General features: G+C 36.0%; 1 protein-coding gene across 2 annotated transcripts; it reads left to right on the top strand.

Moving 5' to 3' along the window:
* Nucleotides 1–32339: 32339 nt before the first annotated feature.
* Nucleotides 32340–45913, top strand: TAC1 (tachykinin precursor 1). 2 transcript variants are annotated; one of them, XM_039341446.1, is made up of 6 exons: nucleotides 32341–32507; nucleotides 32731–32980; nucleotides 35209–35305; nucleotides 36996–37019; nucleotides 41759–41812; nucleotides 44081–45913. In XM_039341446.1, the coding sequence occupies exons 2-6, from the start codon at nucleotides 32852–32854 to the stop codon at nucleotides 44128–44130; spliced, it is 354 nt and encodes a 117-aa protein (XP_039197380.1). In that variant the 5' UTR covers nucleotides 32341–32507; nucleotides 32731–32851; the 3' UTR covers nucleotides 44131–45913. The 2 variants fall into 2 exon arrangements, with proteins under 2 accessions (XP_039197381.1, XP_039197380.1); XM_039341447.1 differs by lacking the exon at nucleotides 41759–41812 and having other exon boundaries at nucleotides 32340–32507.
* Nucleotides 45914–52190: the final 6277 nt, after the last annotated feature.

Raw genomic sequence — 52190 nt, 5'->3', positions numbered from 1 at the left:
AAATAAATTTGTTAATACCTTTCTGCCATTCATTTAAATTAAGTTCATTCTTTAAGATAGGTAACATTTGAAACAAAAAAAAGAAATTTTGGTAGGACATTCATTTTAATAACTGCAATTCTACCCATAAGAGATAACTGTAAGTTATCCCAGTTCTTTAAATCCTTCTGTACCCCAATCCACAACTTTTCATAATTGTTTTTATACAATTTTACATTAGAAGCGGATAATATGACCCCCAAATATTTTACCTTATCAACAACTTCAAAATCTGTTAAGTTAACCAAGGTCTGTTTATCACAATTAGTCATATTTTTGGGTAATATTTTAGTCTTATTATTATTAATTTTAAAACCCGAAACACACCCATATTGATGAATCAATTGTAATAATTTTACTACCGAATAGGTAGGTTGAGACAAAGTAACAACCAAGTCATCTGCAAAAGCTCTTAGCTTATATTCTTTTTTATTAATCTCTATTCCTTTTATTTCTTGAGACTCCCGAATTTTAATCAACAAAATTTCCAATGTTAAGACAAATAATAACGGAGATAATGGACATCCCTGTCTTGTACCTTTTTCTATTGTAAACGCCTCTGACAGACCCCCATTAACAATAAGTTGAGCAGTCTGTTTTTGATATATATTAGATAAAGCTTGTAATATATTTTGTCCAAAATTCATCTCCTTGATTAAAGATAACATAAACTGCCAATTCAATTGGTCAAAGGCTTTTTCAGCATCCAAAAATATCAGCCCTGCAGAGACTTGGTTGTTTTTATCTAAATATTCTAATAAATTAATAATTTGTCTAACATTATTTTTCATATATCTTCCAGTTATAAAACCCGATTGGTCCTTATGTATAAGCTGCTGCAAGACCCCCATAAACCTATTAGCTATAATTTTTGCAAAAATTTTATAATCCACATTCAAGAGAGATATGGGCCTATAATTCTTGGGCAAGGTGAGATCTTGATCCTCTTTTGGAATCAAAGATGTAAAAGCATTGCGCCATGACGGAGGAATCTCTAAACCTTGTAATATATTATTAAAAAGCTCACATAAAGGTTGAATCATCTCTTCTGCTAAGGTTTTATAATAAATAGCTGTCAAACCATCCGTACCCGGCGCTTTGCCTAATTTTAATTGCTTAATAGCTGTCACAATTTCCTCATTAGTAATTAAACCATTAATCTCTTTTTTCTGATCTTCTGTTAATTTAGGAAGATTAGCTTTGCTTAGATAATTATTTATATCTGTAGTTTGTACATTAGTACTCTTATATAACTTTTGATAATAATCTAAAAAAGATTTCTTAATCAATTCTTTCTGATAAACCAATTTACCATTATAATTTATTTTATCTATAGTTCTCTGTCTCTGTTTCTTTCTTAACTGATAAGCCAGCCATCTCCCTGGTTTGTTAGCATTACAAAATGTATTTTGCTTCATAAACATTAAATTAGTTGCAGCTTGGTCAGCCATCAACATATTAAATTGTGTTTTTAACAATTTTATAGCTCCTTTCACCTTTTCATCTAAAGGATTTGAAATTAAAAGCTTTTCTTTTAATTTAATCTCATCTTCCAATTCTTTACGTTTCTGAGTCTGCTTTTGTCTATGAAAGTTATTCATTTTTATCAAAATCCCGCGCATAAAAGCTTTACTTGCATCCCATACCATTGACATTGATGTTCCCTTATACATGTTTAAAACAAAATAATCCTTTAAACATTCCTTTAATTTTTGAACATTTTTTTCTTGTTTAAATAAATTCTCATTCAACCTCCAGGATCTCCTCTCCTCTTTCTCAGCGACCAGTTCCATACAAACTGGACTATGATCTGTCAGTGACCTAGGAAAAATTTTTACATTCTTCACCCTGTTATATAAATCTGTTGTAATCAGGAAGAAGTCGATCCTTGAGAAAGATTGGTGTCTATCTGAGAAGAAAGTAAAGTCTCTTTCCTCTTGATTACATTCACGCCAATAATCTCTCAGTTCCCAATCTTCTTTCAAATCAAAAAAAGCTTTAGGTAATTTAGCCTGTTTAAAGAAAGTAGAAAAACCTTTTTTGTCCTTTTGTGTATCTAAAACACCATTCCAGTCTCCCATTAATATCACTGACCTATAATCCAACAAAGTTATTTTCTGATGTAACAATCTATAAAATTGTTCCTGTTGCTGGTTTGGTGCGTACAATCCCACTATAAGTATTTTCTTACCATATAAGCCAAGTTCAATCATGACGTATCTTCCTTGAGGATCTGATTCTACCAGACAAGCTGGTAGGTTTTGCTTAACATAGATTACCACACCCCCTTTTTTCCCAGGAGCAGGAGATACAAAATGAGATCCCAGGCGGGCATTAGCTAAATATTTTTGGTCTTTAAGTAAAATATGAGTTTCCTGCAAACAAATAATATCATTATTATGTTGTTTTAAGTAATGAAAGATTTTCTTTCTCTTCTGAGGAAAATTAAGCCCATTAACATTCCAGGTCAGGAACTTTGCCATCTCCCTTAACCAGGAGCCTGGAGAAGATTCCCTCAAGATCTGCTACTGAGGAATGTGTTGCAGAGCTTTTGGGTCTTGCTCCTCCCACCGGCATCGAAACAATCTGATGAGAAGATTCTTTACCTTCTTTCTTCTGTTGTTCCTTTTCCTTACGTTTGTGTGCTGCACGAGTCATTCTCTGTTCTTTAACCTCTGCTTGACGCATCCATTCCACCTGCCCAGCAGCCATCAAACTTAGTCCTTCAGACTGCTGTTCCACCTCTTGGCCACTCAAGGCTCTCTGAGTCATGGATGAAGATGAGCCTGCTCCCAGGACCGTGTTGTAAAATTCTTTAGCTTTGGCAACCGTGTTAAGTCTGTACCGTATCCCCGCATGGCTCAAAACAATACCCATTGGAATCTCCCATCTGAATGGCATCAATCTTGTTTTAAGTTCATTTGCTAAAAAAGCAAAATCTTTTCTGCTTCTTAAAATTTTAGATGGGATTTCCTTTAGGATAATGATATCTTGGGCAGCAATCTGGAATCTCTTGTTATAAAAAGCTTGTAAAATCTGATTGCGCAGAGACTTCTTAGCAAAATAAATCACCACATCTCTTGGCAAATTCTTCTGTTTCGCAATCCAAGAGTTCACTCTATAGATTTTTTCCACTTCTCCACGTAATTCCTCTTTATCTATATTCAAAACAACAGCTAAATCATTAATCACCATCTCCATCAGATCTTGATTCATATCTTCTTTAAGACCCCTAATTCTCAGAGCATATTCCATCTGTCTATACTGAAACAAAAGAATATCATCTTGTGAGGTTTCCACCTTTTTTTCCATATCTTGAAATTTATACTCAAGAAAATCTACTTTTTCTGCGACTTCTTCCACTCTGGAGTCCAGCTTCACAACCACAAAAGCCAATCCAGATAAAGCTGAGACTATATCTTGCCTCAAAATAGTATTATTCTGTCCAAAAAGCTCTTTCATTTCTTTCTTCATTTCCTCCTTACTTTCAGACTTGCTCTGTTCCAAAAGTTGTTTCACTTCCTCCCTAAATTGAGACACAGCATTTTCCATTATATCTTTGATGTCTTGTGCAGACGAGCCTGATGGGGGAGGAGAAGGTGGAGATATAGCCTTAGGTTGCTGGACGGGTGGTGTAACTTTAAGTTGTTGTTGAACAGTTGCAGTAACAGGAGAAGAAATCACCTTAGAAACTATAGAAGCTGGTTGTCTCTTTGAAGCCATTTTTTTTAAAATTAGTCCCTCTTTCTTTCTTCTTAAAAAAAATGCTTAAATCTTTACAAATAAAAAAAACCAGAAAAAATGCAATAAAAATTAGAACCTCCAAAGAACTTTAAAAGGAAAAAGAAAAGAAACTTAAAAAAGAAAAAGAGAGCAATGCTAAGCATACATTTCATTCAGTCCGTCTTTTCTTTCTGGAGATAGAAAAAAAAAAACTTTCAAAGCGCCATTTTACTTTCACTCTCACTTTCCGCCCGAAGAAAAAAAAATCAAAAAAAGGAATCAGCATAAGCTAAAAAAAAATAAGAAAAATAAATCTTTAACTCTAAATAAAATCCTTTAAACAGTTCTGTCCGTTTTAAAAATCACTCACCAGAAAGCTTTAAATGCGGAGATGGTAGCGGCGTTTCGCTTTGCTTCCGAAGAAGAGGCGGAGAAGGCACGGACTCCGAGGGAGCACTCTTTCTCCCCCCCCCTAAAAAAAATCCAGGGAAGGTTAAGAGGTTCTACCTCTATTCATGCAGTCTCTACCCCTTCCCTTCGCCCGGGAAGGGGATTTCGAACCGCGGGCCAGCTGATGAACGCTGTGCTCCGTAGTTCTGACACCATCTCAGGAGGACGGCTACAAAGTAGCCGCCATCACCGTCGCTTGACCACCGGAAGTCCGATAGACTGAAGATTTGAGATATATTGTTGGGTATTGAGCATGTTATGTTGAAATTCAAAATAAATGGGAAGTGGCTGGAAACTGAGAAAACTGGTCATATTCTTTCGACTTCAAGTGACATCTTGGTCAGTACACAATGGCTTAAAATCCTACCACATATATCAAAACCAGATTGGAAATACTAAAAAAAATGAAATACTGAAATACTGAAAATAAAGATACAAATGATTACAATTAGAAGAAAAATGGAGACCTAAATAAATTAATAGCAAATTGAGAAGTAAAAAGGAGATGCATAAAAATAGAATGTTGATATAATGTACCTTAATGTCAGTGTTGCACATGATAATCTCTCCTATTATCCTACACTGTGGGCTGAATAATTTTCCTATAATGGATTTACAAGAGAGGCTTGTTAAAATTTTGAAGAATTTTGTCAGACAGGACGAAGAACAAAGAAAAGAAAACAAGTTCTACAATATTATTTGGACTAAAGATCAAGATTGTTAGAAGTTAAGCAAAGAATATTTGGTTTATTTAATTAATATATATATTGAATATATGGACTTTTGCTGACATCAGGACTGAAATGACAAAGTTTTAAGGATTTGTTTATGAACAAAAGATGGAATATGGGAAAAAGAGATCATTTGTCATATTTTAAAAGAAGCTTATAAACTACTAAAATTGTTTATATTTGTTCTGATGAAGACAAGTCATCTTGTGGTTTTTTTCTTTACTACGATATATTCTTATCTTTTATTTCTTGCCTATTTTTCTTTCTTTTCCTCCCTTTTTCTTTTTTGCAACTTCTGCTTTTACTTATATTCATTTTACTTATATTCATTTCCCCCCTCCTTTGCATTAGATTTTACTATTGTAATTATAATCTTTAATAAAATTACTATAGAAAAATTAAAGGGTCCTTAGTTGTACATCATTGAAATCTCATTTTCAGGCTAGTGTTATTCAACAATATTTACAACTAGTTCAGTAATGTAAAGATGATGATGATGATGATGATGATGATGATGATGATGATGATGATGATATTGATTCAGTTGAGTATGACTCTATGGGCTGGGTCTTTCCACATCTGTTCAAATCTGCCAAGTTTTTCCTGAAGTCATAAATTCAGCCTCAGTTTACAAATAGACAGCATCCAGAGGACCGGTAAGAGATAGTATGAATCGACATTAAAACCAAGTCAATAGCAGAACTCGCTGATATGACAAAACTAATGCATTAGATTAGAGAAAAGAAAACGTCTACATTTATTGGTACTGGAAATGGCTTGGATGTTTTCACTGGACACTTGTGAAGAAAAAATAAACTTCTGATTTATTGTTTTGATGATAGGATAGATTATAACTTTGTACAATATAACTTTAGAAAGAGAAATCAATTTATAATTGTAGTTATAATTTCTGTAAAGAAGTTTGAAAGCCATTCCTTTATATCTTTTTTCTTTCTTTTCTATTTTTCTGCTATTGTTTTCCTTTTTTCCTTTTTATTTTTCCTTTTCTTTTTTCCTTTCTTGCTCTACTTTAATTTACATTAGTTTAGTGCATGTGCATGTGTGTATGTGTATGTTTTTTTAGAGACAGCTTTATTACATATACTGTGAACCATTCCTTGTGAGCATTTCCTAATATTGGAATCATTTATAACTTACAAAGTCAAGATGCTTTTCAAAGGTGTGTAGTAAGCTTAGATTTGAATACCTTTCAGAACATTCCACTGGTTGCATTTTTACCCCAAACTGCAGAGAAGTCAGCTTATGGCACATGAAATACGTATAAAATGGAATTTAAATTGATCTGATTCCACCTTTCAAAGATGAACTATAATTTAGAATTGGATGTGATAAAAAAAAATTATTGAAAGATCTACAGGCCAGTTCCTCAAATCTTAGATCAAAACTCTAAAACCTACTTCATTTTTTGTATGTCATAAAGCTACATACCATACACACATTTTAATATTTAAATAAAATATAGCACCTTTAACATCTCTACCACATATATATGTTTGAATGTATAAGATGGTTGGAATTCACCCAAGTAAAGTAAAGTAGGGTTTTTCCTTTTTCTCTACAAGTGATTTTTTTTCTTGGATAACTGTATTTAGATAGACAATTTCTCCCATGACTTGCTGAAGATATTTGCACAGAAAGGTGACACTTATTAAACTGTATCCTGTGGATCTGTCACTATTTAATGCCATGTTTCTTTAGACTGAATGACAGAAATATGATTGTATCAGTAGGATCCTGGAATTTCTTGTCATTATAATTGCCTGTAGAATGCTATCCTAGAATGGACATCCTTTCCTTTCATTCTTACATCTTTGGCTAGGATTTTTAAATGCCTTTCAAATGTCCAGTTTCCTACCCCTTTAACTTTAAATTCTTGACCCTATCTGATAGATTCACTAGCAGCAGCCAGATTATATAAGCAATAGCAGTGGCTTTTCCTGATATTCCTCATTGATAGCTTTACAATTTTATAATGCCAGCTTCATAGCATAGAGGTTAGGAGTGGGAGTCCTAGTATGGAACAATCTTTTTCTAAATGTAGATCACAGACCTACATTTAGAGATTATGAGGCCAATCACCAGAGATCACATTCTTCACACTTCTTGCAAGTTTAATGCAGCACAAAAACCAAAATAGCATGAAGGCGTATAGCTTTGTATGAAGCCTGGAAGTTGTTTTTTGTTTTTGCAACACACCATACTTACCTTTCAAAGAAGAAGTAATCACATCTGGATATACAGTACAAGACTCCTGTGCAAAGTTTAGATTCTCATTCTGTAGATAGAGTTACATCAGAGAGAAGAGAAGAGCAAATAGGTGGAATGAAAAAAACATTGCAAGAAACAGAATATTTTATAAACTAGACTAGGTGGGAAAGATAGGCTGTGATTGTCAGTGAAGTTATATGTGCTGGGAGACAGTGAGTAAAAAGAAACATAGTCTGCCAATATGTTGCAAGTTGCAGCAGTTTAAGAGAAGTTGCTTTAAGGCAAGAAAATATTTTTTTCTTTCCCTTGGTTTCAGTGAATAAGAGTGGCTAACTTCAATTTCAAAAATTATGCCAATTAGATTTCAAAAATTATGCCAATTAAGCATGATCAACACCCAACGTATTTTGGTTCTAGACACCTGGCACCACTTGGAAAACAGAAAAAAAGGATGCTATTAGATTGTGGGCTCTCCATTAGATCTACACGGTAATAATAATAGTTTTTTCAAATCAAGACCAACTGAGCATTGCCCCCAAAATAGAATGATAAGTTCTGAATAACATCTAATGCCAAATTTGATTATTGTATTCATCAGTTGGTGATACAGGTACCAGAATGAATCCTTTCAATGATGCAAGCAGAAAATATGACAATCTGATGCATCATTGTATCATATTATGTAAGAAAACTTACCAGTATGATACTGTGACATGACTTTTAAAATATTAAATAAATCTTATCCTTGATTTATTTGTTCTTTTTCATTTCAAAGAGAATATTCTTCAGTTAGAATATTTACTACCATAAACAATTTCAACTTGAATGAATGATGGTATCTCATTTCCAAAAGCATGTCAGAATACAGGATGATTTAACAATATAAATTTAGAAGATTTAGACAAGCTGAGAAATAATCACTGCCTATTATCAATCACATCTTCAGATTAAAAAAAAATAAAAGAATATTTCACTAAGATTTTAATATTTAAGATATTTTACTCATCTTTCTGTTGTTCTCACAATTTTCAGAGCATTTTTCAGTTATCTAAAAAATAATAATTAAAGCCTAAGTTTCCTCAGTTTTCTTTGCTGCTCCAATTGAATTCATTCATAAATGAAGTTGAGAATTTTGTTTATTCACTTTCTGTATCCCATCTTCTTATTTCTTTGACATTAAATATAAGTAATGAAGTTCTGTGTTAATCTTGTTTTCCTGGTCATGCTCCACTGATGAGAACTGGACCCCATTTAGGAGATTCTGAGAAAATCGGGCCTCTCAAGGCACTCTATTTTCTTTGCTGTTTCAGTTTCCTGAGACACAGAGATGTACATGCATGACCACACAAGTCATGAATAGGGGGCAGAAATGGCTGGTGAAGTGAAAACTGTGTCATTACAAATGTTTTTTAAGTGTTCCATTAAGAGAAAAAGAAAGAAAGTAAAAATGCCCCAATTGATAGAAAATAGGGTAATGAAAATATGGAAGAACTGCAGACAATTTCTAGTTTTTTAGATGTGGCAGATGCCTGAAACGCAAAGAAAGGATTGCCCATACATATCATATGATTTGTTTTTTATTAGGTCACTAAACAGATAATTATTTAGTTGCTGTACCAGAACAAAAGGCAGAATAAGACTTTTTCTACCCATGGTTTTCTGTTGGACTTGCTTGTTCATAGAATAGCTACAAATAAGACAGGACTGTTCATTGCTATGAACTATTAAATCATGCCCATAAGGAACAGAAGAAGTCAGCTATATACAATTGTGTTTGAGATTTGTTTGTGTGTTTATTTGTTGTCTATAAATGAAACATGATAGAATAGCACACTGTATATTGCTGGTAGCTTGTTCTTAAGAGTAGAACACAATTTGCATTGATTCCCAAAAAAGTATGGAAGTATATCTATAAAGTTGGATTGCTCATTATGTAAAGGAACTTCTTTTTTACAGGTTTTACTTTGAGTTTTAGCAAACTGAAGCCACAGACTGTAATATTTAAACAGTGGAGGAAATAGACAACTGTGCTTTGATAAAATTGATACTATTTGAAGTCCCTCTAACCTTCTATAAGCAAGTCAAAACCAATATTTATTCACCTGTGATGTAAAGGTAGCTGGATGAATAGAAACTTCCATAAACTCAGGATTATGAATCAGGAAAACATTTCAGATGCTCTTTTGAGACGCAGTTTGATTAATTTATCAAAAGGTGAAAGTTCTTGTCTTTGTAGAATTAATTTGTAGACTTTGTTGCCCGTAGTTACATCTGTCTGTCTGTCTTCCTGCTTGCCTATCATCTATCCATCTATCTATCTATCTATCTATCTATCTATCTATCTATCTATCTATCTATCTATCTATCTAATCTATCCATTCATCCATCCATCTTCATTCCATAATTACTATCTTTAACCAGGACAAAATAAACCATAATAGAATAAGAATATAGTGTTGCTAAAATAATATCAGCATGCGCCAAATAAAAATCTCGGCCAACTAGCTTATTGCTGGAACAGATTCTGAAGGATCGATTCTTGATAGCCTCTTGATAGCCACTTCAAGCTACAATTCAAATGTTGGTTACTTTAATGTAATAATTGAATTTGAACCTAAAAAAAATGAAAGAGAGGAAGAGACATTACATCGGTTAGTTCTTCTTCGTCATAAGTACTCAGGGTCAAGAGGTACCTCATAGTTAAAAGGTAGCATGAATGCAAAATGTACTGTTAGAAAAATCTTGCATGAATGAAAAATAAAACATTAAATGTCTCAACCTTCTCTCTTCTAGAATATGACCATTTCCCCATTGGCATATTATGATATCTGCCTCTGATCCTGACTGCTGATGATAAACATTGCAGCAGGTTAACATAAAAACCTTATGCTGCCTGAGAATAGTTAAGGTTTGGGGCAGGTTGAAAATAATTAAAAAATCCAGTAGCTAATATTGAACTGATAGTAACAGTCTAAAATGTCTTTAATATTTTTGTTACTTTTCATACTCCAGAGAAAATAAGGTAATATAGAATTTATATAACTTTTATTGTTTTATTAATGTATAAAATACAAAGAAAAATAAATATAGGAAATTAAGGGAAGAAAAAAGAAAAGGGGAAAGATGATATGAGGTACAAGGGAAGAAAGAAAAAGGCATTGATTTCTGACTCTTTTTAGCACAGTATAAGACAGTGGTGGCGAAGCTATGGCACACGTGCCAGAAACAGCACTCAAAGCCCTCTCTGTGGGCACACGTGCCATGCCCCAGAAATGGCAACCATCCCTCTTCAACCAGCCGCCTGCTAACTTATCGAGGTCCCACATGGCCGGATGCATCCCAGAACCCATGTGCTCACTGGCCTCTGTGTGCAGGGGCTGATGGTGTCAGACAGCAGCCGCCCCGGCCCCTATCTCACCTTGCCCTGTGACAATGGCACCCCTGCCCTGATTTGCCTTGCCTCACCTCACCCCACAGGACGAACCTCCTGCCCACTGCCCCACCTGCCAAAAAACCCCTGGATCTCCCCCAACCCTACCCGGCCCCCACAGGCATCCCTCCCCACAAGCAACATTGAGGTGATCACGCCCACCTTGGCCACACCCACCCAATCTGCCATGACCACCACAGCCATGCCCATCCATCACCTGGCAATAAATAAGTGGGTTTGGGGTTGCAGTTTGGGCACTCGGGCTCTAAAAGGTTCACCATCACTGGTATAAGATAACATTACAACCTCAACTTTTTACATTTACAGATTAGTATATAACTAGCCATTTCTATAACAACATATCGATCTAATTGGAAAAACCAGAGTTAAAGTTTCATCCTTTTTTCTTCACAAGGACAAAATCCAGAAATCATATCCAAATAAAAAACATAAATATATTCTCCTCTCTGAATAGAACAAGCAATTTAACCATTACTGCTTTATCTTCCTTGCTATTAAAATATATATTTCTATTTGCACTTAATAATCTTTATAAACTATCACCATTTATATTAACAAAATGCACTGTATTTTTTCATATTCTTTCATCTCAATGGGGCTTCTTCTTATCACTCTTCTTATCCATTTAAAGATATGGGGCAAGAGTACTGGGTGATCAGCATAAAGTAAGATTGCACTAAGTTTGCATTGGGGTTTAAATTCCAGTCTGTCAAGATAATCCACCAATTTAAATTTAAGTAATGATACATATCATGATATTATTTCATTCATCATATGATCCTTCATAAGTTAGGGTCTTTCTGCCTTACTCACTCACCCACATGTATATACCAACACCAAGGTTATCCTAATAGATATGCTTTCTTTGATCTCAATACATTGTGACTGTGTATAAAAGAAGATGGATAAAAGAGAGAGAGAAAATTGAATCCACCACAATTTAAAATCAGGATAATTACTGTAGCCATATAAGTTTCCTTATTATATCTTTCTTTCTCTTTGTGTGTTTGTATGCATGTATGTGTTCTCTTAGTTTTGTTTTTAGTATGTTTTATTACTTAAAACCATTTTGATATTAATAAGAAACACTTAAAATAAAACAGATAAATAAAGATTTCAGGATCATATGCACAATTCCTCTAAGGATAGGATATTGGGAACAAAGAATAATAATTACCAGTTGTCAAGACAATCCTGCTGCTTCTGAGTTAGATGGGATTGATCAGAATAACCAAAGCACTTCTTAGATTCTTATGATTAAACAACAATACTAAAATTAACTATGCTATAATTTTCATTATTAAAATACCATTTTGACACTTTGATGATAGAGACACTGTACTACTATAAAAACCAATAAAGTTACACTATAATTTTTCATTATTTCAGGTTTTATAAGGAAAAGATGTTTATCTAAGAAAAATTCTGAAAGGTGAAAGAGAAAGCTATGCAAATTATAATAAAAAGGATTAAAATAAGAAAATAAGAAACATGCACTATTGCCATTGGCCTAAGATTTTCTTCTTTGATGTGATTTGAAATATAAGGTCCATATAAGTATTTGCTATGAATAATTTAGTAAATGAAATCCTCATCTCATGAAAAGAACAACTTCATTTTAGCAGCTCCTTACATTGTAGGACGCAAAGCTAGAATGTGAAAAAAAATGAAGAAGTCGGTAAGAAACCCCTTCCATATTAAAGCAAAAAAGTTTTAAATATATGCCCCAACTATAGTTGGTTACCAAAGCTGAGTTTGACTTAGGGATCAGGACATTCAAATAAATCTCACTGTGTAAGTATAAGATCCTATAGGACATACATGATTAAAAAAGACTACTCAAAAGAAATCTTGAAATTATATTATCTTTCAGTGGAAAGAAGAAACATTATGGGATTTTTTTTTTATAGACAATGTTATTGTAAAGCCCTCTGTTTGATGTCAAAGTATTATAGCATATTATTACAATTCATGTATAATAATAATAATAATAATAATAATAATAATAATAATAATAATAATAATAATAATAGCAACAACCTTAAGGACAAATGCATACAAAGTCAAAATTGAGAAGACAGCAACAGACAGTAAGTGCCGCCTATGCAAAGAAGCTGAAGAAACAGTGGACCACTGGTAAGCTGTTGCAAGAAGATTGCACAAACTGATTACAAGCAGCGGCATGACAAAGTAGCAACAATGGTGCATTGGAAGATCTGCAAAAAATATCATTTGCCTGTAAGCAAAAACTGGTGGGATCATAAAATAGAGAAAGTCATAGAAAATGATAAAATTAAACTGCTCTGGGACTTCAGAATTCAAACAGACAAGCACCTGCAACATAACACCCCAGACTTAACAATTGTCGATAAGAAAGACACAAAAGTCTGGATAGTGGACGTGGCAGTGCCTGGAGATAGCAGAATAGAAGAGAAAGAACTGGAGAAGATAACAAAATACAAAGACCTACAAATAGAAATAGAAAGACTGTGGCAAAAGCAAGCAAGGGTAGTACCAATAGTCATAGGCTCCTTGGGTGCAATCCCAAAACAACTGGAGCACCACTTGAACACCATTGGCATTGACAAATTCGCTATTAGTCAATTGCAAAAGGCAGCCTTATTAGGAACTGCTTCCATCCTGCGACGATATCTGTAATACCATCAAACATCCACATCTGCCTATCCCAGGTCCTGGGTAAGGACTCGATAGGTAGACAAAATGCCAAATCCAGTCTGAACATCTGGCTGACTGTGCGATGATCAATAATAATAATAATAATAATAATAATATGAGAGACCAAACTGATCTACAAGAAAGACCAAATGAAGAACAGAATAGAGGCATGGGAAGACAAAGCACTACATGGCCAATACATTAAAAAAAATAACTGGGAAAGCAGATAATAACAAGACCTGGCAATGGCTAAGAGCAGGAAAATTGAAGAAAGAGACAGAGGGACTAATTCTGGCTGCACAAGACCAAGCCTTAAGGACAAATGCATATAAAGTCAAAACTGAGAAGACAGCAACAGACAGTAAGTGCCGCCTATGCAAAGAAGCTGAAGAAACAGTGGACCACTTGGTAAGCTGTTGCAAGAAGATTGCACAGACTGATTACAAGCAGCGGCATGACAAAGTAGCAACAATGGTGCATTGGAAGATCTGCAAAAAATATCATTTGCCTGTAAGCAAAAACTGGTGGGATCATAAAATAGAGAAAGTCATAGAAAATGATAAAATTAAACTGCTCTGGGACTTCAGAATTCAAACAGACAAGCACCTGCAACATAACACCCCAGACTTAACAATTGTCGATAAGAAAGACAAAAAAGTCTGGATAGTGGATGTGGCAGTGCCTGGAGACAGCAGAATAGACGAGAAAGAACTGGAGAAGATAACAAAATACAAAGACCTACAAATAGAAATAGAAAGACTGTGGCAAAAGCAAGCAAGGGTAGTACCAATAGTAATAGGCTCCTTGGGTGCAATCCCAAAACAACTGGAGCACCACTTGAACACCATTGGCATTGACAAATTCGCTATTAGTCAATTGCAAAAGGCGGCCTTACTAGGAACTGCTTTCATCCTGCGACGATACCTGTAATACCATCAAACATCCACATCTGCCTATCCCAGGTCCTGGGTAAGGACTCGATAGGTAGACAAAATGCCAAATCCAGTCTGAACATCTGGCTGACTGTGCGATGATCCATAATAATAATAAAGTTGGAAGGGACTTTAGAGGTCATCTAGTCAAGCCCCCTGCTCAGGCAGGTACCCCTATACCATTTCAGACAAATGACTGTCCAGTCTCTTTTTAAAAACTTCCAGTGTTGGAGCATTCACTGCTTCTGGAGACAGGTTGTGCCACTGGTTAATTGTTCTAACTGTCAGGAAGTTTCTCCTTAGTTCTAGGTTGTTTCTCTCCTTGATTAGTTTCCATCCGTTGCTTCTTGTCTTGCCCTTAAGTGCTTTGGAAAATAGCTTGACTCCCTCTTCTTTGTGGCAGCCCCTGAGATATTGGAACACTGCTATCATGTCACTCCTCGTCCTTCTCTTTATTAAACTATACCCAATTCCAGCAACCATTCCTTATATGTTTTAGCTTCTAGTCCCCTAATCACCTTTGTTGCTCTTCTCTGTACTCTTTCTCAACATCTTTTTTTACATTGTGGTGACCAAAACTGCATTCAGTATTTCAAGTGTGGCCTTACCAAGGCATTGTAAAGTGGTATTAATACTTCACGTGATCTTGATTCTATCCCTCTGTTAATGCAACCTAGCACTGTGTTGGCTTTTTTGGCAGCTGCAATACACTACTGGCTCATATTTAAATGATTGTCCATTAGGACTCCGAGATCCCTCTCACTGTTACTACTATTGAGCAAGGTACCTCCTATACTATACCTGTACATTTGGTTTTTCTTGCCTAAATGTAGAACCTTACTTTTTTCACCATAAACTGAGTATATTGAAATAAGTCATAGTTTATTAATAGCATACAGTATCAATACCATACATCAACAATTGTCATTTAAATCCAACAATCCTCCCAGTGTTGTACAGATGCTACTTTTGGTTTCTTTTTCCTTAGTATCAAAATCTATGTGACTGGCCATTTTAATACCCCGTAATGCTTCTAGGTTTGTCAGAGTGAGAGGATATTGTGGGCAAAAGGTAAATAATTTCCAACAGCAACATCTTTGCACTAAATTTTGTTTTCACTACAGATGCTGCATCAATCTACTACTGTTAGAACAAGATATGACAAGCTGTCCACCACACCAAGGAGATCCAACAACTAATCCTGAGAATATTGTTATATCTGGAGCTGGAAGCAAACTGAATTTAGTATGAGGACACTTTGCCTCTGCCAATAAATTTTTAAACTAAACTGGCAGCTGTGCGATCTCAGGAAAAGATGCAGTTACTTTAAGGAGTTCCTCACTTGCTCTGAACCATCTTTTTCCTCTCCAAAATGCTGCATGGCCCTGTGAGATGTTTTTCCAGAACAGAAAGACCTATATCTTCTTTCTGAGTCCACCAAACCCAGTTCTCCATTAATATAACAGTAAAGAAGCTTTTTAAAAATATTTTTTATTTCTTTAATAAATTTAATTCATATATTTAATAAATATTTTTATTTTAATAAGTAAATTTGGTCTATTTCTTGATGCACATCATTAATAATCTTGTTGCCAGAGCAGAAAGAATGACAAATATTTCAAACGTTGCAATAGTGCTCTCCCTCGAAATCATATCAATAATGATAGTGTCCTTGTTTGATGTAGTTGATGCCTGAATGCAATATTTTCTTCTGTGATGCAGAACATGTATCCTAGAAGTCATACCTAACAGTTACTTAAATGTTGGTATGATATGAAGAAGTTACCAAATAATTTTTTGGGCAGATATCAAGTGTTCAAATCAAACAGCAAGCAATGCAATTCTATTCAGGTTTTCTCAGAAATAAATCATACTGTGCTCAGTGAGGCTTACTTATAGACACAGGTGCATAGGAATGAAGCCTTAAATAAAATGATGGAGAACTGCAGGCTAATTTGATGCTTCTTTACTCAGAAATTATGTTTCATCAAGGTTATTTCCAGGTCAGTATAAGAAAGTTTTATCATTACACAAGTACACTGTCAATTATCATGTTGTACTCTTCTTGGGATTAGAAAATAAGGCATCACTTTTTCTTTGTTTTGTATGTATTGCTATGTATTTTTATTTATGTATTGGTGGAAGTAGCTGAAGATATGAACATTTAGTTGTGTAACATTTTATAGGCTAACCTACATAGAGTTCTTAAAAGTTGGTTTGAGGTTTCCATATTTTCCACAAATGATAAGGAAACTTACTGGACTTCTTTAATTTGCAGAGACATCCAGGGTATTCACACGTGTCATGACATTATTATAGAAAGGATGCAAATTATATAATTTACCTCTAATAGATATCTTCTATTCTAATAAATATCTCTGTGCTTTTTTTGTAATCATTATTTTTTTCCACTTAATAGTTTATATTCAAGAAAATAATCTAGTCTCTTTCTCTTACTCCTGATTTATATAATATATGAACTATTCCAATGGGAGAAAAAATTCCCAAAATAAAATGTTTGCATTCCTTTAAAACAATTTGTTTAAATATTCTTATGTAATTAATTGCTTGGATTATTATGTAGGATTATGCTATGGCAACTAAATTTAGCTTGGAAGATGAATAAAAAGAAGCATTTAATTGGAACTGCAGAATAATATTTTTAATTATATATAACTGTAAAGCATTTTGTCCTGTCCCTGTATATTTTCATTAGGAAAAAAGTGCTGGCCCATTTCTTTGAGATATATTTCATGCAGTTACAATTTGGGATTGATGTCTTTACCATTTTGATTTACCTTTTTTGATCAAATATGATTATGTGAACAAAGACAATCCTGATAGTAAGAAGAAAAGGAAGTACTTACTTGTATGATCTCTTATTTTTTGTGTGAGCTAATTTTTGGGATTTTGGAATTCCACCTCTGAAGACACATCATTATATATTAGAATGATACATAATGTCTAATGCGATGGCCATAAGTATGTCAAATTTGTACTATCATGCTTTATGTCAATTATAATAATTATAACATATGTCTAATGAGATGGTCATAAGTATATCAAATTTGCACTATCATGCTTTATATCAATTATAACATTGTATATGTTATAACTATATAACATTGTATTGTAGTTTTATGACCTGATATAGCTCCAATTTCCATAGCATTCTCAGCCAGAAATAGAAGATTATGAGCAGCTATGGCTGTCTGGGGCTAATTCAGTCAATATATCCATAGAGGTTAACTTTCTAAAGGAAACAATGAATAACAAACCTTTACATGAAAACAATAAATTCAGGAGCCCAGTTGAAAAGCTTCCATATGTGTCAAGGATAACTGGACATTGCCACAGCCCAGAGAATACCACAGTTTAAAAAGTATGTACTTAACCCACAACAACTGGAGTGCAATGAAGAAGCTGAGCACATATCTCAATGGCACTATTGATGTAAAGCTACCAGTAGTTAGGATCCCTGAACTAATTGAAAATATAGATGCAGGTTGGGTCAAAGATAGCAATCTAAAAATGGGCACCTGCATTTTTAATGTGGCACAGCAGTCAGTTGGACTAGCAGAAAGCAGGCTGTCATCTTCCACTGAGCTGACTATATTTCAACTAGTGAAGTCAGTGATGTGAACTTACAAATTTGGAGAGTATAGTGCATCTTTAACATTGCAAAGCAGTTATCTCTTGATCAGTCAGTGAGTACAATCCCTCCAATTTCTTGTGAACTTATTTGCTTTCCATTTGCTATTATGATATAACCCTTTAAACTATATCAAAAACAACAAGGAAATATTTATTTTTGAGATAAAAATATTGGAGCGCCTGATAGAATGTTAAATAGATATCAACCCAAGTTGATATCTTTTTCAAATTTCAGTTCAAGAAGAACATTCTAGAAGAGAAATGGCAGATAAAGAATCTCAGTTCAGGAAGCATATTGTGATGGGTCCCTTATGCACTAGCTTGGATGACAAGGAATAGCTGGTTTTGGGAACATATAAGAGAGACGATGGGGAGCGCCAGGGGGACGTGGAAAATTCTGTGCAGAATCAGAGCATCAAGGTGAAACTGTGCTGGGAACATTGGGGGAATCCAAGAGAGAGCGCCCAGATGAACAGACAGTTACATGGACTAAAGAAGAGGCTCAGCTGCAGCTGAAGAGGTCAGACAAGGAGTTGCCATCCCCTTCCTATCCCACATCACACAGGTCACAAAGAGCTGAGCAGAGATAGGTACAATGGAAGTCGGCGAGGCTACTCACAAAGAGGCAGTCTTATCTCTCCTAATAGGTGCAATGATGGATGCCTACTTATCTCAGGGCTTGAAATCTGGTGGGTAGATGCAACCATTCATAATCCATCCATCCAGGAATCCTCATCACTCATTGCCTTGAACTCAGTGAGACTGTTGCCACTCTCATGCCTTGCCCTCATTGAAGTCATGTTGCCTTCATTGTGCCTTGAACCCATAGAAACCAAGTTGCCTTCCCTGTGCCTGAGTTCATAGAGTCATGGTTGCTTTTGTTGAGCCTTGCTATCAGCAGTTATTGTCATCCTACTTAGAGTTCTCCCTGCCTGAAATCCCTTGACTTCTCTTGCTGTTATCCTGCCAAGAGTTCTTAGTTCAGCATGCTGGAGTTGCCTTTGTGTCTTAGTTGTAGAAAAGATTGTGGCTTGTCTTGCTTCCACTGCTTTATTATGTCCAATTGCCATTTTCTGGAGAAGTCGCTTGAAACTGATTTGAATCATGAATTAGGACCTATAGAATGACTATGGGGTTGGTTGTGTGAAATAAACACACTTAACCCTTCTCATGCTGTTTGTGTATGTTTGTGTGTGCGCGTGCGTGCATGCATGTGTGTGGACTCAGACATGACACATATTAAGAGAAATGGCAGATAAAGAATAATTAGCTAATGTACCAGAACTTATTTGGAAAATTATCAAGAGGAATTTAAAATCAAATCAAGAGAACAATTAATAGGAGGAAACAGTTGTCAATGGGTCTTCCACTTACATTCTTCTGAAGGATTTGAAATAGATAAAAATACTTATGGTATGGAACATAGTAAGTCAAAGATTTGAAATACAATTGTGTACTGATGATGAACATGTAATTACTAAAATGTAAGATAAGATAAGATAACCTTTATTGTCATTTTTTTTACTGTGGGCACAATGGCACACATCAAAAATGAAATTTAGTTGCCCCCTCTCAAAGTAAAACAGATACATGACACACACCTAAACATACTATGAACAACATATGCATAGACTCACATCCCTACATATACATAGCAAATAAATATTAAATACTGTCCGTCTTGAATATATAATGGAAGGAGGAAGCTTGAGAATTCACAAGATTAATGCTGTATGGAATGAAACTGTGGTTGAATCTGGATGTTCTGCTACGGATACCATGAAGCCTCCTTCCAGAAGGTAACAAGGAAAACAGGTCATGAAGAGGATGTGTAGTGTCCCAGATAATCTTATGGATCCTGCTCAAGCAACGCTTCTGTGCTACGTCCTGGATGGGAGGGAGGGAACTGCCAATGATCTTTTCGGCCATTCTCACCACTCTCTGCCCTGCCTTCCTGTCTGAAGCAGTGATGCCTCCAAACCAGACTGTGATGCTGTATGACAGGATGCTCTTGATCGTCCCCCTGTAGAAAGTGGTCAGGACAGGGGAAGGAAGATGTGCTTTTCTCATGCGACGCAGAAAATGCAGGCACTGCTGTGCCCGCTTCACCAGATTCTCGCTGTTGACCGACCAAGTCAGCCTACACGTTAGCTGCACACCCATGAATTTGACGCTGGTAACCATCTCCACAGGTGAATCATTAATGCACAGAGAAGTGTGGCTGTGCCTGCCTTTTCTGAAATCAACAATGATCTCTTTGATTTTTCTGGTATTTAAAACGAGGCTGTTTTCCTTACACCAATTCACCAACCCCTCAACCTCCTTGAGGTAAGCTTCCACCTTGTCATCCTGAATAAGGCCCACTACTGTTGTATCATCTGCGAACTTCACCATATGGTTGGTGGCAAACCTGGCACAACATCATGAGTCAACAGGGTGAACAGCAGTGGACTTAAGACGCAGCCCTAAGAAGAACCTGTGCTCAAGAAAATGGTATTAGAGGTACAGGTATTTGTTCCAACTCACACATATTGGGGCCCGTTGGTAGGAAAATCAAGAATCCAGTTGCACAAAGGAGTGTTTAACCCTAAAAGGCCCAGTTTGTCTACTAGATGCTGGGGAATGAGTGTGTTAAACGCCAAAATGAACTCAACAAACAGCAAACGCACCTGAGTATTTCTTTCTTCTAAGTGCTTCAGGCTCAGATGGAGAACAGAACAAATAGCATCCTCCGTAGAGCGATTTGGTTGGTAGGCAAACTGAAGCAGGTCAAATGCTGGCAGGAGGCTAGATACAATAGTGTCCTTTATCAGCTTCTCAAAGCATTTCATGATGGTGGATATCAATGCAACTGGACGGTAATCATTGAAGCCTGTAATTGTGGACTTTTTTGGCACTGGCAAGATGATGGCCGTCTTAAAACACAATGGGACCACTGTCTGCTGCAATGAGAAGTTGAAAATATCTGTGAGAACACAAGCCAGTTCCTCTGCGCATTCCCTGAGGACATGTCCAGGGATGTTATCTGGGTCTGCTGCTTTCTGAATGTTAACTGTCTGCAGGGTTTTCTGAACGGAGGTGACATCAAAGCTTGGCACTTGCTCGTCAGGATGAGGTGCAGCTTTCCTGGCAGGAGTGCTATTTGATGCCTTAAATCTACCAAAAAATGCATTCAGTTTGTTTAGGAAGTCTGCGTCATCCTTGCATCTCGATGGAGCCACCTTGTAATCCGTAATGGCCTGGATCCCTTGCCACATTTGCCTGGTGTTTGTTGGGTCCTGAAAAAAGTTCTGAATTTTCTGGCAATGGGGTTGCTTTGCACCTTTTATGGCACTTTTCAGATTTGCTCTGGTCATTCTAAGTGCCAGCATGTCACCAGATTTAAAAGCCACATTCTGTGCTTTTAGCAAATATACAAAAGTTTGTTGAAATTTGAAAAGGAGGAAGAACAGATTAAAGATAAAATGGGCTAAAATTGTAGTTATAATATACGGATAGATCAATGAGAAAATATGTGATTAAAAGATTTGAAATTTACATTGTGTTATAATCTCAAAGAGAATTTTTACAAAATGAAGTATCATTGGCACATAACACCACAGAAATTATCTAGACTGTATAAAGCACTTCAGATGTACTGTATGTTGGAAATATGAACAACACAAAGGGACATTATTATGCTTGATGGACATGAAAAAAACTAAAAATATTGGACCAGATACATACTCTGATGCAGAGAATTTTAAAGATTAATATTCAATTGAAGCAAAAACTTTTTCTTTTAGGACTAATGGAAAAGCAGTTGGGGGGAAAAGCCATGGAAGTTATTTCAATATATGATCATACAATCTCTATTCCATGCATAGGGATGGAAAGATTCAACGCTACCCACCATAAAAGGATAGTTGGTAGAAATCAACAGATTTTGCTGAAATGAATAAATTAACTTCTCTGATTAGAGAAAACATATTATCTACATTTATTGGTGACTCGAGATCTCTTATGGCCTTTTTGTGTAAAAATGAAAAAAATGAATATATGACTTATGATTTTGATGATTAGACAGCATAAATGACAGAAAGAAGAGTAACATGATGTAAATTTAGAGAAAGAAGTTAAAATATATTTACCAATTTATAAGTGCTGTGAAGAATATTGGAAGCCACTTTATACATTTTTCTATTTTTTCTAGTTTTCTTAATTTTTTATTTTCTTCCATTTTTAGATTCAGAAATCTTTCTGATTTCTTTCTTTTTATTTTTCCCTACTTTATTTTAGTTTTTATGTTAGTTTTTAATCTACTTGTTCTAAAGTTTTAATAAACATTATTTAAGAAAAAATAATCATTGGAGCAGTTCTGTTTTGCAAACTGAGTACTGATTGCCACCATTTTTAGTTGCACTAGCTGTACACTTCCTTTGAGTAATCCATTTCTCTTTCCTACAATGCATTATGTTCTGTTTTTAGACTTAGCTCCATCTTCTCCAGCTTTTTTTATCTCGGCTTTCCCTCCTTCCCTTGCGAGAAGAAAACTGCATCTCTCTTTCTCTACCTGCATCTTTGAAATCCTGGTCAGAGCCTTTGTGGACAAATGCCTGCAGGTATAATCTGCTTTTCCTGATAAATTAGGATTTCTCTCTACCTTTGAAAACAGAGACTTCTGTTTAATGCGAGAGTATTTCCACTGAAGATTCCTTTTTATATAATGGGGAGTATTTCTGATTAAACTCAGACTTTTCTGAGGGATTATTACCCACTTCAGCACAATAATTATTTGGATAGACATCAAAGGAAAGCAACTATATAATCATTTGCTGTTCCATTCTGCTGTTTTTAAGTATCTTCCTTAGATCAAAGTTTTTATAAATTCAGAATAAGACAGTTAGAAGAGACCTTAAAGGTCTACTAGTCCAACCCCCTATTCAAGTACCAACACCATTCCAGACAAATCTGTTCCAATCCTATCTGTTTTTGAAAATATCCAGTGATGGAGCATCCATAACTTCTGGAGGCAGGCAGTTCCACTGATTAATTGTTCTAACTATTTAACTTAATTCTAGGTTGGATCACTCTTTGATGATCTTACCTCTGTTCCTTCTTCTACTGCCTTCAGATGTTTTGAAGAATAGGTTGACCACTTCTTCTCTGTGATAGCCCCTCAAATAGTAGAACACTGCTATCATGTCATCCTTAGAGTTTCTATCAATCCTAGTCCTTATCATTGTTAGACTAGAAGATATACCCAGTTTCTACAATGGTTCATCAAAACATTTAACCTCCGACCACCTAATAATCTCTGTTAATCTTCTCTGCACTTTTTCTAGAGTCTCGGCATATTTTTTGTATCATGGTAACCAGAAATGAATAGAGTATTCCAAGTCTGGTCTTACCAGTGTAGTATAAAGCAGTACTAAAATGTCACATGATGTTGATACTATCCCTCTGTTGATGCAGCTTTGGCTTTTTTGGCAGCACCAGCATGATGCTTGCTCATGCTTACTGGCTCACATGATCTGAGATGCCTGGGTCATTGTGCATTCTTAAACAACACATTCTTTCCATTAGTCACACCACAGAACCTATAGTCTATCTCTGATATGTTTTCTTTAATTTACTCCAAATTTTTTTCACATCTCTTAGTTCCCTGACATGGATAAATACAGTGCTACTTACATATCCATACATACATACATAGGATTTCCAATTTTGTGCATCCCAAGCTCTCCAAGTGTATTTGTATTTTGAGAACTTGTCATAATCCAAGGATTTTAAAGATGTTTAAAAGAGATCTGAGGCCCATTGCTTCTGCAGCTGCTTACCAAAGATTTTTTAAAAATCCACAAAAAATCTAGACAGGAGTCTTGCCTGTCTGTTACTTCATTGCCAAATGTGTGTCCAAGCTTGGAAATTAGTCTGTGTTCATTTGTTCATTCTGTGTACAGTTGTTAAGGAATACTTAAAAACAAAAAAGCTCACTTCATTGTAAACCTCATTTTGAAGAAAATGAATCAAACAGAGTGATAAGTTGTTCCCTTCATTTTAAAAAAAGACAAATTTAATTACAAATAATTACATCAAATTACAAATTACATCACTCCTTTGCATTCTTCCAACAAAGTGCACCTCACAGCAAAACAAAAGTTCCACATTGCCTGTTATTTGTCTTATTGAGGCAAAAGGTTATTACCCTACAGAACTAGCATCAATTTTGCTTTCTGATAAAATGTCCAGCAACTTATATTACAGCCTTCCTGTTTTTATACCCTGACCATCCACATAAAAGTCCAACCTTTTGCAGTAATTTTGCTTCAGTTTGATCTTTGTGGACACCAAGCATTTCAAATGATGCTTTTATTCCTTTTAGTAAGGAGATAGTTTTCCTAAGAGTAAAAAAGCTTTTTGCTTTGGGGAAAAGTTTGAATTGTAGAATGTTGTGGTCAAGTAATAAAGACAGTAGTGAATTGGATCGATTGGATTGGATTAATGTAATTTATTTGATACAGGATTGCCATTCCAAATAGCTTCAATTAGTGCATCTGAAAAAAATGTTAAAAGGGATATTATTGCATTCTTCATTTTAAGATTTTTAAATCTTATTCATTTATTTTACTCTAATATATAAATTACATTGAATTATATTAACAATGTATATTGCACTTTATTTAGGTCCATTTCTTCTATTCCGTCAGTCATCCAAACACTGCTTCTGATCTTTAATGCATAAAGGTTTTGAGAAGTCTCCCTGTACAATCTATGTACACTGTAGGATCTATTGACCAGGTATTCCTACAGTACAAATAATCCTCAATTTACAACCACAACTGAGACCAAAATTGAGTTTTGCCCCATTTTGCGATCTTTCTTGCCACAGTTAAGTGGATCACTGCAGTGGTTAAGTTAGTAGCACAGTTGTTAAGTGAATCTGGCTTCACTTTACTTGTCAGAAGTTCCCAAAAAGTGATCACATGACCCCGGGACACTGCAACTGTCATAAACATGAACAAATCAAAATAAATTTTGATCATGTGACCATGTAGATGCTACAATGGTTGTAAGTATGAAAAACAGTCATATGTCACTTTTTTCAGTGCTGTTGTAACTTCAAATGATCACTAAAGCAATGGTTGAAAGTCTAACTGCACTGGATACACACACACACAAATACACACACACACATACATACACATACATACATACATACATACATACATATATGTATATATATACATATATTTGAGGTTTTCGCGGGTGTTTCGTCGAAACGTCGCCAAGACTATGGCATCTTGTTTTTTTGCTGTGAACACATTGCTTTATGCTTTTCTGTACTCTATTAGTAGCATTTTTTAATAATATCCTAACTAGCTTCAAGGTATATAAAATATGCTACTCTTCACCATCCATTTCACCAAAAATAAAATCTGGGGACTAATAATAGAAAGAACCAGGATAGCACTTACTAGCCATTTCAAGCTGATATGGGCACATCCCATCTCCTTCAGTCCATGGTCAACCTCATCTGCTGTCTTTCTGGAGCTGTTTCCCTAAATAGCTGAATATAGTAGTACTATGTTACTAGTCTATCAAAATTGTGAAATAACACTAGACGGCATAGAGAGCATAACTATAAGTGATTAAATCTGAATAGCATGATGGGATACCTCTCTCCCATTGCATCCTAAGAGAGTGAGGAATCTCAAAGTTAGCATTTGTTGTCTGTATAAAGGAAAGAAAAAGAAAGGAAGAGGGAGCCCATGTAAAATAATTTTATTTGCTTGTTATTTACCTCTCTTCATGATTCTTTGTTGCTTTTGTTGTTATTATTTTAATCTTATTCAATTCACGTCTCAACAAAATAAAATGTAGGAGAAAGACACATGAAATATCTTAGAGAAAATCCTGCAACAATTTGGCAGATATGCTTTTCCTGCCAGCTAGTGACGAGAAGAGGAAAAGCAATAAATCTAAAAGAAAAGAACTAATTGCTTTGATATCACATGGTGTACAGACAACACCAGCACAGCACCATTCAGCAATGAGTCAGAACACAGCAAAGACCGAACAGGTATTCACAATGACAGTAGTAAATTTAATGCTGTTTTTTTTCTGCCGAAAGGATGAGTGGATAGCACTTCAATGCAGAAAGTAAGCCAGAATAAAACAGAATCAAAAAATTGGAATGTGCTACCAAGTCCAAATCCCCATTTAGTGCCAAAAACCAATGGTTTTCACCTAGGCTATTTTCTTGGTCAGCCTGAGTTTTACCTTCCTAAACTTTAAAATAATTTCATGATTACATTTTTCTTTTTACCGCATTTTACAAAAAAAACAAACCTTACTGCTTGATCTTCTTTGTGTAACACACTAGCAGCTATTTGATGAAAAAGAAGAGGCCTACAAATTTTAAAATTAAGATTAAATCATAAATAGAAAGTATGTAATCATAAAGAGAAGATCAACTCACAGTGTTATTGTGGGGAAAATAAGGAGTGTTAGCTATGCTTGCTGCCTTGAGTTATTTATAAGAATAATAAAGCCAATATAAAAAGAAACCAAATAAAAAATTTACATGAAAATTAAAGAGAAAAGAGCCATACTTGTTGTACACTAACAGCGTATAAAATAGTTTTAGTAAGATGATGCCATTTAATTGGTTCATCAAAGCAAATGGAATAGGAACATAAACTGCTTTATGTTGACTTACAACCTTGATCCAACTGATTCCTCTCTGCAAGTAGCATCTCCTGGCAATTCTTCAAGATTTCAGGCAGCTTTTCCAGCTTTTCTAGCATAAAATGCAAGAATGGCATTCAAAGCCCAAATGGTCTTTTCCTTGCAGCAAAAGTGCTATAGCATCACCTAGATCAGTGGTTCTTAACCTGGGCGATATTGCCCCCCCAGGGGGCGATTTCATTTTTCAGGGGAGCGATGGAACAAAAAGGGGCGACGTGGGGGGTGAAGGAACAAAAAGGTGGCGATATGGAGGGGATGGAGCCAGATGTTTTGGGGACACTTTTGAGACTTTTTCGTACAGTGAATGGCTGTATATCTGTCGTACAAAAACATCAGATCGCTCACTATTAGTGGATTGAATTGTGTTTTCAAATGTTCCTCCAGCTAGCGTCAGTACAGAATGCCGTACATATGTAAATACGCATTGCTTATCTTCATGCGTGTTGTGCAGCAGCCTCTACCCATACAATGGCGCGCCATTAGCCAGAATATGGGAGATATGGGGAAAAGACTGGAAATAAATTATTTGCATCGATATGTCCTGATGAACAATTTTAAAGAAAACAAAAAAAGGGTTTGCATAAATTGAAGAATTATTTCCCATGTTGTGATTGAGAGGTTATGTTGGGGGAGGGGCAATGACAACTTCCTCATTGGCTCAAGGGGGCGAGTCGTTCAAAAAGGTTAAGAACCACTGACCTAGATAGCCAGTGATAATCAGTGTATCATTTGACACTGATAAGTCCCAGTAAATAAAGAAATGCTCCTTAGGAGACCCAGGTAAACCCACTCCACTGGACATATATAGTATCCTATCCATGGGCAAATATCTTCATAAAGCTACTAGTACCAATAAATGACAGGAAATTGTAGTTTATTTTCAATGAAACATTTCATATGCACAAAGACTAAATATGTAAGAAAGAATCTCTTAAACCTCACCTGTCAACGAAAAACTAAAAATCCTAAAACAAATAAAATTATTATAATAAAACTGATTCTGTCAGTAAGAATATAAAAAAGGGAAACCGGTTGAGATTATTTTCCCCTTGACTTAGAAGATGTGTATTTCCTAATTAGACTACTTTGTTGGTATAATCAATTTTTGCTGCTAATCATATCCAGACATATCAAGTGTAAATTAGTGTCAATACCATTTTTTTAATTAGCTGTAAAAAAAAGCAAGAGCGATCTACAAATACTAAAGGAGAGAAGGTCAACTCATTTTCCTCAAAGTATTAGAAAATCTTTTGAATATGTACCTCTAACAAGTAATTCACAGATTAAATCAAATTAATTTCTATTCTGTGTATCACCAAAGGTGATGATGAAAGGTGTGAGGCACAAATATACAGTACAATACAGACATTTTGCAAACTGACCATAATTTCTTGAGTCTGAGTGCCCATTAATTGGCAAGGAAGTGGTTCACTCAGAAATGATAATAGCTTTTTATGTATTTGATTATGAGTGTGAAGATAATAAGCTTCCCGTAAAGACTTTTTTTCTCTTCTTATATGATATAAGAGAATTTTAGATAAACCAACTGCCATTACACTATGCTATCAAATGTTGATGTATCAACTGGCAGCTCTAGACATAAGCCTATTAGGAACATGGACAGCTAATCTAATACCTGCAATATCTACTTCTGGCAGCACTTCTCCTGGTCTTTGTTCATATGATCTACTATTTAATTCCTAAAAACAGGTAGGGAAAGAATAGAAAAGAAATAGTTTGCTGCATGGGGGGAGGACTAGGTTCTATTTTTTATGTCCCAAAGCAAGTTCCATTTTGATAACCATGGGCTCAGAAATCATTCCATCCATCTGTATGAAACTCATAATATTTTATATATTGTTGAATTCCAGTTCCTATTGTTGAACCTCAGCTAGCATACTCAATGAACAGGACAATAAGTGTTTAGTCTAGCATTCTTTGGAGGGTCACTGATTTAAAGTCCCCATTCATTATATAAATAGTTATGGACATGTACCTGAAATTTTCCCCAAGGTAGTTCTAATAATGAAGCTTGGAATGATTATCTCTGTGTTTTATTTGATTTGAAATCAAATATTTGTGATGCTTTTGTAATGAATTGCAAGTCATATTCATACTAAAATTGCAAAAAATAAGAGAAAAGAAAACATAAATTGAAGAAATATTATCTATATGTAAGCCACTTATGAACTTCTAGAGCAGACATATCAAACTCTCAACATCACATGACGTTGTACAATGTATCAGAGCTTTTTCACCATTGCCGGCAATGGGGTGGGCGTGGTTTCTCGATGACACTTCCAGCCCATGGGCCGGCTGTTTGACACCCCTGTTCTAGAGGCATATGGCTGATTTCTGTGAAAACAGGATGCTAGATTTGTTAGTTTCTAAAAAGAGATTCAATATATTTCCAGTTCCAGTGTTACAGAAAACACTTATTACAATAGTCGATATCTCTCTAATCAGGGATGCCAAACTGCCAGCCTGCGGGCCAGATGCATCATGCCAAAACCGCATTCACCCCATTGCCGGCAATGGGGGGAAAGTTGTGCTACGTCGTGACACGTCACATGACGTTGCGAGTTTGACACCCCTGCTCCAAAAAATTGAAATTGACATTTTGCAATATGGTCAAGTGTTGCTCTTTGACCCAATAAACAATTTTATTCAATTCAAACCATGTCTTAGCACATCAACAGTACAATTGTGTGTGTGTGTGTGTGTGTGTGTGTGTGTGTCTTTAGTTATTCGGGTTTTCTCCCACGTAAAATTGGAAGTGTCTTGGCGACGTTTCGACGAAGTCCCATTCGTCATCTTCAGGCTGGTGTTGCTCCTCGAAGCACGAAGCTGAAAACACCAGCCTGAAGATGACGAATGGGACTTCGTCGAAACGTCGCCAAGACACTTCCAATTTTATGCGGGAGAAAACCCGAATAACCAAAGACCTATATACAAACACCCGCAAAAACCTCAGAAAATATATATATATATATATTTCTCTCTCCCATATTTGGGCAACAGGGTGTAATATACAGCATTCTAGATAACTCCTCCCCTGTTTCTTCCCTCCCTAACACAGCTGGCAAAAGTGAGACAGAGCCTGTGGCCTAGAGGTTAATACAGCTGCCTAACATGCAGACAGCCCAGGTTCGAATCTCAGAAGGGTATGTCTGGTTGAAAAGAGCTAAAGAGTTCGAAATAGCTATTCCTTAATTCTTTGCTAGCAATCCAAATTTTAGAAATATATATATGTATGTATGTATGTATGTGTGTATATATATATATACACACACACACACACACACACACACACACACACACACACACATATATATATATATATTAAAACCAATAAATACCAATCACCAAGAGGAAAGTAGTAAAAAATTATTTAATGAGCTGAGCTTTCGTTGGGACCACGCAACATTGTCAGGGCTTTAAAAGTAGTCACTGGGAAGGAGCCTTTATACAATGTTAGCAGCCTGTATCCGGCTTCTAGAATGTGTTATTGGACCCAGCTGATTGTGCCGTGACTCAGATACACCACCTACGTCAATGCATGATGTTTTCCCATGTCTCCTCCGTATTTTACTGTAAGTATTCTCCTCGTTAACTCCAGGGCTGGAGGGAGTTCTTTCCCCTTTGTTTGCCGATGGTGATTGTCCCCCTCCCCCCTCGTCCTCCTGTGTATGTCACCATACTCTGGAGGGGTTGCAGTTCTTCCTTAATCCCACCATATGCCTTGACCCTACTGTCAAATTCCTCCGTCCCTTGTAATCATGACCGGGGTGTGCTGCCTCCTTTTTGCAATGCATTCCCCTATCCACGGACGCCACCTCCATCTGATTATCCAACCCCATGGCCCCCTCACCATGTCCATCTAAGTATTTCTTTATTACACAAGTGGCAGTGCGTTGATGACCAGTACGCAACCAGCCAGTCTCCCAACGAAAGCTCGGCTCATTAAATAATTGTTTACTACTTTCCTCTTGGTGATCGGTATTTATTGGTTTTATTATGGATATACCCAAGAGTCGAATTTTTAGCTTTATAACATATATATATATATATATATATATATATATATATATATATATATATATATATAATTAAAGTAAATGAAATTGGGTTTAACAAGGATTACTTAACCATTGTCACTTCTTTGTTTTTGATGGTGGTATGTCTTCAGTACAGAAGAGGGTTCTTCATCCTATTTCATTTGTGGTACTTTTTCCCATCCTTATGTAATATTCTGTAGGAGATTCATTGTATTGTTATACCTCTTTAGTTTCTAGTTGAATCCCTTAAAGTTTATATATTGACAGCTATCTTACTTAAAATACATGAACTCCAAACTTCTTCCTCAGAGTTGTTAGAAAAGAAATATCTGAATACCATTTACATACTGATGCAATTGGATGATGCATATAAAAAATTACTTACAATATTCATCATTTAGACAACCTCATTTTCTATCTTTTCTTCTCAAATTTCAGCAAATATTCCATTGCTACTAGTAGCTTAGTATCCAAAATTGTTCTTCCTTCTTTTGTGGTATAGAGTATTTTTCCATTAGTTGCTTTAGAACCTTTCTCTATGTGCATCAAATCATAGCCATGACAACTTATTTTTCTTACTTGTCTCTATGATATCTTCATAAAGACAACTTATAAGAAAACTTATCCTTCCTTCTGCCAATATTAAAATAGTCTTCTCATTCTGATTCAATCCAAGGCCAGCTCCAAAGTGTACCACATTTGTTAAGCTTTGTAATTTGGAAGGTGATCTGATGGTCACAGTAAGTGGGAACAGAAACAACAGAGCTAGGAATGGGGTCAGCAAATATTATGATGATATAGTTTTCTGCCAAGTCAAAATGAATACATGATACTCCAGCTTAGATGTGGAGAAAAGCTCCCATCATCTTCTAGAACCACCCAACCAACAGTGTGCCTATATAACTTTGCCTTAACAATCATAAAATGACAGCAGAAATGGTGATTGTTGTAGGGTGGAAATGGCCACTGAATTATAGCAGAAACCACAATCTTTGTAGATTAATTTATTTCTCTTGTACACTCCAAATTTTATAGTTATGCATGAGGCTGTCTCACTATCTAGCAAATGAATGATTTTGCCTGTAGCTATGAATCTTGACTAAACCTAGAATAAAATAAACAATGGAACAAGTATCAGAAATGTCTGCAGCAAAGCACCCTGAGCTAAGTATTTTATATATTGTGTTGATGTAATGATTTTGTTAAAAATGTCATTGAATGCTTATATTATATTATATTATATTATATTATATTATATTATATTATATTATATTATATTATATTATATTATATTATATTATATTATTACATTATATTATTTGTATTGCTTAAAAATCATCCTTCTACTCCTTTAATTGAAATTTGGTGTTACATCTCAAAATGACAGCAGACCTGACATTCAAAATATTATATCAAAGTTGCTATAAATGAATCACTGGATCTCCTTTGATGATTTATCCCAGGGCTATAGGTACTCCAGTCATCTTTGTGATCTGGGAAATGTTGCCTGCTGGGGAAAATAAAGTTTTCTCTTGGGGGTTTGCCCCAGTTTGCTGATAAAGAGATGAGAAAAAAAAAAAGAATATTCACGGGGAGAGCACCTCTAAAGGAAGTCTCATTCATTCAAGAACAGTCTGGTGGCAACTGCATACTGAACACATATGATCCTAATCTGGGGTGAGAGGAGGGGCTGGTCAGGTGATTTACATGACAAATACCTGGAAGTCATTAGATTTAAGCCCTCCCTATCCTCTGGACTATAAAGCACAGCGGATTCTTAGCGTGGCACTTGGTATTCCACCAAGCAACTACTGGGTCACCTTTCTCCGTAACAGTAAGTGCTCGTGGTTCGTTGGCGCTGGCTGGCTGGCTGGCTGCCTGCCTGCCTAGATGTTGCTTTAATTCAATTTTATACATCCAGATCGATTGCGAGGCGGGTGCTATGGGCCACGTAGATGTCTCCTTTGCCTTCTATGGTCTTGTCTAGCGGGACGGGGGAAAAATCTTCGCACCCATCCTTCACTTTTCCCCTTCTCTCGCCCCCTTTCTTACCACAGCTTCGGAGAACTTTGGAACAGGCGCAAAAGAGAGAAAGGCGCTCTCTCGCTTCTCTCGACGGCATCCCCGCCGCTGCTCTGCTAGGATTCTTCGGCTGCCTTTCCGCTGGAGAAGCTGGAAATGAAGAAAGTCGTACTGCTTTTGGTCATGCTCTTCCTATCATCTGCGCGAGCCGTGGGGGAAGATCTGGACGACCAGCACGAGCTGAACTACTGGGCGGATTGGTCCGATGGAGGCGAGCAGAACCAGGTGAGACGAAGCGACGCCTCTTCGCTCCACTTTGGGGGAGCTTCGCAACTTTAGGTTGGTCTTGAAAAACGGGCGAGGGCGAGGACTGCTGGATGGCGGGATGGGGCACGGGCGGCCGAGGGAGCAAAAACCAGAGCGGGCTGGAGCTGACTGTGTGCACGGGCATTCCTGACGCCGCCAGCTTTTGGCAGGTGCGCCAAGGAATGTTGGCCGCTCCCGTTCCGCCGAGGCGACGTCGGGGCGAATTATTCGCTCTATTCCGCCTCTCTGCATCCTCCTTTCGGCCCAGGCGAGTACGCCGGATTGTGTTGACCGAGCGCCACGTTCTCTTTTCAAAACTGATGTCGCCGGTGAAAAAGAGCGATTGCTTCCTGATGTCGCTCGTTCCCGCGCGCTTTCTAGCAGTTGTTGCGTTCTTAGTGTGAGTAAACGCACTGGAGTTGTTAATCTTACTTCTTAATGTGCCATGACTGCCCTGCTTAGAATGGCATACCAGGCAGTCTTTATTTTATTCTCATCACAGCAATCCGGGAGGTAGGCTGGTTTTAGGGATAATCAGAATCTGGCCGCCCACGGAATTATATGTTGTATCCATCAGGTCCTATCGTTGTGTCCATAGAACGCGACTAATTTCAAATTGCTCTTTACCTCAGTTATTAAGCAGCAGAGGGTTACTTTCAAAGAGAACATAAATACGTTTAGAGTATCATTATGAAAATGGATTTGGGAGCCAGATTGTGAAATATGCATATGACAGAGAAGAGTGTGGTTAGCAAACTTCAGAGTTATTTGAACTCAAGCAAAACAAGGATTTCTTAAAGCTCTGGAACTGAAAGCCTGGGACTTTGGGAGGAGGGGGGCGCAGGAGAAAAAAATAAACAACTGCAGTAGTCAATCATCAGAGTAACATGTTTTAAATGGTCCTCTACATGTAGAAGCAAAGTCTTTTGTGGTTTGAAAGAAGCCAAGCAATACATATCACCATCAGAAAAAATAGCCCTCAACTGAGATGAGAATCTAAAATTATCCAATGTAGCCGATACATAATCAGATTGTGTTCATATTTGAGAAAAGGTAGCACGAACCATCTTATTTGATCACAAGTCTCCTTCATCACTTTTCTTTACTGCCATCTTTTCTGAATTGCTGCTTCTGCAAAATGTAGGAAATGTCAACAACTGGCAACTTAGCTAAATAGAAAGATATATTGAACTTTAGGGAAAGATATATTGAATTCTATTATATTACTTGTCCATGTTTTCAGGCTTTCTCTCTGCATCAGGAGAATAATAAAATTCTGAACAAATTTGCCTACAAGATAGGTTAAAAGCCCAAGCCCCTTATTTTCATCTCTTCATGAGATTTCTTTTCCAGACCTGTACAACCAATACCATCAATTTCCCTTTCTTATAATGTTGGGTGATTGTCAGTAGCTGATATGGTACCTTGTTTGGATGACACTGTGTATGTCAGATCCTCAGTCAGTATACTGATCATTCCTTTAACCATAGTTTGCAAACTACAGTTGGGTAACTAATGGTACTATATATACTTATGTGATCAGACTGCTATGGCTTGTTCTATAAACTGTAGCTGACAATTTCTGAAGCAATGCTTTTTCTGACATTTGCAGTAGATTTGCAGAAAATACTTAAATAACCTTAAATAACCCAATATCAGTGGGAAAATTCTTCCTTGCTACCATCTTCTAAGTCAACACCTGACAGAGAATCTCATGATTTATAAAACACATCCATAATTTACAGGTGATCAAACAAATTTGTTGTTTCATTCTTTTCACAAGGGACTAAGATTAATTATCTAGATACAAAAAAATTAAGAATGAAAACAGATCACATTCTAAACCCACTACACTTGTTTTTAAAACTTTACTCAACCAGCCTATGAGTTTAAAACCAAATCTTGACAATTTCCAGCTCTTAATTTTAAATGCCCTCTTGTGGCCTACATGTGCCTAAATGCAAGAAGTTTTTGATCCTAAATTATCATTTACATCAATTTGGTCATTTGAATTTAGAGGGGGAAAAACCACTTTCCTTTGAGATCAGCTTGTGAAGGCTTTGAATGTATTAGACCAGAGAAAGGAAAAAGAAAACTCAGAATATGCAATCCTTCTAGGTTGAGTGTTTTTTGTTGTTGGTCAATGGATATCACATTTTATAAATAAAGCTGAGCAGTTAAGTAGTCTTTTTATATTTCTGTTTTAGGAAAAGTTGCCTTTCCCTTTTGAACACTTTCTTCAGAGAATTGCCAGAAGACCCAGACCTCAACAATTCTATGGCTTAATGGGCAAACGGGATGCTGGTGAGAACCACTTCCTTTTCTTTTTTTATGCTGTAATTTAGGTGTGGCTAAAAATGATTCAAATTACAAATATTTAATAAAAGAAAACATTTATTTCCTTAATTTATTATTTATAATTAGTAAATTTATTATACATTTATTATTTATAAACATTTATTATTTAAAATATTTCTTTTGAATATTAAAATGTTTTAGAAATATTCACCATTAATAGCATTTTACATATATTTAGTAGATGCTGTAGAAAAACTTGTGTGTAAAACAAGAATCCTTTCTTCCTATAAATAAATCATGAGTTTTGAAAGAAATGAAATTAAAATCCTGAATAAAATCAGGATTGGAGTTTGTTTTTTTTCTTCCTCATGTTTGCCAGATTAGACAGACTGCAGCAGATCTATGGTTACTCTCCAAACATCCATTTATCTTGTCCATCATGCTTCCTTTTGTCCTTTCTGATTTAAAGTTCTGACCTCATAAAAAATTGTCAGAAGATTGTTGGAATGGGAAGGAATTTTCAATACTAGATTTCCCCTTCAATGTCTGATTGTATTGATTGATTGATTGATTGATTGATTGATGCTTAGAACTAGATGAATCTAACAGCTCTTGAAGCAGTCTACCATGGTCTATAGTAGTGTTTTGCACTAGGTGTGTGGACCAATATGCAGAATTCTCATTAATGGCCATACAGGTGTGGAATACTGGAATTGGAAGTCCACACATGCAGAAAAAGCCAAAGTTGGGAAAACCAAGTCTGCTAATCATCTGTATAAGGATATTAGATATACACATTGGCTGGGTTCAAATATTGTGTTTAGCCATGTTATTGAAAAAGCTGCTTTACCGTTTGATTTATACAACATGCTAAGACACAAAGGGAAGTAAATCAAACTGTGGATTGAACTCAGCCAGTAGTTTAGTTTTTCCAAACTTGAGACAGGTCCTTAAGCATATCACACCATAGATTTTTTATCCCAAGTCTATCTGGAGTTCTGGAGGGGACATCAGGAAAGTTTTCGTATCAAGAAGATACTTCTTTTGTTAAATGCTGCTTCTTTCTGAATAATATTGCAGCTTTTAAAAAAATGCACAGGACAGTTTGAAATAAAAGACCAGAATGTATGGGAGACAGTTTTCATAATTTATGCTATATTTAAAATATAATTCTATTGAAAATTAGGAATTATATTTTATCTTTATGGGAAAGATCTGCATCTATGGTTTTAAAGGAAAACAATAAGCAGCTGCTGGCTACTTCTTTTTCTAAAAATAAGTAGGAAAATATAGAATTATATATTGAATAGTATATCTTTATATATGTTGTTTTTCTTTTAAAAACATGCTGTATAAAAATACTTGAATACACTTTTCAAAATTAGGAAATCTCACGATCTATTTCACTGCTTTGAAATAACATGCATCAAATGGAATATTCTTTACAGAAGGAAAAATAAATGAGAATCATATAAAAGCATATCCCATTTTATAATCGAGCATATACAGAAAACACTCCTGGGATATTGGGCCTAGACTAAAAAGTGTTTTGCATCCATGAATTATTCAGAAAACAATTAAGGCATTAATTGCTATGCATTGATAATGTGGTTCTTTGAAACGTGTTCCTTCTTTTTATGACAATAATAAATAATGATATGCATTTGCTAATTATTTTGTTTTTTTTAATTTCCAGGATATAGCCCTGTCTCACACAAAAGTAAGTTGGAATTGGTTTTATTTATGAATTTATATCCTGCCTTTCTTATTTTCATAAATACCTCAAGGAGACTAACACACACAACATTCCTGACCCTTGTGAGATGGGTTGGGCTGATAGAGAGTGACTTTCCTCTCATTTTCCTGTGCACCATTTATCAATTACTTCAATATGAGATACATTCAGAACTGCAAGTATATATTTGAGTCTAGGAAAATTGTATCAAATCCAGCATTTCCAGTGAACTCACAGAAATGTTGGCATATATTCAAGGGCCTTGTATGAACAAGATATGTTCAGAAATTCCAAATAATTATAACAGAATCATCCATTCTTACCTTGAACTTTAGAATAGGATAATTTCAGAATAAGGTGATTCATGAATACCATTTTTCCAGTCTAGCCTAATCCTGTGTATACCTACTTGAAAATGACACTGACATAGTAGGCTTGCAAATACACATTTATAGCATCCACGCTTTTAATTAAGATCAACGGTGCTTTTTCAGCAGTAAACCTTAACAAGAAGTGGGACCAAAGGTTGAAACAGTTTTCTATCTATGTGTCTAGCTCTTCCATTGGCTGTTTTAAAACATCCCTTAATGGCTGATTCACTGATTTTGAGCTGACCCTTGTGTATATTCTATAACTGTTTAAATTTTCATTTATGGTGGAATGATGTTTTACTGCTGCTATTGTGCTGTATATTTTACATACCTGGTTTCTAATCTTTAGTCATTTAGTACTATTAACCATAGCATTACTTTGTTGGAATGGCTTCAGCAGGATTCAGATTATGTTCCTTTTTATATTCTTCAGACAATATTCCATTAAATTCAAGAGGCTAATATCTAAGCAGAAATATATAGTTACTTGTCTGTAATGGTATAAGTGCTCCTGCTTACGTAGGAGGCTGGACTTGAATACCTCCAAGGTCCCCTTCAGCTCTATTTTATTATTATTATTTATTAAACTCATAATATCCCTTGTTAATATTTAGCACCACCAATGGCATTTACTTGCAATACAGCTTAAGTTTATAACTCTAATTTGACACAATTTGACAGTTAGAAAATGATACCTTTTAAAGTAATTTGGAGAAATAAAACCAACATTTTTATTAGTGAAAGTTATTAATCAGCCTAAATAAGCAAAGCTTGGATGAATCAAGAATCTCTCCAAAATTATTAACTGTCCACTGAAGGAATAGCTCATTTATACAAATTATTTCATTACTAAATGGAAGTGAGCTACCAGAATGACTGTTGATTACATAAAACATATCAGCAGAGTAATACTGATTAGGATATGTAAATGTAGAAACAGAAGCTATAGAGAGAAATGGCTTTTTTGATAACAGTCCATACCATATGGACATATAGTGACAGGGAAAAGATTTCCAGCTTTATTTTATTTTTATTTTTTGATATGTCAGTTTAGGCTTAGACAGAAATGGTTTTCATTGGGTGGAGAGCTTGCAATATCAAAAAAGAAAAAAACAGATATATATATATATATATATATATATATATATATATAAAACATGATATATAATACAGAGTTGCTAGGTCGTGTTCTTTGAGAATGGCACCACCTGGAAAGAAATAGAAAACAGGCTATGATGAGTTTCCCCCAGAAAGCTTGTTTGCATCCTTCCCTGAACTTCTAGGTTTTGTTTGCTGGAGATACAAGTTATTACTTCTCAGTTTGCACATTGTTCTAAAGAAGCAAAAGGTATATGAATAAATCAGTTGTGTATATCGTGTAATAGCAATAGCTATTTAGATTTATATAGTGCTTTATAGCCTTCTCTAAGTGGTTTACAGAGTCAGTATATTGCCCCCAAACAATCTGGGTCCTCATTTTACTGACCTCAGAGGAATGGAAGGTTGAATCAACCTTGGGCCAATCAGGATCAAACTCCTGGCTGTGGACAGAATCTGCAAAACTACATTTTAATCACTGCACCACCATGCATAGATACTCTAAACAGAGAGAAGAAAATGGATCCCTTCAGGCTATTCAATCTTCTATTGTTGTACCTATTTGTACCTCAGATAAGTTTCACTGATTCTTCATTCCTAAATCTTCTAGGGATAAGATTCTGTAAACAAAGCAAGGCTTACTTCTGAACAAGATCATGCAGGCTGAACTCTGAAATTCCAGTTTTATAACCACAGGGTACTATTTTATTATGAAACAGTACATTTGAGATTTTTCTCAAAAGACACTTTGTTGGTACAGTAAAGCTGTCACTTTATCAATTTAACATAAACTACTTCCAGTGTGGTTTCAATCCTTCTGCCATGCCCTGATCATGATATCAAAGTTCAGTAGCAAATCACCCACAAAACTGATTTGATTTAATATTTGATTTCTATGGGAACCAAAGACAAACTTTCTTGGAAAAACTTACAAATCTTTAAAAATACTACCTGTTTAATCCCACCTGGTATCATAGCTTTATCCCATTTCATAACTATTTTACTTACTGGAATCCTTAGGGATGTAAAAAAAATATTAAAAGAAAATGTACTGCATAGCTGCTAAAAAGGTATCTGAAAGTTATTAAAGAAATGCCCCACTGAGAACATTGAGACTTATTCGCAAGTAAGTTTACAAATAGTAAATCTGTCCAAGGTTCTAGATATCCCTTAACAGACCTGGTAATTAGGGTGTATGTGATGCTTGTGTTGTCTTTTTTCTAAATTATGAGAATGCTGTTTTACTCTAGGAAATCATCTTGTTTTAATTGTATTTCTTATGTATGGGATGTATTGTAAGCTGCACAGAATCTTTTTAGGGTTGGTGAACCTTAACAATTCCAAACAAATAAGAGAGAGGTGGGGTAGATGGCAGACAGACAGACAGTCATTTTATTGATTCTTCTATAGTGAACATATTAAATGTACAATACATTCATTGCAAGCCAGCTCAGGAAAATAGTTGATTTTTTTTAGCACCAGAAAAGAGAATCACAGAGATCTGTTAAGCAATCTGATTTTTATTCTTTTCTCCAAACTGTCTAAAGCTTTAGCCAAAACCCAGAAGCTTAGGTTACAGGAAGATTAAAACACTATATATTTTATTTTATTTTGCTGGGTTTTACAAAACACAAACTATTCTATCAAAGATTTGAAAATGTCTTTGGGGTTCCTGATTAAGTGTTGAATTAAATCTTGGGGGATCAAATCTGCTTGAATTACATCCAAAGCTTCTGTCCACTTATTCCACTATATTTATTGGCTGCTGTCAAAATTATGATCTGGTAAAGAAAAAAAATCTCACAGTGCTTACAAATATTTCATATGTGCATGGCATTCCAGACCATGAAAGCCTGGCCATTTATTTTGCATTGATCAATAATTTGAAGAGTTCTGGAGAAAAACTTTCCAAAGAATAATTTGCAATAGGTTCAGATCATACCAAAGCAATTTTTAAAATGGCTCAGTCTTTCTCAAAGAAAGTATTAATTCATTGCACTAATATTTTTTTTAAAAAATGTTAACTGGGTACATAATAAAGAAATAATTATTAGAGAAACAGAGAATTACATCACTATAAAAGCAGAAGTAGAATATATATATATATATATATATATATATATATATATATATATATATATATATATATATATATATATATATATATAGGTCTTTAGTTATTCGGGTTTTCTCCCACGTAAAATTGGAAGACAAATGAGACTTCATCAAAACATCGCCAAGACACTTCCAATTTTATGCGGGAGAAAACCCGAATAACCAAAGACCTATATACAAATACCCGCAAAAACCTCAGAAAACACATATATAGGATTTAATAAACCAGCCTGTTTAATATAAACAAGCCTATGGTTAAGAAGAGTCACTAAGCTTTCGTCCGGCGAAAAACTGCCGGCGTCATCAGAGTGACTCTTCTTAACTACAGGCTTGTTTATATTAAACAGGCTGGTTTATTATATCCTGGTGTTTGTTTCTTTTATTTGTATGTATGTGTGTATATATATATATATGTGTGTGTATATATATGTGTGTGTGTATGTATGTATGTATGTATGTATGTATGTATATATACCTCACAGAGATATCAGAGCAAAATCCAGTCAGGTTCAATCCTTTATTTCCTTACATTTACTGGACAGAAAACTTGCCAACCCAAAGTTATAACCTTGTAACCTAAATATCCTGAGAAATTCTAGGTTCTGGCTACCCTGAATCTCTTTCCTGCTTCTCTATCTAGCTTTGGAATGTGCAGTACCTTGATCCAGACTTCTCTCTGGGAAATATGTGTGTTAACAATTCTTTCCCTCTTTGCTCCTCCATGTCCAGGTTTGTAAACAAATAACCAAAACTCAGAGAGCGTCAATGACTCCACATTCCAAAGTATGTTGAAGGAACTGCCTAGAAGCTATGAATAATAAATTAGTGCTTTAAAATACAGCCTAGCCAAAGAGCTCACTTTTGGAAGCCACTTTTTATTATTCAGTCTCATTTTAAATGAAAAGATAGTAAAGATCAGATTCTGCAGAAATAAGATTTTTAAAAATCTTTATTTGTACTAAAATTTCTCATAACTAAGGGTCAGATTTATTTAGCCTTGGGTTCAACTATATTTAGAGTCTGTTTTTACTGTGTATTTCAATGTGAAAATGCATTCCCATTCCAAATTGTTTTTTTTTTCCCCAGAAAGGAATCTTTCAAATGTATTGTAATTAAACACCCCACAAATATATTTTTCAGGATATAAAACAGACTCATTTGTTGGACTCATGGGCAAAAGATCATTAAATTCTGGTATGTATAAACTATAAAATGAAAGCTAAACAAAAACCTACTTATCTGCAATTTTTATTTTGAATACACAGCCTTTTTACAATATTTAAGACAAAGACAGATAACCTGAGTTCTCCAGAAGTTGCCAGGACTCACTTTTTATAAAAGTAGCATAAACAGGAAGGATGGTCTTTGGAATCAAAAATCTTTGAGAAAACACAAGTTCCTCTAGGAAAAAAGGAGGTTGAATATTTTTCACCTTTCATCACTGTTTCTTCCTCCATGAATTGCTATCTTCTTTACAGGCAGAATAGTGATCCATTTACTTTTCTTGTATGATCCTCTCTGCCTCCAGTATCAATACATCTTTATAGAATCAAATCAAATTTTGTGTTATGCAGCATCAATTCCTGGTTTATTATCATATAATTTATAAATTTAAAATCTGTTAGTCTATCCAGGGAGTGTGTATTTTTGGTAACTTAATTTAAAAAACATTTTTAAAACTACTGAAATATTTTAAAAGAAACAGTTTCTCTTATTTCTCTAAATAGATGACCGAACTATATCATCTAATGGTTTTGCAATTCTTTAATGTGTACCCAGTAAACTATTTTCTGAAATTATAATTGTCAAGGGCTTTAAATTTCAATCTAGCAGTATTTAGGACTGCAATATATCAAGGTCATATCTTATTTAGTTCTACAAATTACTATGAATCATGAACAATTAAGGGAATAATTTATCTGAGAAAGATATCCATTAAATGCTCTTGCATTTGTAAATACCAATTAACAGAGCTGAGTCTGAGCTGAAATTCAATTTGTATTGTGATCATATGTTTGAAAATATAAAATAATAAACGATGGGTTTTTAAAACTTATTTTTTCAAAATTGCTATAGAAAATAACATAGTTAGATCCCACTAAATAATAGAATAGGTTTTCACAGCATTATTACTGTGAAAAATATTCTGCAGCTTCACTAACCAATATTTTAAATCAACACCCTGTACAAAATCAACTGATGTATTTAACCAAGGTTCTATATTGTACAAATTGCCTTAGTAAACCAAGTTTCAGTTAATTATGTGAACACAGTATGACCTAGCTTGTGGCCTAGCTTTCAGGTTGTAAGCCAGTATAGATATCAAAATATCCAAACTGGCATTACAAGGAGCCTTGGAGACTATATTTCTGAAAGACACCATGTGAATATTTGAATCTCAAAAATTACATTGTAGAAATTGCTATCACACAGATATCTGGGTACACTAATGTTTTGCCAGAGGCAGGAGAATACATTCATATCTTATTTAACACGGGGACGTGTTTACAGTTTCAATTACTAACAAATCACTAAAAAATGCATCAGATAATACTACTGAATGTATTTAGTACATTCATGTAAGCTTATTCAACTTAAAAATCTAAACTAGAAATGCATTATACTGGGAATTGAAAAAATGTCTATAAAAGTGATAAAATAATTACATCGGAAAATGTCCCTTCCTTTATTTATAGTTATGGAGATTAGATTTTTAAGTATTTATGAAAACCAACAAAATGGAAGATCTAGCACTTGCTTCTCTAATTAGCAGTATACTAACATAACCTTCCCCAGGCCAACATCTTCCAGATATGTAAATATGAACTCCCAAAATTCTCAAGCTAACATAGCCAATTCTGAGAACTTTGGGAGCTAAATCCACACATTTAGAGATTATCCAGATTGAGGAAAACTGCTAAATCAACAGTAATTACAGCTGTAAGGCAACTCTATGTTTTATTGTAAGTACTCTGAAAGTCACTAGATTCAACCTCCTGGTCACTGCAGGACATATAGTAGAGGGTGAACAATACATTTGCCAGATGATCCTGGAAATTCCTCAAATGAAAATTTGAGTGACACCTTATGATGCAAATAGTTCTTCAAACTTCCTCTTGTCATTCTGAGTGATAAAATTTTAAGAAAACTTCAGTTTTGTTTTCCTGAATAACACTGAAATGTTTTCAGGGTCAAAGACTTCCTGATTCAACAGAAGCAGAAGCTCTGTGGCAGGGATAAATTACATGCCAATATTGGAGGGTGGCTCAGATGAGTTAAAATCTCTGAATCAAATTTATGCAACACTCAGAATTAGGAAGCAGCACTCCAGTTATGGTCTGATTGGCACAGTTTACAATGGAAATTCATCACACTGAATCTTACTTTTCAGACAAGCTGATCAAGATATGTAATCATTTATTCATTACATTCAATTAATCTGCACTATTTTGTTTCCGTTAGGATCTTCTGAATGGAGTGCCCTACAAATGTTTGAAAGAAGACGCAAATGAGACAATTTTTCCATTGTCCATTGAAATGTTTAAGTAGCCAGCTTAGTATAATGAAAAATAGCCATTGTAAGGAATATTTATCTATTTATTTTTAAGATCAAATTTTCAGTTACAATGATTTCCTCTTTTGAGGCAGTGATATATACATTATGTAGACATGGCAAGCTTTACAGCAATATTTCTGAATGGAATATAGAAATCAGTGATGTTTCACAAGAAAGCACATTATTCATTGTGTGAAAAAATGTTCAACGGAAAAAAAGTGGTAAGAAATCAGAAAAAAGAATCCTTGTTAATTTAGTATCTGCTAAACCACCAAATTGATTTGTGATCACAACAAAAAAAAAGAAGAAAAGGAAAAGCCTTGTAATTTCTGTCATCAATATTTGTTCGTATAATTGCAGCATGTTTTTGTTTATTTTGTACATATATATATATGTAAAGTGACATCACTTCATTTCTATATATATATATATAAATGAAGTGATATCTTGTTACAATTCACTCACATCAGATAAAAGTAACACAATTCTGAGGGATTGGGAACACATATTCTGTGCATGGATATCATTAATTAAAACAGGAGCATCAAATCTCAAAAATTTTAAAAAGCAAAAGTAAAGATTGTATTAGAGAATTTTATTAGAGAATGTTTATTTGAGTATTATCCATCAGTCAATCTTGCCAGAATTTCTAGCTCTGGTATTTGTAATTTTGCAATTAGCAAAATTAGCAGATTAAGAATGGTGCATGTTTGGTTACTATCTGGCTTAATCCATAAGCAAATCTGGTTGGGCATGTGGTAGGTTAAAAGCAGTTTCTAAACATTCTAAATTTCTAAAATTAATACAGTAGATTTCAATATTCACAGCTAAAGATAAAGCAGCTGCAGAATGTTCTAACTTCCATGGGTTTCCTTGCTTGTTAAGTGCACAGCAAAAGCCTTGCCCCAAGAAAACAGATTACAGTAGTAAAACAATGGTGGGGATGAGAATGCAGCTCTTGAACATCATATAAACCCCAATTATATAGTCATATAATGACTAGATTTCAAAGCTCCAAATGACTAAATAGAGTTGGGAAGTCCTTTCTTTATTGCCCTCTAAAGCTCAATCTGGATTTTTGCAGCCAAAATTGGCTGATATGTAGCCCGGTTGTCTCTAATGTGATGGCAGTCAGGTGAAGGAAATGCATCAACTTTAGGATTCTACTATATGAACAAACCAATGTGAATTACAGAGAGTTTCTTACCACTTTTGGAACATATACAGTAAATCTGTACATCTTGCTTAGCCATGGTAGATCTTATATGATTCACAGCTTCCCATGTTGTACCAAGTCAATCAACTGTGATTAAGCAAATCATGATATATGATCTTACCTTTATATGAATGCACATTGAATATAAGCAGTGAACACTTTTTCAATCCTGAATCTACTGCCAGTCAATTACTATAGTGAACCATAAGTTCTAGTTTGATGAGAAATACAGTCTGCATTTCCTATTTTTTTGTGAAGGAATGGAGTCCCAGGAATAAGCAACTTTATAACATATTCTAACTTCCTCTTCGAAAACAGAGAAACCTGAAGTTGCATTTTGCAAGCAGCTCAGTTTTATCACTTGCTATTTTGATCCTACAAAACATCATATCCAGGTTTAGGGGGGAGCAATCTTAAAATGCTATTCTTTAAAAAAGTTTATATGCTTTATTTGGATTGCTATAAACTGCAAGCATATACAGTAGTTTAGCTAAAAGCTAATAAAAAAGAACTTATCAATTAACCACCTTCATTTGTGTATCTTTGTGCAGAAATGTCAATCTTTTATTTCTCTTTTAAAAATGCAACAGATTCCTAATCATGAAATCTGATCTAAACAACATGACAAATTTAATAAAAAACTATAATTAAAAGGTAAGTAAGAATCTAACAAAAAAACAAATAGCCCATTTTACAATTATTTTCATCTATAATTACACATGTATTTCCCTAGAAAGTTAAAAAAAATTAAACCACACTTACATCATTTAGTTGTCTTGATATTATTTCTAAGCTATTCTTTTTTCATGGAAAGAAAGCTGACTTATACAAACCCAATTCATTGCACACATTTGAGATTTTTATCTCCCCCACTAGCTCTTGTTCTGTTCTTGGCTTTCAGAAATTTCCCTATTCTCTTCAGAGTGAATTGTGTTTACTTAATCGATTTAACTAAAACCAACCCACAAAATGTAAGGCTAAAATGAATGTGGCAGTTTTATAGTTCAATATACCCAGCAATGGTTTCTTTAGTTCAGAAGTGGAAAACCTTGAATGGCTAGAGATTGTTCTTAAAATTGCTTGGAAAGAAAAGACATGCAACGTGGTAAATAAATCCATCTGAGCTATGAGCAGAGCTAGATTTTACTTTTCTTTCTTTAAAGTTTAAGATGTGTGGAACTGCAGGTTTTATGTTTATTGTTTTCCTCAAAACTGTGGGAAACGAAACAATTGTGGTTGGAAGAGACTTATGAAGCCAGAAAGAAGTTTGGGGGCTGTGGTGGTCTCCCATGGAGAATGAGACACGCACACAGGTATCTCGGGATGGGAGCCCAGAGCTGACTCCAACACCCTATTTTATTGTTACTAATGTTTTTACATCACACAGCATAATCAAAAGACGTATATAGGGGTGGTTACAATGTATCGCATAACAGACACTCTCCAGATGCAAGGCTACGCAGGTGTTCCTATCAGACTCTGTCCAAAAGGCTGATGAATGTATCCTGTGTCTGGAGCAGTCCGTTTCTTATCTCAAGGATCTTGTGGGAGCATACCCATGGATATATTTGTGCAATTAATCCCACATCTCCTCGTTTTGTGTTTTTTTAATGTTACTCACTTCCAGTTCCAGAAGGGATCTTGATTCACTGATTAAGGCGTCCTTCCTAGTGGAGGGCGTAACATTTTTGCACATTTGCAGGAGGGAGGGAATACATTGAATGCAACAACATAGCAATACAAATAATATCAAAATGGTTACTATAATAGAAATCAAAGATCGTAGCCAGGATCCATCCGGTAGCCAGGACCAAAGGGCACCCCAAATATCCACGGTGCCTGATCCATCGCTGCGTAAGGGATTATTTTGGAGCATAGATTCCATTTTCCTTGCTGTAGCAGAAATATTAGGTTGAAAATCATGTATATACATACAACAATGAGAATGAATTAAGGCACATACACCGCCTTTTGCTGCTAAAATAATATCTAAAGCATACCGATTTTGCAAAACTACTTCCCTTATTTCCCCCATTTCTTGATTAATCATTTTAATGCTGTTGATTGTTTCATTAAACATATGAACAGTCCAATTGTTAAGCAAATGAAGATCTCTATAGTTCATGGCAACTCCTAGATTGGGCAATATTCCTCTGCTGATTTGAGTCTCTAAACTACCACCCAATGTTAGGGGTGGATCCAAGGAACCAGTATCACGTTTGTTCCGCAGGCGTCCATCAGGGAGATGAGGCAAGGCATATACAGCAGGAGTCAAAAGGCCTAGTGTACAGATGCCTTTCCAATCCTTAGGCACCTGGCGATAGGCTCTACGGCCACATAGTAGCCACATATCGGATAACTCATAATAACCCTGGTGAGACTCATTAGCAAATGTTATTATGGATTCCATGTCAAGGCAAGCCATGTAGGTACTGATGTTTGTCCATTGATTGTTTCGATAAGTGTCATTTACCTTAGTAAGGTTGCTTTTGATGGATTTGCATTTCTTTGCTGAATTCCATATAATAACTTGTTGACAATTATTATAAGTTCCCAAATAAATGGCAGTACGGAATAGTCCTGTGCTATAAAAACAAAATCTGGCAGGTTCCATTATACGAGCGCCCACAGCATATGTCATATTCAATGTCTCTGTAGTTATTTTCCACAGCTGCTTCCATCCTGTTTCATTGAACGGGATGGCATGGAAAATAAGGCCACCACGACTGTCACCAGGAATTTGCATGCAAATCCAACAGTTCGTGACGTTAAGTGTAAGAGCAGTGCGCCTGGCATCCCGTACAAAAGCATTAAAAGCCCACAGTCCCTGATCCTCATATGCCTGGCTGAGGTGGTGTACGTTGAGCCATATAAGGACGAACACAACGAGCTGGAGTCCAAATGATCTCGCCATGGTCGTCTATTGCAGCGTAACCTCGACCCCAGGTAATGAGGGAGGCAGGCCCTTTCCAGGTGGGATCAGGCAAACGTTGATAGTATACCTGGGGGCATGAAGAATCTGTGGGAGAAGCAGAAAAATGCCTGCTTGCGGCAGTTGAGCCAGGGGTGCCAGAAACATTCAAAAAGTTTAAGGTAAAAAGTACAAGATTAAGAGTGTTTTGTATCCCAGGCAAGCCGGGGGTATTTTCCCCTTTCTTTTTTGCATGCATGTCTAGAGCCCTTTTTACGGTCTGATTGGCTCATTCCACGATCGCTTGACCAGTGGAGTTATATGGAATGCCAAATTTATGAACAATAGACCAGCAAGAGCAAAACTGCGCAAAGGAGGTGCTGGTATAAGCAGGAGCGTTGTCAGTTTTAATTTCTTTTGGATTGCCCAGGATAGAAAAGGTACGAATACAATGATTAATAACATGTTTAGCAGACTCACCCCTTTGAGGGGTGGCCATAATAAAACCTGAATAGGTGTCAATGGAAACATGCAAATATTTCCAGGGGGCAAATGGCAAATATTGCGTAACATCCATTTGCCAAAGTTGACAGCTCTGCGTCCCTCTTGGGTTGACCCCTTGAGGAACAGAGTGTGCTTGGAGGCTGCAGGTGGGACATTGTTGTATGATAGCCGCAGCCTCCGTAGCTGTTAAAGAAAATTGTTTCATTAAAGCCTTCTTATTTTGATGAAAATATGAATGGCTGTCCCATGGGGTTATGAGAGATAAAACAAGGACAGAAACGTCCTGGTGAGTGGAGGAGGCCAAAGCGGCAGCATCCGCCTTGGCATTGCCTTCGGAGATAATACCAGGGAAAGGTTGGTGACTTCTAATATGAGCAGGAAAAAAACAAGTAGAGCGGGAATGAAGAAGGGATTGGAGTGTGAGAAATAGACTGAAGAGAGAGTCATCCAATGAGGGTGACACATATGAGTCAGATAAAGAAGTGAGAACTTTATATACATAAAGACTATCTAAAATAAGATTAAAAGGTTCAGAAGAAAAAGTTTGTAAGGCCAGAATTGTAGCGGCAAGTTCAGCACGCTGAGCAGAAGTTTGAGGAGGAGTAATTTTTGTGTGCCATTGTTCACCCTCCTTCCATACACATGAACCATAAGTCTTGCTGCCATCAACATACAGGGTGACAGCGTTAGGAATGGGAGAGGAGGAAATGGGAGAATGCAGAGAAATTGAAACATTATTAAGGAGTTGGAAGCGAGGGTCAGAGGGAATATGACAGGAAACAGATCCTGCCCAGTCAGCAAGAGAAAGTTGCAATATATCTGAAGAGGCAAATAAAGGTTCCCATATAGTAAGAGACATGGGGACATATAAAAAAACAATATCAAATCCAATTAAACATTTTGCTCGAAAACGGCCCTTTGTAATTAAAAGAGCAAACATAAATGGCAGTGGATTGATAGATTTGCGAGGGGTATTGGGGAGGTGAATCTATTCAACAATGGAGACGCTCCCCTTTTGATGTTGGAGAAGGGCAACTGTAGGAATAGAGGGAGTATTAAATATGGCCAAAGACAAAGGCTCATTGGGAATGGCTCGGTCCACCCAGCGGGTGGAGAGGGCACTATTAATTAAGGCAAAAACATGTTTTTGAGTGGGGTTAAGAACAATAACAGAGGAGGGGGAAGTGTGGCCTCGCAAAGCCAAAAACAAGGGTGCCAATTGGGCAGTGGTGAGCGCAAGAAATGGACGCACAAAATTTATGGTGCCCAAGATTTGTTGTAAAGCAACTAAAGTGAGAAGAGAAGGAAGGTGGATGGCAGGGAGTACTGGAACAGAATGAGAGGCTAGGACTTTGTGTCCCAGATATAAAAAGGGAGATTGGGTCTGAACTTTTTCCGGGGCAACAATAAAGCCATAAGAAGCTAAAAGCTGAATGAGTTGGGGAAGAACAGTTTGCACCGTGCCAGGAGGACCCACACGGGGGTGTCAGAAAGGAGCGTAAGCTTCATGGGTGAAGGAGGCATTGTTAGTCTTCCAGAGTTAACTTCACATTAAATTGAGAGAGTAAGTCTCTGCCCCATAAATTTGTGTGAAGAGGGAGGATGACAGGTTTAAATTTAGCAGAAATGCCTTTTGTGATTCGTTGTGCAGTAAGCCAATTTTTACTGGAGCTTGCTTGTTGAAGTCCTCCCACTCCCCTGACTGCTGGTGAGGATTCCAGGGGCCAGTTAGAGGGCCATTCAGCTGTTCTTATGACTGAGACATCCGCACCAGAGTCTACAAGACCAGAAAAAAGAATGCCATTGATTAAAAAAGGTATCACCAGTTTTTGGGGAGTAATTTGCTTTGTTAGTGCCAATAAAGCAAAGGAAGAATTCCCAGAGTGAGGTGCATATGCAGCCTCTGGAATGGGTGGTGCTGGACATGGTAATAAGACCAAGCGTGCCACCGTATCCCCCCAGTTCATTGTGACAGGGAGATTGGTATAAAATTGGACTTTTAGGGTGTCTCTATATGTGGGATCTATCATACCTGGAAGCACAAACACTCCTTGTTCCCGAGCAACAGGTGTAAGAAGAATTATTCCTTCCGTTTCCGGAGGCAAGGGTCCAGAATAAAGAGTTTCAGCAACCGTGAGTAGGTTAGGAAAAGTAACAGAAAGAGCAGAAGCCAATTTTAAATCTATGCCAGAAATATATTGTGAAGCAGAAGAAGTAAGGTCTGAAAAGGATGCAGCCTTTGGAGAGGGGTAAGCTGCAGACCCCTCTGTTAGTTGCCCTGATTTGACTGAGATTGGCCCAATGAAAACCCTTTTTACATTTTGGGCACACAGTTTTGGGCTTGGCTCCGGGGATGGCAGCGGGTCGAGCCGCGCCGCCTCCTGGGGCTCTGCATTGCTTTTTAAAATGACCAGGTTTTCCACAATTGAAGCAAGTGCCTTGGGGTTGATTCCCCTTTTGGATTGCAGCTGCAAGAGTGTCCATTTGAAAAGCATTGGTTAAGAAAGTCTGCTAGGGTGGCCGTGGGACTGGAAACAAGTGGTTTAAGAATGGACTGGCAGTCTGCATTTGCATGTTCATAAGCCAATTTTATGAGGATTTCATTTGCTGCATCTCTGTTTGAAATTTGACGCTCAATGGCAACTTGCAGGCGATTCACAAAGTCTGCATAGGATTCAGTCGCAGTTTGGCGAATGGCAGAAAAAGATTCAATCGGGGTGCCAGACTCATCAACACGAGCCATGGCAGAAAGAACACAACTATTAATGATTGGAAATGCAAAGGGAGTAAAAGTTTGAGCCTGAGCATTAAGGGTAGCAAAATTGCCTTCTCCGAAGTGTTGTTCTGCTGTCCATTATGAACCTGGGTGATTAGCTCTGTTTTGTGCCTCTCTTTTATATTCAGATTAAAAAACTACATATTGCGTTCCGTTAAGAAGCATGCGGAACAGATCTTTCCAATCTTGAGGCAACATTCGATATGCACTAGCAATTGAATGTATCAGTCCTCTAGTATAGGGACTGGTTATGCCATAATCTTTTGTAGCCTTTTTCAATTCTCGGATCATAGCCAAGGGAAGTGCTTCCCAATCAACTACTATGCCTGCTGCAGTCTGTTGGTAAGTAACAGGGAACAACTCTATCTCAGATAGTTCAGAAACACTTAAGTCACCATTGTTTCAAGCCTTTTGAAAAGCACCACGGATGATTCCGGGCCGGGAGAGAGGCGGCAACGTGGCAGGAACAGGAGAGGCTGTTTGTTGTTTATCAGGATCCATAGAATTTGCAGGGGCAGAAGGAGGGTTAAAACCTGCTCCAGGGGGCAAGGGAGTGGACAACATAACAGACGGACTTTTATACGGTGGAGGGTCTAATAAAGGCTGATG

Source organism: Crotalus tigris, unplaced genomic scaffold (genome assembly GCF_016545835.1).
Source record: "Crotalus tigris isolate CLP2741 ecotype Arizona unplaced genomic scaffold, ASM1654583v1 scf7180000017765.3138416, whole genome shotgun sequence".
Classification (NCBI taxonomy): Eukaryota; Metazoa; Chordata; class Lepidosauria; order Squamata; family Viperidae; genus Crotalus; species Crotalus tigris.
This window is presented reverse-complemented; position numbering and strand designations above follow the sequence as displayed.

Excerpts from the sequence above, each read along its gene's own strand:
- TAC1 (XM_039341446.1), top strand. The coding sequence starts at position 32,852 with ATGAAGAAAGTCGTACTGCTTTTGGTCATGCTCTTCCTATCATCTGCG. Across the intron at positions 37,020-41,758 it reads TAGCCCTGTCTCACACAAAA|GATATAAAACAGACTCATTT; the intron begins GTAAGTTGGAAT and ends TATATTTTTCAG. Across the intron at positions 41,813-44,080 it reads CAAAAGATCATTAAATTCTG|GATCTTCTGAATGGAGTGCC; the intron begins GTATGTATAAAC and ends TGTTTCCGTTAG.